Consider the following 72,089-nt stretch of genomic DNA (forward strand, 5'->3'; position numbering starts at 1 on the left):
GCATAAACCCCAAAATAAAAGGAAAACACATTGAAGAAAGTCCTAATAAAGCTGCTGAACCAAGGAAAAATAGAAAATTTTGAAGACAGTCAGAGAAAAGGAAACTTGCAGCTGAACAAAAATAAGATAGATTACAGACTCCTCATCCGAAACTATGCAATCCAGGAAACATTGGAGCAATATTGTGAAAATACTGAACAGAAAAATAATGTCAACCCAGAATTCTATACCCAGCGAAAATATTTTTCAAAAATGAGGATGAAGTAAAGACTTTTCAGACAAACATAGGCTGAAGGAATCCACTTTCATCTGACCTTCACCATGAGAAATGCAATCAGAAGTCCATCAGCCAGAAGGAACATGATACCACATAGAAGTATAGATTTACCCAAGGTAATGATGAGCGCAAGAAATGGTAATAATGTACATAAACATAAAAGGCATTTTTTCTTAATTATAATCTCTTTAACAGTAATTGACTGGACAAAGCAAAAGATGTTAAAGTATAACGTTGGATTTATACTGCATGTAGAAATGAAATGTATGATGACAACAACAGCAAAAAGGATGAGAGGGAGAAAATGGAAGCATTCTGTTGTAAAATCCCTACCCTGCACAGAGACAAAGAAGAGCCTTACTTCGTGATACAGGGATCATTTTTCAAGAAAACATAACCATTTGAAGTAGGTATCTAACCCAATAACAGAGCTTCAGATTATGTAAAGCAAAAAAAGTAATAGAACAGAAAGGAGAAATAGGTAAGTCCAAAATTATGATTGGCTACATCAATGTTCCTATCTCAGTAATGACTAGAACAAGTAGTCAAAAAAGTCAGGAAGCATATAGAAGACCTGAACAACACTGTTAACCAGCTTGACCTATGGAATGCTCCATCAGCTACAACAGAATATATTTTGCACATGAACCATTTACCAAGATAGACCATATTCTGAGCTGTCAATAAAAACCTCCAAAATGTAAAAGGATTGAAATCATGACAAGTATGTTCTCTGACAACAAAGAAATAACTAGAAACCAAGGCCAAAAATGTTCTAGTTAAAATAACCCTTATCTTCCTTTACCGTCCCCAGATATTTTGGTTACTTTTTCACAATTACTACACTTTGTTCAACCTAGTACATAAGCCCTTAGTCCTCAGCACTTTTGGGGTCATTATTTTCCTTGAAAGCTCCCATGTACGTGTAAGAATATTTGTATGCTTTTCTACTATTAATCTGTCTTATGTCAACTTCATTCTCAGGCCCAGCCAGAGACAATAAGAAGGTAGAGGAAAAGTTTAGCCTCCCCTACAGTTTTGTTCTGAGGCCTCTTCTCTTGACTTGTAGGCTGCCACCACCTTGCTGTGTACTCACAGGACCACTTCTTTGAGGAGGAGGAGGAAGGGGAAATGGCGTTGGGGAGGAAAAATTTTCCACTCTTCCTTTCTAGGCTTTTTGCTGATCTAAAGATTAAATCGACAGATGACAGATTAACAGGGGAAACACAAATTTTGTACCTTCAGGAGCCCCATAAAAATATGAGACTCAAAGGCAGTCAGGCAATTGAGGCTCATATGTCATCCTGAGCTAAGGGATGGGATAGGGGCCTGGGGCTTCAAAGGGGAGGAGGGTCATTCACAGAACAATAAGAAGAGCAGATGTTTGCTAATGAGATGTTTGCCCTGCCAGGCAGATAAGTCTTTCAGATAAAAAAAGTTCTCTCTGGTAATAGCTCTCTTTCTGGTACAGCCCCCTATTTAAATTCTTTTACGCAGTTAAGGGAGAGGTAAGTTTTTCCTGAGTCTGCTGGGTCACAACCACCTTCAGCTCAAAACAATCCACATGCCAAAGTGGCACATTTTGGAGTGGCACACTCTGTTCCCCTTCGAGGGGCCGGGGGAGAGGGAGTTCTCTGGTGTCTCTTATAAGGGCACTAATCCCGTCATGAGGGCCCCACTCTCATGACCTCATCTAATTCTAATCACCTCCCAAAGGTCCTATCTCCAAACACCATTACATTGGGGGGTAGGGCCTCAAAATATGAATTTTAGGGGGGTACATTTCATTCCATAGCAATAGGAAGAGAAAAGAGTAGTTACCAGAGCCAAGGAGACCTGTAATCTAGGGGAGGATCACTAGACAGGACCATAGTCTTTGGAGGTAGAATCAATGAGTGACAGCAAACTGAGGCCTGGCAGGGAGGTTGCTGGGGGCTTTAAAAATACCCTGACCTCTCTCCCCTCCTCTCTGATCTCCTTGTATTTGCTGCACCCACCCAGATCCAGAGGGCAAGGAAGACCAGGAAATGCTGGCTATGGGGGTCAGCCTCAGGCACACAGATCAGGGGAGAAAGGTAAGAGAGGGAATCTGGAAGGCCAGAGAATATCCAGTACAAATGTAATATGTGTAATGTGACAGAGAGAACTTCCTAAAATGTGCAACTGGTAGCATATGGAACATACGCAAGGAGAAGCGTTAAAAAATAATTTTCAGAAAGAGGTACTAACGTGGCTCACATAGTTATAATGATGAGCAGGTGTTAAAGGATGTATTTTACTCATAAGATAGAGGGTAGCAGATGGATGTTAAAATCTGTGCAAAGGGAGAGTCAAAACAACACAAAGTAAAGAACTTGGGAGTAAAGGACTATGGAGATGAATTGCAAATGGAGACTAAACTCTTTCATTCTCTGGCGGGAGGAAGTAAATTATGATAACTACCAGGAAGGACAAATTTACATTTCCATCAGTAAACATCAATTTCCAAAGAATCACTAAAAAGCTCAAAGTCAACAGAACAGAGCTAGAATTGGATAACCTGGAAGGATGTGCTGTAGCAGATGCTTACTTCTCCTTGGAAACACAAAGTTTTTTTCTCCAGGAGAAAACAACAACAACAACAGAACACCCCATAGTTAATAGTCGCAGAGATAATGAAAATATGAAACTAGAACTGGTTGCAAGAAAGAAAGGAACACTTAGAGAAAAATGTAACACTTGGATATTAAAGCCACAATAGTAGAAACAAGAAAAAAAAATTAGAGTTGGAGGATAACGTCAACAACGTTTCCCAGAAACCAAAGTAAGAGCCAGGAAGTAAAAACAGGCATTCAGTTTGATACCGAACCTCTTAATCTCAAATTCGTGTGCCCGACGCACACTAAGCCGATCACTGAGACATCGGGTACTGGGAGATGGAGAAAGGTTTATTCGAATTGGCCAAAACGAGGAGGCGAGAGGATAGGTTCTCTCAAATCTGCCTTAACAAGAGAAGAAAGCAGGGGGTTTTACAGAACTAAGGGGCTTGGCAGGAGGAGTTTTGGAGAAACAAAGGGGTAATCCCGGGTTTCTTTCACTCCAGATAAGCCATTGGGCAATCTGACTTCTGGGCGTCAAGGGCAGCTGGGGGCTGGTTATCTGGTGATCCTAATGATGGTGATCCCAAGGAATGACTTCCTTGAAGTCATTCTCTTTCTTCTGTAAAACAAGCTCATAAATCCTTGTGACCCTTGAGTCACCCCTCAGGTTAAACAAGAAAACAGCAAATTGACAAGATCAACTTCTTTTCACCTATGTCTGTGTTGGGAACAAGGCTGGAAGGTCTTATTGAATATTTACAGTAACCCTCAGGTACCCGGGTTCAAGTTCAGGAAAGTGGACCTGGAAACTGGATGAGCCCAGGAGATCCAAACATGAATAATGTCGACTGAAATAAAGAATCTTGATAAAAGCTATTTGAAAGAGTTTATTCAATAACTAAGGGTGAGGACTCGAGCCCAGGAAACAGCAAGTCCTGGGGGAACTGCTCCGAAGTCTACAGATCTGAGTACACTTCATACGCGTTTTTACAAGGCAATATACACGTGCGGAAAGGGGCTTACTCATCAACAGTTATATAAGCCAACAATCAAACACCGTTATCTGTTCCTCCGTGGCAGGGTAGGTCTGGTTTTTCTCTAGATTATAAAACAAGAATTTCTTGGTTATAAATCCCGGAATGTTGATGTTCTCTATGTGTGGAGGGGGGCAAGGACTAGGGTTGCTAATTATCCCCTCAACCTAAGAATGTAGCTACAGGGTACGAGAGCTAGGTACTCCATCTCTTCTGGGTGCAGAGGTTCTTCCCGCTAGCGTCTCCGGTCATGAGGTGAAGGGTTGCCAGGTCATTCTGACACAGGCTTAAGATGACCTCCAGGGCTGCGGCACAGTACAGAGTAGATTTTGCCCTCACTCTAAGCCTTTGCAGCTTGCTTGCTAGATTCGCCTGTTAGACCCGGGAGAGGGGTCCCAATTATTTGTTCACAATAACACGCGTCCCAGAAAGGGAATGGGGGGAAAAAATCCAAAACACTTTTCCACACCTAAAGATTGAAAGTAAAATGAATGAAATTTTCCATGAATGAAATTGAACTTTCAAGAACGGAACAGGTTTCCCTGCCAGTCGTGATGCTTAATGCGTTTTAATAGACACACACACACGCAGCGCTACATCACAAAGATAAGTGGATTTGAAAGGAACCGGTTTCCCCTGTAACGGAAAGCCATTATTTCAAGAAAGGTGCACAGGCTTCAGCCGACCGCCAGACAGGCGCTCGGCAGGACAAGGATTAAGAAACCTCGCGCGCCGCCCCAAGGAGTTGGGGGGCGGCAGGGAAGGAGGGAGAGGCCGACGTCACCGTCCCCAAAGGCCGCGGGCTCGGGGATTCACCGGCTGGAGGTCACGGGAGGAGGGAGGAGCGGACGAGGGCGGGGCGCGCTCTGGAGGGAAGGGCTACTGCCGTGACGTCACTGACAGGGCGTGTCCTATGTAGATATTGCAGCGCAGAGGCTGCTGTTTCGGCATCTGCTGCTTAAACACGATAGGATCTCCCGTGCTGTGGGAGCGAGTCCAGGGCTATTGCTTGAAACTGCGTGTGCTAGCTGTGTGGAAGGGCTAGGGAGGCTCGGGGTGGGGGTGGGGGGGGTAGGGTTCGGGGAGCAGAGTGACCGTGTGTGAACAGTGCAAGGCACCTGAGGCTGCAGCTGGGCGGCGGGGGCGCTTCTCATACTTACCTGGCAGGGGAGATACCATGATCACGAAGGTGGTTTTCCCAGGGCGAGGCTTATCCATTGCACTCCGGATGTGCTGACCCCTGCGATTTCCCCAAATGTGGGAAACTCGACTGCATAATTTGTGGTAGTGGGGGACTGCGTTCGCGCTTTCCCCTAGCTTTTTTGCTGTGCAGAGAACAGACGGAGTGGTGTTCGGTGTATTTACCCCATGTGCGCCCGCGCTTCCGAGGGTTTACAGAGCACCGTGTACGGAGGAAACTTATAGCCTGCGTGTCAGTCCAGCAGTCGCTATGCGCTTTTCAGTTCCAGTGAACCCTATCTAGGACAGGGCAGCTTTTCCACGACGCCTTGCTCTCACACCCTAAGCTTCACGGGAACATTGGTATTGCTCTCACACCCTAAGCTTCACGGGAACATTGGTAGAGTTCCTAGGAGTGCTGGGGTGCGGTGGTGCGCACTCACTCAGCTCATTGGTGTGAGACAAAAACTACTTATAGCTGTTCTAAGTGTTCTCCCCTCCTCGTTCAGTTGAAAACATAACACGCTTATCTTGCGTGGGGAAACGGCTCTGCCCTGGTGCCCGGGACATCTTGTACGGATAGGGCACGCAGGTCAGAACCGCAGTCGGACCTGAGTCTTGCCAGGATGCCTGTGATCCTCCCAGGAACGTACCGCAGGAAGTCTTGGGAGGAGCCGTGACCAGTTTCTCATCTGCCCATCTTGCCAGAGGCTGCAACTAGGCAGCCTTCCTACCCATCTCCTGTCCTTTAAATATCGAATCTTTCCTCTGACTTGCGTACTTGAGTGTCAGCTGCCTTGCTTGATGTCTCGCTTCCACACCTCAGGGCCATTGCTAGCCAATTCCCTAGATACCACCCCACCCATCCTTCCCACCCCAAAGCAGCCTCTTCATACTTCTGCCTCCAGCTTCCTCTTTCCCCTACCTCTTCTCTCAGGCCCTCTTTTGTTACCTCCACAGGCAGACGACAGGAGTGAGCTCTCAGCCTCCAATTTGCACCTGCCGTGCTTCAGTAGCCTGGCAAATTAGGAAGCTTCCTTAGTATCCCTTCTCCTCAAATGGCAGTCAGAATAGTAAATACCCCACCACCACCACCACCAGGCCCCACACTGTCAGAAGCAACTTGTTTTTTTCCCCTATGCGAAAAGTGCCGGGATAGTGTGAAATCGAGAAGGAAGAAGCTGAAAAATCTTCCCTGGGCTAGAAGAAGAGGAAAAAAACACCTTTGAGATAAGCTTTGCTAACTGCAGCTGTGCATACTCAGCATAATCAGCTGTTGTTCAAAACTAACCAGGTCTTTCTGTCCCTCCTTAGTGTGTGAGTGAGCTGTCTTTCCCAGAAAGTCAAGGTCCAGACATCAAGATTCCGCCTCACAAGGCCAAACGCAGCCTGAAGATGAAAAATCCAAAACAGTCAAGGGAAAAGAAATTCAGTGTTCAAGGCCAAACACGGGCTGATGGGAAGGCGCCAACCAGCAAGGCCATATACTCCTCTTCCCCTGCCTAAAACCCCAGCACATGCTCCCCCTCCCCTACCTAAAGCCCCAGATGAAAACCCCTACCTTTTTCCCTTCCAAGAGGTGGATCTCAGTTTTAACTCCCATCTCCTCCTCTGGCTGCCTTTCCATAGTGAACCTCTTGCCTGGCCACAAGCCTGGCGTTCCGGTTATTGGCCCTCTTGTGCGGCAGGTAAACGAACCTGTGTTTTGTGTTCGGCAACAACCGAACTACAATTTAGAAGAAAACCCCAGATCCAGTGTTGGCAGCTGTGGGCGTTTTGCTAACCTCTTTCCCAAGATGTGTTTGTTCTCTTACCTCGCTCACTCTCGCCTCTGATCCACAACGTCCCGGCAAATAGAAACTACCTGGCCAAACGGAAAAGGCGGGACCGCGGCGGGAAGGACTATCGCGCCCCCTCGTGGCTACCTCGGGGACGGCGCTCATAGATCCGCTCGGCCCCAGAAGCTACCGAGACCCGCGCGGGGCTGGGGGTGGCGGTGGCGGTGGCGGTGGCGGTGGGGTGCGGGTGGTACACAAGGGCAGGTCCGGAGAAAACCGACTAAGCAGCACAGGATGCCGATCGAGTATTCAGGACATTGAAAGGAGAGGTCCTACGTCCTACGGACTTATCTAGTTTGATGAAGAAGAGCCGTGAACTTCTCTTCTCCCCAGTAGCGGGAGGTCCCCTTGCTCAAACATAAATTATCCGAACCAAGACCGAAGCCAACTTTCAGTGCCTTACTGATGAGAAAACGTGGGTGTTTAGAGTGTTCAACGGATTTCCTCAGTCTTGAGGCTGTCAGCCCTGTTATGCTCCGGATCCCTGATCGAGGAGCTTCTGACCAAAAGGAGCGGACCAGACCAGCACTGTGACCAGAAACTGCTTGGATATCGGTTTCCAGGCCTATCAGACACACCGCGGGTATTACAAAGACGTTAGGATTAAGTTCAGCCTGTGGTTAGGGGCGCGACCTCTGGGAGGCCTCCCTTCCAGTCCTGGCGCCGCCTCTTGCCTTTTGTTTGACCTTGGGCCAGGCTCCTTCGGTTTCAAAATAGTTTAAACGGATAATCTAATGATCCACCTAGCATAGTGTATGTGTGTGGCTTATACCAAGCGTGTCCCGATGGGAAAGTCTCCAAGATAAGTTTTTTCCCCCTTAATTAGGAAATATAAAGAAAAGTGTGTGGACTGCTGCTTCAGGCCTTTGTAACATTTGAGCGAATTTTGTATATGTGAATGTAACATCCATTCACAAAATAAGTTGGCGTTGAGGAATAAAAAATTTAAAATGGAATTTGTAAAACACATGCCCACAAAGGGGACTCGTTCATACCAGCTTTGTTTATAACAGTCCCCAAACTGGAAGCAATTCAAACGTCCACCAAGAGGTGCATGAATATAATTGTGGCACTAGATCATTGACTGCCTGGGACAGGGAGTGGTGGGGGGATTGACTGCAAAGCGGGACAAGAGGACACTTTGGAGTCATGGAAACGTTCCTTCTTCTTGAACAGGGTAGTGGTTACATGGGTGCACCCATTTGTCAAAAGTCATCGAACTTGAAATGGATGCATTGTATTATTTACCAATTACACCCTAGGAAATATGATTTTAAAAAAGTAATAAGAAAAATCATTCCAAATTTTAATGTCTTACTTTAATTTAGCAATAATAATCATCATTATTATTGGCCTTGGAGTGTTCTTTTAGAAAAGTATCTCTCTTGTGGTGAACACTTTGATTGGAAGTTCAATTCCTTCATTTTTGTTTTTGTATCTTTTCCTTCAAATTCCTGCACTATTAAATTGAATAATTTTAAATAAAAAAATAGAATCTATAAGAGCTCAATTTTATAAAAGCATATTTATGTATAGTCTTCTCTCTGTAGTTATACCAAAAATGACTCCATCAATATTTACCTAATGTTAACAAAAGTTATTTTTGAATTTAAGATGTTTCAAAATTTTACACATTTTGTATTTTCTGTAGCATTTGAGTTTTGTATAATAAGCAGGTATAATTTTTGAAAAAACATAGACTAACATAAAAAATAGATTTGAAGAAAAATACGTAAAGACATTAACTAGTTAATCCAGGGGACTGCTTGTTAATTGCAGGTGACTGCTTATCTTCTTCTTTATGTATTTTTCATATTTTTAAATTTAAAAAGTGAATGAAGGAAAAGAACAGAATAGATATGGAAGAGGTGTGGGGTAGGTGAGAGGAAAGGTAAAGGGGAAGAAAAACCCAGTTCCGGCAGGAATTGTGTTTAAGTTGAAGATTTGGGGGGAGCAGCTGTTGGGATATGGAGGATGTTTGGGAGGCAGATGGGTCATGAGGATCTTTAGGACAGTTGTATGCCTGTTACATGATTCCTCCTCAGTGTTTGGTTTTCCCAAAAGAAATATACAGACTTAAATTTCTTGTCAAGCATTTTTACCATTTGTGATTCTCTTTTATTAGGAGCAGTATAAACACAGTGGTTCTGAGCATGTCTTCTGGGGCCAGGCTGCCTTGGGCTCAAATTCCCGCTTTCAAATACCGCTCAGTGGCCTGAGTGACTGGGCAGGTTACTCAACCTTTCCCTGTCTCAGTTTTCTCATACATAAAATGAGGGTGATAATACGATATAGGCCTGTTGTAAGGATTAAATGAGTAAACTACGTGTAACGCTTCTAGACATGCCTGGCACATGGCACTTTGCATATATATAGTCACTGAGCACTAGCTCTTGTATTTTGGGAGTGACACTGCATCAAGACTTGGTGTGATGAAACTGATTTTAAGTTACATCAGTGATACTTTTCAGTGGCTGTGGACCCTCCTAGGGAGAGTGAAGTAATCTTCTCCTTCCAGCTGGAATCTCCTGGGTGGGGAGGATCTGAAAGTTTATTAGCTCATCTCTTCAGCTCATTAAAAGGGGAATGATGATCCAACTCCTTACGTCAACACTGCCCCCAATAAAAATTTATAGTTTTATGGTGGAAGACATTTCTACACATGACACAAAACCCAGGATCTTTAGGGTGATACATACGGCTACATAAAAATTTAAATTCAAAATACCAGACGCACTTTAAAAAGATCATAGGTAGAAAGAAATCATTATTTTTTATTTAGTATAAATTTTTATCAAAGTTACATATGCCCAAAAGCTTGTTATGGAAAACAGTAGCCCCCAATCCCCTCTCACATTTCCTCTCTCCAGGGATAACCACTTCCAACTCCCGTAACCAACTATTTGGCTATCTCCTTATCTCTAAATCAATCCTGTCGCCGCCGGGTTTTCAAGTCTTCCACCCCAGGCCCTGCAGACCGGCCCGCAAAGGGAAAAGGAGCTGGCGCCTTTCCCTACCCGCCGCTCATCTCCGCGGGAGCCGGCGAGGCCCCTGACTCGGCTTCCGCCCACGTGCAAACCGACCTGGCCCTGCTCACCCCTCCGGACCCCACCGGGCAAGGAAACTTGGCGAGCACACAGGCCAGCCAGCAGCTTGGCGATTTCCGGCGGAGCCGGCGTCGCGGGCGGATCGGGACGGGGCGGCCGTCGCCCAAACCCAGCGACCGATGCCGCTGCTGGGGTCGCCCGGCTCCTCTCCCGCCCATGCCCTGCTTTCTCCCTTCTTCTGGGCCATTCTCCGCCCTGCCCTGCCTCTCGCCCTTCCTCGGCTCTCGTGTGCGGCCCCACGCCTCTTTCTTTTCACGTCCTCCGAAGTGGAGCCTCCAACAGACGGCCACGGTTTCCCGTCCCTTGTCACCGCCGAAAGTTCCAGAACAGAAACGCGGAGACGCCCCGCAGCGCCCGGAGGAGAGCGCCGTGGCTCGCCGAGCAGGCCCGTCGTCGCCCTGCCCCGCGCGTCCCCACGGAGCGGGAGGGCTCGGGCGTCTTCCCCGCGGAGCCGAGGCGCGGCGGGACGGAGGGGAGCCCGCGGGCCCGGGGCTCGGAGCTGCTCCGGCTCGGCTGACCTTCGGCCGCGGGCCAGGGAGCCCTGGTCTCCACGGGCGCGGGGATCCCGGGCGCGGAGTCCTGGTTCCCGCGGAGCCGGGGACGGAAGGAGGAGAGTCCCTGGAGTCAGGTTCCGAAGTCGAGTGTGACGGCGGCCTTGAGCGTCCGATGGAGACTTAGGAGCTAGAAATTCTGACCGAAATCTCAGTCAGTTAGGATAGAATAAATGAAAATTCTGACTGAAATAGGCCGTTGAAATAAATTACAGAGCTTCCAACTCAGGTCTCGAACCGCCGACCCCAGGACTCAGTCACCATCGCCAATGGCCGCGCCCGCCGCCGCCTCACAGCGCCTCCCGCGGACTCTTCCTCTCCCGGAGACGACGGGTCCGGCGACGAGACGGGCCGTGCGAAGACCCCTCGTGGTGCGGGACGGAGTGGACGCCGCCTCTGCCTTTTGCCCGCCCTCCCCGAGGCCCGAGGGTGACCCCCAGGAGGGGGTGGCACTGGCTCGGTCGCCGGGCCCCTTGGCGGCGGGGCCGGGGCCCCCGAGGCCCAGCGCCGTGCAGAGCTGCACGGGGCCAGCGGGGGCACCGCAGCCTCGGTCACCCGATACGCCTGCCCTGTCCCTGTGGACCCGGCCCTTCGCAGAACCCGGTGTCCAGGTCCCCGACTCCCGAGGAGGAGACGGGAGAGCGCGGGGGACACGGAGGCGAGGCGCGGCCGGCGGCGGGAGCAGGAGGGAGGCGCGACCGGAGCAGCGCGGGGCCGCGGGGCTGCCTTCCCGGGACCAGACCCTTCCTCTCCCGACAGCAGGACGCGAGGGGGGCGCCACACCTCGTTTGAGGAGTAAAAAACGGCCGTCGTCCTAAAGGGAAGGCCAAGGTCCCACCGAGATTTGAACTCGGATCGCTGGATTCAGAGTCCAGAGTGCTCACCATTACACCATGGAACCCGCACGGGGACCGCCCCTTGCGGCTCCCCACAGTGGGTGGATCAGCGCTCATTCAATGTCCCTAGTTCCTGCCGACAATCCCAAGACATTTCTTCTACTCATCGGACGAGACGAGTACGGTTGACCTGCGTGGGTGGTCGACCGTCTTGCTTCCTCTCGGCCCCTCTCCTTGGATTGACTTCCTGTCACCTCAGAAAATGATGTCAAATCCACTCTTGCGCTTAGGGCCAGGGAAGAGCCCTTGAAGCCTCCCTCATAAACCACATATTCTGCCTCAGTTTACCAGCCTCCTGTCCTGAGCTGAAATTTCTGCAAATAATAGCCTTACGTTCCTTTTCGTTGCCTTCACACTTTTCCCATTGCCCAGAGAGGGCAGATGAGGGCAGGGAAGTCCTCAGGGCAGGACTTGTGACTTCCTGGGTCCCTTGGCCACATAGCACCCATCACATCCCAAAGCCACCACCACCTACTACACATTCTACATGTATACTGGTGTGTCAGCCGTGGAGCGGGATTGGGAGGCAGGGGAAATTTCCTTTTCTTCTTTGTACACCTCTGGAGGTTTTTGTTGTAATTTTTTCTTACAGCAAACATAAATTTGTTAGATTTACTATACAAGATAATCAAGCATGTTTAACGTTCATATCAAACACTCAGAGAAGCCAGACCATACTCACCTGTAGCAACTCAAAATCAACGACATGCTGTGGAGGCCACAAGGCAGGGCTCTGACAGTTACACAGCCACAGACTGTTTTCTGAGAGCTTGGCCAAGTCAATTCCATTCCAACTCTCAACATATTATGACCCGGAAATTGCACGGATTTAAAAAAATGTACACATGTCGGGGTACCAAGACCACTCATTGCTGTGTCTTAGGGTATGTGTACCCAAGTTGTCTTAACAGTGTACGCTGTATTTATGTACACAAAATACCACCACACTAAATAGTTCCATGTATAATAGATATAAATTCATATTATGTCTCAAAATCATAATCTGTGTATTTCATTTCTCCTTTACTTCTTCATTGTGTCCCAAAGCCACCTCCTCCCTTATCCAATACACAGAACTGGAAAATCAGCATTAACAGGAAAAAAAGAAAAAAAAGAAGAAAGACGCTGCTGGCTAAAAAACAGAGTCAGAAAGACGCCCAGTGTCGCTGGAAGAGGTCTTTTGTCCCAAGAGACTGGATGAGGGTTGAATCAAGGAGGAAGGAGGCAGAGGGGCTACCCGTGTTATGGAAAGGAAGTCGTTCTCCTCAAAGTTTGGGGAGGCGGTGAAACTTCCTCCTGGGAAACCAAGAAGATGAGCGGTAACAAACAACACAAAGCATCCTCGGGGAGAACTTGAAGCTCAGTCGAGGTTCATGACTGCAAGGAACAGATATGGACTCTGGCCGAATTAAGAAGAAAAGGAATCTGTCTGAAAGGATGTTGTGAGAACACAGGAGGAACAGGCCAGGAAACCTGGAGAACCGGGCTGTGACAAGGGGCAGGGAGAGAATCGACTGAGGTCAGAACTAGGATGGGTGGAGAGACTGTCCTTGAGGGGCGAAAGCGCCTTGAGCCTGAGAGCCCAAGGGGAGAGGTGGGGATGCGGTGGTGGTGGTGGGAGCTGGAGTGAGGGGGGCCAGTGAACAGAACTACCCCGGGAATGTAACAACTCCTCCTCCTCTTCCCGCTCCTCCTCCTCCTCTTCCCTCTCCCTCCTTCGCCCGCTGTAGTCCTCCTCCCATTCCATTGCACACCCCTCTCTCGTCTCCTCTCCACCTTCCCCGCTCTCTTTCTTCTCGTCCCCTTTCCCCAGCCTTCCCGTCCTCCCAAAGTGGGGCGGCTGAGCGTCCACAGCCTGCTCCTCGGAGTCTGGGCAGCGCGGGCCTTAGGATGACCCAGGACGCCCCCGAGGCGGCAGTGACTCTGTTCCAGCACCACTCGCTTTTGACGTGCAAAGTTTGGGGAAATGTAATTCGGGTGACGTCCTTCCCTTCTGCCAACTCAAGTAAGGAAAAGGCGACCATTCTCGGGCGGGACCACGTCGCCTCCTCGTGGCCACCTCGGGAACGGCGCACAGGGATCCGCGCAGAGCCAGAAGCTGCAGGTACCGGGACTCCAGACAAGGTCAGGTCCAAAGACAACCAAACATGCACAGAGAAAAACATCCTGTAGCCGGAAGGCAAGTAGGAGGAAGCAGAAAGGAAAGGACATTTTTCAGGGGAAGCATTCTCCCACCCCGATCTGTTTCCTATTCCTTAAAATAAATTACTTGTTGAGGTGTAATAAGCGCACTATGGACTGCACATATTAAAAATGTATTTTTTCATAGGTTTTGACAAATATATACACCAGTGAAGCCATCACCACCATCAAGACGGTGAGCATGTCCATCACCCCCAGAAGCTACCTTGTGCCCCTTTGTAGTCCCTTCCTCTTCTCCCCAGGTTACCACTGATCTGCTTTCTGTCACTATAGATTAGTTTATAATCTTAATGGTTTTATATAAATGAAACAATACATTATGTACTTCATTATTTGGCTTATTTCACTCAGCACAATTATTTGGAAATTCGTTCATTTCGTTGCATGTATCAATAACACTTCATTCCTTTTAATTGCTAGAATTCCAGTGGATGGCTGTACTACAATTTGTTTATCCCTTCACTTGTTGATGGGCATTTGGGTTGTTTTCGGTTTTGGGCTATTAAAAATAAAGCTGCTATAAATATCCATGTACACGTCTTAGTATGGACATATGCTTTCTTTTCTCCATCCAGGAGTGGAATGGCTGGAGTCCAGCCATCATGTTAGGTGTATGATTAACTTTTAAAGAAACTGCCAAACTGTTATCCAAGGTGGTTATGCCATTCTACATTCCCATTAGTAGGGTTTGGAAGTTCTAGTTCATCGACAGCGTCGTCAACACTCAGTATGGTCGATCTTTTAAATGTCAGCCATTCTAGTAGGTTTGTAGTGGCATTTCACTGCAGTTTTAATTCTCAGTTCCCTAATGACTAATGATGTTGAGTGCCTTTACAAGTGCTTATGTGGCACATGTCTATCTACTTTGTGAAGTGTTTGCTGAAATCTTTTGCTCATTTTTAAACATTGTGGGGTTTTTTTTTCTTATTACAGAGTTTTAAGAGTTTTTAAAAAATATATTTTGGATACAAGTCTTTTGTCAGATACATGCTTTGAAAATCTTTTCTCCCAGTCTGTGGCTTGTCTTTTCATTCTGTTAATAATGTCTCTTAAAGAACAGAAGTTTTTAGTTTTGATGAAGTCCAGTTTACTGATTTGTTCTTGTATAGATCATGTTTTTGGTGTAGGAGTTAAAAAAGATTTTTCTCCTATGCTTTCTTCTAGAAGTTTTATAATCTTAGAGTTTATATTTTTAGGTTTCTGATCCATCTTGAGTTAGTTTTTGTATATATTGAGAGATACGGATCAAAGTTCTTTTTATAGATAGACACATAGGTAGATGGATGGATAGGTAGGTAGGTAGATAGGTAGATAGATAGATGATAGATAGATAGATAGATAGATAGATAGATAGATAGATAGTTTCAGCACCATTTGCTCTAAAGACTATCCTTTCTCTACTGAATTGCCTATGCACCTTTCTCAAAAATCAGTTGTCCATATACATGTGGGTCTATTTCTGGACACTCTATTCTTTTCCGGTGATCCATTTGTCCATTTTGATGCAAACATCACATTTTCTTGATTATTGTAGCTTTATAAGTCTTGAAATTCGGTCGTGTTAGCCTTCAAAATGTGTTCTCCCTGGTCAAAGTTGTTTTCCTATTATAAGTCCTTTGCATTTCCATATGAATTTTAGAATCAATTTGTCAATTTTTACAAACAATTTTTCTGGAATTTTGCTTGGGATTTCATTGAATCTATAGATCAATTTGAGGAGAATTGACATCTTAATAATATCGAGTCTTCTGGACCGTGAGCAAAGGATGTCTCTCCATTTATTTAAGTCTTCTTTAATTTCCCTCGGCAATGTTTTGTAGTTTTCAGCACATAGGTTTTTCACATATATTGATTCTGTTGTAACTGGCATTTAAAAAAATTCCATTTTCTGATTGTTTGTTACTAACATATAGAAGTACAATTAATTTTTGTATATTGATTGTGTATCCTGCAGCCTTGCTGAAACAAGTTACTAGTTGTAGTAGATTTTTGTTTTGTACATTCCATTGGATGGTCTGCATAGATGATCAGGTTGTCTGTGAATTAAGGCGGTTTTACTTCTTCCTTTCCAATCTAGATGCCTTTTATTTCTTGTTTCCTGCCTGATTGCACTGGCCAGAACTTCCAGTAAAATGTTGATTAAAAGTAGTGAGAGTAGACATCCCTGTGTTCCTCCTAATCTTAGATAGAAAGCATTTAGTCTTTTACCATTAAGTAAAATATTAACTGTAGGTATTTTGTAGATGTCCTTTATCAGGCTGAGGAATTTCCCTTCTCGTCCTAGTTTGCTGAAAACTTTCATTAGAAATGGATGTTGTAACTTGTCAACTGCTTCTTCTGTATTTGTTGAGATGATTATGTATATATATTATATATGTGAAACATAGTTAATATATATCATATGCATGTATTTTTAGTTTGTCAGTATGTCAATCAATAAAATTGATTTTTAAATATTAAAACAATCTTGCATCCTTGAGATAAACTCCACTTACGAATGAGCATTATCCTTTCTATATATTGTTGGATTCAATTTGCTAAGATTTTGTTTATAATTTTTGCATCTATGTTTCCGAGGTATATTGGTCTGTATTTTCTTTTCTTGTAATACCTTGTCTGCGTGTGGCATCAGCAGAATGCTGGCCTCAAAGAATGAATTTGAAAGTATTTCTTCCTCTTCTAGTTTTGGAAGAGTTTGCATAGAATTGTTATTATTTATTCCCTGAATGTTTGATAGATTTCACCAGTGAAATAATCTGGGCCTGGAATTTTCTTTCTGGGAAGGTTTTTAACAGAAAATTCAATTTCTTTAATAAATATAGGACTATTTTTGTTTCCTATTTCTTCTTGAGTGAGCTTCAGTAGTTTATGTCTTTCAACAAATTTATCTGTCATGTTATTGATTTTACTGGCATAAAGTTGTTTATGATATTCCAGTATTATTCTTTTAAGGTCTACAGCATCTCTGTCCAATATAAATATAATGTGAGCCACGTATATTTTTTCTAGCAGCTACACTGAAACTCTTTTAAAATCCAGATGAAGCTAACTAATGATATAGTTTATTTAACCCAATACATCTAAAATATTATCATTCTAGCATGTAATCAATATAAAAATTATCAATGAGATATTTTCCTTTTTTTTTTCATGTTAGCTCTTCAAAATTTGGTGTGTATTTCACACTTGCAGCACATTTCAACTCAGATTCACCACATTTCAAGTGCTTCTTAGTCATACGTGGCTGCTGGTTACTGTATTGGCCGATGCAGTTCTGTAGGATCTCTATTAATGTACCCTCTTTCACTCATGGTGTTGATTATTTGTACTGTTTCTCTTTTTTTCTTGATAAGTCTAGCTAGATGTTGACCAATGTCATTGATCTCTTCAAAGAGTAGGCTTTTAATTTTATCGTCATCATGTTTCGATGTTCTAGTTCAATTTTTTCTGCTCTCATGTTATTATTTTGTTCTGCTTGCTTTAGATTTAATTTGCTCTTCTTTTTCCAGTCTCCTAGAGTGGACACCTAGATCCTTGATTGGAGACCTTCTTCTTCCTCTCATTCCTCAATAGAAGCACTTTGTGCTTTAATTTTCCTCTAAGACTGCTAGGGAATGTATCAGAAAAATTGGGCTAGTTTTTGCTTTCTTTTTCATTCACTTCAAAATATTTTAAAATTTTCCTTGTAAACCACAAGGGAAATTCTTTTTTGACCACAGTTATTAAAGACGGTGTTGTTTAATTTACACAGATTTGAAGATTTTCTAAAGCCTTTTTGTCATTGGTTTCTGGTTATTTCCTTGTTGTCAGAGAACATACTTTGCACGATTTCAATCCTTTTAAAATTTTTGAAATTTTTATTGACAGCTCAGAGTATGGTCTATCTTGGTAAATGGTTCACATGCAAATTGTATTCTGTTGTAGCTGATGGAGCATTCCATAAGTCAAGCTGGTTGACGGCGTTATTCAGGTCTTCTACGTGCTTCCTGACTTTTTGGATTACTTGTTCTATTCATTACTGAGATAGGAGGAGCATTGATGTCTCCACTCATAATTTTGGGCTTACCTGTTTCTTCTTTCTGTTCTATTAATTTTTTGCTTTATATAATCTGAAGCTCTGTTATTGGGTTAGATACCTACTTCGAATGGTTATATCTTCTTGAAAAATGATCCCTGTATCACGAAGTAATGTCCTTCTTTGTCTCTGTGCAGGGTAAGAATTTTACAACAGAATGCTTCCATTTTCTCCCTCTCATCCTTTTTGCTGTTGTTGTCGTCATGCATTTCATTTTTACGTGCAGTATAAATCCCACATTATACTTTAAATTTTTTTTTGCTTTATCCAGTCAATTGTTTTTAAAGAGATTAAAATTAAGAAAAAATGCCTTTTATGTTTATGCACTTTTTATGTTTACCATTTCTTGTGCTCATCATTTCCTTGGGTAAATCCATACTGCTATCTGGTATCATGTTCCTTCTGGCTGATGAACTTTTGATAGCATTTCTCATGATGGAGGTCTGATGGAAGTGTATTTCTTCAGCTTATGTTTGTCTGAAAAGTTTTTGTTTCTTCCTCATTTATGAAAGATATTATCACTAGGTATAGAGTTCTGGGTTGACAATATTTTTCTGTTCAGTATTTTCACAATATTGCTCCAATATCTTCTGGATTGCATAGTTTTAGATGAGAAGTGTGTAGTCTATCTTATTTTTGTTCAGCTACGTGTTTCCTTGTCTCTGACTGTCTTCAAGATTTTCTATTTTTCTTTGGTGTTCAGCAGCTTTATTAGGACATGTCTCAGTGTGTTTTCCTTTTATTTTCGTGCTTTGGGTTCTTTGTGCTTTCTAGATGTGGGATTTTTTTTTTTTGGTCTTTCATTAATTCTGGGGAATTCTTCAAATATTTCTTCTGTCCCATTTTCTTTCTGAAACTCCAATTATACAAATGTGGAACCATATAATATTGGTCAACATCTTTTGCACTCTCTATTTTTTTGGTGACTAATTTTTTTCCCTTGCATCTTAGTTTGGTCAATTTTTGTTGACCTATTTTCAGGGTAACTGATTCTTTCCTCTGCCATGTCCAGTCTGTGGGTAAGTCCAGTGAAGAAGTTTTTCATCTCAAAAGCCATTAAAAAATATTACTAGCATTTGCTTCTTTTAATATTTTCCATATCTCTGATGAAATTCTTCATCTGTTCATGCATGTAGTCCACCTTTTCCACTCCATCAGCGTTTATAGTCGGTGGCATTTTTGGCATTCTGGATGGGACAATTCTTTGTTGCTGGGGACTGTCCTGTGCATTATAGGATGTTTTGCAGCATCCTTGGAGTCTACCTACTAGATGCCAGTAGCACTCCCTCTGGTCATGACAATTGAAAATGTCTCTAGACATTGCCAAATGTCCAGCTGGAGAGCACGATCACCCTGGTTAAGAACAACAGCATTAGATTCTTAAATATATTAATTTATAGTATTTTAAAATACCTGTACAATTTCTAGACATCTCATTCTTATGACTGCTTTATTTCATGACAATAGTAATTTCTGCATGTACGTGTGTGTGTGTTATAAGGTTTTGTTTGTTTGTTTGTTTTGGTGAGGAAGATTAACCCTGAACTAACATCTGTGCCAATCCTCCTCTTTTTGCTGAGGAAGATTGGCCCTGGGCTAACATCTGTGCCCATCTTCCTCTACTTTATATGTGGGACACCTGCCACAGCATGGCTTGATAAGCGGTGCATAGGTCTGCGCCAGGCATCTGAACCTGCAAACCCCAGGCCGCTGAAGCAGAGCATGTGAACTTAACCACTATGCCACCTGGCCGGCCCCTAAAAGGTTTTATTGAATGCTAGACACTGTGTGGAAAAAGGACAATTGAGAGTTATGTTAACACTATTTATACCTGTAAGTAATGATGCCTGTTCTTCTGTCAGGCCACTAGTATAGGTGTTTGAGTCAATCAAGCAAGTAGTTGAACTGGCGTTGGATTTTATTGTTGCTCTAGTTAGCTGCTGTGCACCACAGGCTTCTAGTTCCTTCATCAGTGTATTGCTATCACTGTGTGCTGAGTGTGAGATGTGGGGTGCCACAGGGCTTTTTCTGAGTATTTCTGCCCCATTCTCAGCTCCAATATGCCTGCATCATAGAGGGGTTTCTTGCTGCACTCTTGCCTCTCCTCTAGAAGTAGATTTGACTGCTTTTGCTTGTTTCTCAGTCCAAGGCTCATGGAGGAAAGGGAGGGTTCCGTTCTCCTGTTTTAGCCTCAGTCTTAGGCAGGCACCGTGTATCAAACCTAAGGACATGTGTACCTGAACCCCAGTGTCGCTGTGACCTCCTTCTTGTGGTAATGGACCTCCGCCTTTCACTGATGGGAAGACTTGGGCAAGAGCAAGTCTCCTGCTCCTTATCCAGTGGTAGACAGCTTTTGCTTCTAACCCTGCCCTAGCAGCAGCTGACCTATACCTGGGACCAAGGCTTGGCAGGGCTTCTTGATCCAATGTCAACGGTAGATGACTTTCATGTCATATGGGAGAAGTGATCAGGTTTTGTACCTCTAACACAGTGGTGGCTGATCACGATCTGCATGCCTGCACCACTGAGGCAGCCTCAAGGGAGTCTCTTGCCCTGCCCCCCCCCCACCTTTTTTTGTGAACTCTTGGTGGAGGCCTGAGGAGAAGACCTGGCAAATGGGCAAAAACCTGCCGGGTATCTGGGCCTCTCAGAGATTGTGAACTGTCAGGATAGCCCACAGTTGGTCTTTAAGAAATGGTTAAAATTTCAGTTATTTTCTCCTTAACAACTTACATGGCTGCCATCTTCCCCTTCCATTATCTGCCAAAGATAAAATGGTTCATGCATATGTCCCTCCTTGGAGGGAGTTTTCATCCTTTGGACTTCAGTTTACCCAGTGGCCTTGCAACCTCTGCTCTCTGGTGGGCTCAAAACGGGTATGATTTTGTAGATCGTCCAGCTTTTATCTTGTAAGAGTGGAAACGACTTTTCCTTATAACTTTCTATATCTTAAGCACATGTAGAATTACACTTCTGTTTTATAGAATCCTTATCTTTTCATCTACTTTGGGACTAATTCCCCGTGAGTACACCACATAAATCCCTTTAGCTGATGACAGCTTATTTTTTTTTTTTGTGAGGAAGACTAGCTCTGAGCGAACATCCAGTGCCAGTCCTTCTCTTTTTTGCTGAGGAAGATTGGCCCTGGGCTAACATCTTCCTCTATCTTATACGTGGGACACCTGCCACAGCAAGGCTTGACAAGTGGTGCGTTGGTGCATGCCTGGGATCCGAACCTGCGAACCCCAGGCTGCCAAAGCCAAGCACGCACACTGAACTGTTGCGCCACCGGGCCGGCCCCCTGATGACAACTTCTTAGGAAGCCATTAGGTGGGGACAAAGAGCACCTTGAAGATCTTTATCAATTAGCCTAGGCCTATACACTTAGTGCTGAAGAGAAACCTTGGTACAGGCCAGTTGACACTTACAATAATCATCCACAGCTCTAGTTGAGTTTTTGTAATGGGGCTCTTTCTCCTTAATTACCACACCATAATCTTTGTACCAGTTGGAGACTGTGGTTATATTAGGTCAGATTTTCCAGAAGCAGTTAGGATTTGCTGGGATTCCAGTTTGTGGCCAAATGCAGACCAGCAGAGTGAAGAGGACACTTTGGGCATGGAGAAAAGACAAAGAAACATAATATTACATGGACATACCACATCTTTATCATCTTCAAAACAGTGGTCTCAATGCAAGTGGGACTGGGTAGTTGAAATAATTGTTTCTCTAAGCACGTGGTGGCGAAAATGGGAAAAATTGGCTTCATTGTTTAAATGATTGTGTACTCAGATGGAGTCTAAGGGTACATAGTGTGCAGACTCCACTGAAAAAGTTGCTAAGATCTGAAGGGGAGGAGAGGATGCAATTATGCAACCTTTTATCTTTCCTGCTTTCCAATTTTTTTCATGTTGCCTGATCTCGTGGTCCCAGGCCCAAGCTTAAATATACATGTAACTAAGGAAGGCAATATCAGTGCAAAAGACACATGTTCATACCATTAAATTTGATAGTGCTTCCTCCAAAAGGTATTTTAACTTCCCCTTATGTAGCCAAATGAGGTGAATGCAGCCCAGTTACCAAGTATATTTGTCTACTTGGGCTGCCATGACAAGACACCACAGATTGGGTGGCTTAAACAATAGACATTTATTTGCTCACAGTTCTGTAGGCCAGAAGTCCAAGATCAAGGTGCTGGTAGAGTTGGTTTCCGGTGAGGCCTCTCTGGCATTTAGAGAAGTTTGACGTCTTGCAGTATCCTCACAGAGCCTTTTCTCTGTGTATAGAGAGAGATCGCTGGTGTCTCTTCCTCTTCTTACATGGACACCAGTCTTATTGGATTAGGGCCCCATCCTTATTACCTCACTGAGCCATAAGCACCTCCTTAAAGGCCCTACTTCCACATAAAGTCACAGTGAGGATTAGGGCTTCATCATAAGAATTTTGAGGGAGACACAATTCAGTCCATAACACCAAGCAACAGAGACAGTCCTTTGATCCTTTACCTGTCAAGTGCTATGACATTTGCCTGGTGATGGGTCCAAGTGTTAGCAAAAAGTGTCAGCAAGGCTGCTGCTATTGCTAGTTCTATGATTAGAAAAGCACACTTGAGCTGGAAAGCATGGCCATATGGAAAAGAGTGTAGGTCACACAGGTAATAAATGGCAATAGGAAGATTATAGCCAACAAAAATGCTGCTCGTAAGTGGGTTGTGATTCCAGGGAAAATTGTCGTCATGCGATTTCTAGAAAAGTGTGTTTGAGCAAAGGACTAACGCTCTTAGATGATTTCTTTCAGTTCTGGCACTGATTATTGCAGGGAGAAACCTAAGGACCTTTTTGTCCAGAAAAGACAAATTAGATTTTTGGGGATTTAGGAACATTGCCTGACATCTCCGCAAGGATCAAGAGCAGCCCTGCCTAGCGAATCTTCCCCAGCGCTCTACGTGGCCCTAGAGGATAGGCCTGGAAAGGCTGATTTTGAGCCAAAGAAAAGGTGCAGAGGTGGCCCAACCCAATGATCCTGCGATTAAGACTGTCAAACTCTAAAGTCTGAGTGAATCCAGGGTCCTGGGTTGGGTTCATCTTGCCTTTATCAGAATTATTTACCCAAGTTCAGAGAGTACGAAAAAGAGATTGCACAGATCAGAGTGGGCACCTGAGGGTCCAGGAAGAGAGGAATTCCTGACTAATTGGATGTAGAGTGTGAGAGAAAGACCAGCAGTCAAGGAAAACACTAGGATTTGTGGGCCTAAGCGTGTGGAAGGGCAGAGTTGATATCATATAAGGCGGGAAAATACAGGTACAGCAGGTTGTAGGGAGAAATTCCAGAATCCAGTTGAGGGCCCCAGGAACCATGCTTGAAAGTGTTCTCCCTCCAGCCATCTCTGTTTCTGTATCTGCCTGAATCCTTTTGGAGGCTGGAGATGCCTGGGTCTGGGTGGTTGGCCTCTTGCCACCCTGGATGCCTCCCCTCCCACCTCCTCCAGGCAACCTGGTCCACTCCCCGTCGGGCAACTTTCTGTCCACACGTGGGCGCCTTGCAAAGGAGCATCTCCAGGGCAGTTCTGAGGTGCGCTGGGAGGAGGCAACTCGCTCTGGGACTGGGGCTGGTGGACTTGGCAAGCTTCTAGGCACGTCACTGTCCTGCACAGCACTGGGCCTTTCGTGTGGGGCTCCCTTTTTGGAGAAAGCAGGGAGGCAATGGCCTGTGGCAAAGTAAGAGAGGGTGGTTCCTGGGATCCCAGGCAAGTGGGGCAGTGCCAGGTTCTCCTTGCAAAGGACTCGGTTTTTAGGATTAATTTTGAATTTTGTCAATAAAAACTATATGGAAATGTGTTTTCTCTTTTGCTATGTGAAGACTTGCATAGTATCCTTGATTTTGTCTCAGCCCACAAGCCTGCACTATTCACTATCTGGCCCCTACAAACAAGTTTGCTGAACTCTGCACTAAACAATGCCCAACACTTCCCAGAAAGGACACCCAGGAATCTCTTCTACTCACTTCTGCCTCTTAGATGATTATCCTGACAACCAATAAATTCCATTTCTTGGCTTGAGATGATTAGTATTTGGTTTGTTGTCATTTGCAATAAAACATTAATGCATAGTAAGTAAAGTAAATATGTACTCAAAGTATTTAAGTATTAGACATAAATAAAGGATAATATTGAGATAGAAAATCGTATTAAATCTAAGCTGGGAAAGAACTTTTGTGATCTTGTGTAATTGTCTACCTCTTCTGGGAATACATCAGCATTCTGGATAAAATGCTGATACAATGCGATAAGTTTAAGTGTTCCTTCTGGAAGCCCTGCTCAGTTGATTACTAATTTTGGATGGAACCAAATAACCGTGAAGCATTTTCACAAGAAATGTAATTGTCTTTGCCCAGACATTCTTCTTCTGTATTCAGTTTAATGATTATTAGCAACAAATATTTTCGTAGTCTCTATCTATCAAGACAGAAATAATTGAATTGGCTTAGGTATAAACTTCTTCTCTTGAGGTAGGCTTGAAATAAACCTTTGACACATACTCATAAACAAATTGTGGGTGAGACTTTTTAAGAAAAATATTTGACAAAATTGAAAATGAAAAATGAGTCTATGCACGTATAAAACTGGATACCCAATTACAAGGAAAGTACAAAATTGGAGAAAGTACATGTAGCATGTAAAAGAAAAACTGATTCATATCTAGAATAAGCTCTTCACACTGCAGCAAATCAATAAAACCAAAGGGTTATGTCCACTCAAACTGAATTTTAGGAGTTAGAGATGCTGGGTGACTTGATCTGTTGTTTTAGGTATTTTATCTTCTGGCATACGCAGAGGCTGCAGGTGCCAGAAAAGTCCCACATTGTTTTACTGCTCCTCTAGTGATGTTATTCCTTAAAGGCTAGCACATTAAGAGCTAATTTTCAGTCAGGGAAGGCAGTGATATCATAGATTCCATTTTGCAATGTGCACTGACAGATGGTGCCTGAAAACTCTGAATAAAAAAACCTCTTCAAAAAATCTCTTGAAAGGCAGGAAACACACTCCACTTTCTCCTGCCTGCACAAGTGTCCTGATTTCAGCAAGTTCCAAGGACTCAAGAGTGTGAGAGAGAAAAATCATGAAACTTGTTGTATAAAGCAAAATATGACACCTTTCTTTTAGCAGAGTATTGGGATTGGTTAACATTTCTGGAAATAACTCTTGGAAAATTATGGAGCGAGGGTGAAAATGAGCTTCTCCATGAGAATCCCTCCTTTGGTGTCTCGTCAGAGTTTGGGCTGTTACTCTGTGTGCATATTTTATAATTTGGTATCTGATAATGATTTCCATAGGACAGCAAATGAACATTTCTCATTAAAAAAACATGGTCTCTTGTGAAGAGGGTATAATAAACCACTACCAATGGAAACTGTTTCCCTCACCTGCTGAGAAAACAAAAAAGAAGAAATTATGCAAAAATCATGATAAGAAAATACCCTACATCTTAAAGACATACGGTCTCTTATTGAAAGGCTGATGGTAAGCCCAACCAAAGCAGGAGAAAGGAAGCACAGTAAGATACGTCAGATAGGACTGTCAGAACTCCAGGCAGAAAGAAAAGATTCTAACAGCTGCTAGAGAAAAAAAAAAGGCTCCATAGAAAAGGTTAGGTCTCAGAATGTCATTGAAATACTTGGTAACATTAATGCTTGGGGAAAAAACCTAGGAAAATTACTTTTAAGTTACAATTTTAGCCACAGCAAAACTGTCAAACGTGTGAGGGCATATTACAGATGTTTACTTAGAGTAAAATGAGAGCAAAAACCAAGAAAAAAGAAGATATGACATCTAAGAAACAGGAGATTCAAAATAATACAAGAGAGAAGGACACCCCAGGATGACAGGTATGCAGTTAGCTTAGAGAGCAATCAGAGATGTGAGGAGGATGGAGAACTCCATGTGAGGGGTCTAGAAAAAATTAAAATAAAACTTAAGATTTGTGTGATATATATGGACAGTTTAGAAAATAGAAATGACCCAGGAATTCCAAAAGATGTGTAAAGAGCTTAAAACTCATCATTACCATCCTCACAACAAGAAAGAGCTGAACAAACTGAAAATCAGCAACTCTTCTTAGTTCCAACATAGAATTGAGGTCACAGGACATGCCAACACCCCCAAACTGAAGAGACAGGGAAATACAGAGAATCACAAAGTGCCTGGACCAGAAACCACATCACTGGAGCCAGCAGCAGTGGGTCACAATAATTAAAAGTTAATTTACCACTTGTGCTGGAGCTGAGTGGGACTGGCTTGAGAGATAAAAACTCTTTGGGGCCCAGCTTTAGTGAGGGTCCCATACTTTCATGAGTTTTATCTCTAGGTGCCTCAACAGGCAGTCAGGGTAAGGATCAGAGAAATATTCCCTTGTGCTGCTGGAGGGGGGGCGTGGGAGTAACCATTTACAAATATGTCCAGTGCATTCTGTCCTTCTTGGAGGCATGCCCTCAAGGAAAAGTAGTTTACCAGAGCCTAACCAATGTGGGAGAGAGGAAATACTCAATTCCAGCCCCCTCTAACCAGTCTGTTTAACCTAGGGGGAAAAAAGCCTGAGAAGCACTTGTGAAGGTCACAGTCCAGGGGCACAAGCCCATTAAAAGATCGAGACCTCAAACAGGGCTACAGAACACTTCCCCTCCCCGACATCTGACCACTATATCATTAGGGCTCCTGTATAATAACGCGGGATTGCAATGGAAAGAATGACAAGGCTCAGACTCTATTAAAGCAGTCTCTAGGAAACCCAAAGACAACAGGGAAGGCAAAAACAAGGACACTAGAGGAAATTTTAGTCTCTGGCACCTACAGCTATGACCAATAGCACACAGGCTAACTCCTAGCTAGATAAACATAATACCTCACATGAAAGGCCTATATATCTCAGTTCTTTTTACCCAATACATCATGTCCAGCTTTCAACAAAAAATTACGGGGCATGCTAAAATGCAAGAAAAACAGTAGGAAGCGTCAAGGCAAGCATCAGAACCAGACTCAGACATGAAAGAGACTTGGAATTATCAGACCAGGAATTTAAAATAACTATGATGAATACGATAAGGGCTGTGATGGAAAAAGTGGACAACATACAAGAACAGGTGGGTAATGTAAGCAGAGAGATGGAAACTTTAAGAAAGAATCAAAAGGAAATGATAGCAATCAAAAACAGAAGAGAAGAACATCTTTGCTGGGCTAATCTGTACAGTGGATATGACCAAGGAAAGAATCAGTGAGCCTGAAGATATATCAATAGAAACTCCCCAAAATGAAAAACGAAGAGAAAAAATGAATGAAAAAAAAGAACAGAACATCCAAGAACTGTGGTACAATTACAAAAGGTGTTAACATACATGAAATGAGAATACCAGAAGGTGAAGAAAGGAAGGAAGGAAGGAAGAAGGAATGAAGGATGGAAGGGAGGGAGAGAGAGAGGGAGGGAGGGAGGGAGGAAGGGAGGGAGGGAGAAGGAGAGTGTATTAGTCAGGATTCTCCAGAGAAACAGACCCGATGGGACCTATCTATCTGTCTATGTAATAAAGATTTGACTCATACAATTGCGGAGGTTGGGAAGTCCAAATTCTGCAGTGTAGGCTAGCAGGCTGGAGAGCCAGCACAGCTGATGGTGCAGATGAAGTCTGAAGGCAATGTGCTGGAGAATTCCCTCTTGCTAGGGGAGGCCAGTCTTCTTGTTCTATTCAGACAAATAGATTGGATGATGCCTACTCACATCATAGAGGACAACCTGCTTCACCAAAAGTTCACTGATTTAAATGTTAATCTCATCCAAAAAACACCTCCGGTGCAGAGAGACATCCAGAAAAATCTTTGACCAAATATCTGGGCATCATGGCTCAGCCAAGTTGACACATAAAAGTAACCATCACAAGTCACCCCTTGTCAATTTGACACCCATATGCATCTCCTAAACCATACTAATGTCCAAGTAAAGACAATAACATGGTCATACTGATGCCTAACATGATACAACTACCCTACGTACAACCAAAAAGCACTAACTCTTTTCCCCAGACAAGGATGAGTAATTTTGGGTGAAGTTTACTCTTCTCCTTGATATCCTATAACTTAAATACTGTGATGTAAAGTTAACAACACTTAAATACCATGAGAAAAAGTCAATACATCTTATGTTACATGATGAGGAAATAAGAGACAAAAGAAAATAGATATTTTATAAGGAAGAAAGAAGGAAGAAATTCTCACGACAATTATAGTCTTTGTTTTTGTAACTGGCTCCGTGGTTGTAGCTGGTATTTATAATCATCTTCCACCTGCCCATTCTGTATTCACTTTGCCCTCAGCAAGCACTTCAGTTGGTTGCGGCTCTTTATCTGGTGAGGTGACACAAAACTTCATTCCCGAAGGGTCTGGGCCATTGTATTGGATTGGGTTGTTGTAGTTTTCCATTGACTTTAATCACAGGGCATGGTAATACTAAGAGATACCCTAACAGATCTCCTGTATTCCAGACATACTCCTCCTTACTCCATTGTGGAGCAGCAGTTCAACTTCTCTTTGACAGTCGGGATCAATCAGCCAAGTCGCACACTAACTCCCTTCTTTGCCTGTTGATTTAGAGGCATGAGGAACTCAAAGTGGCCACGTGGCACTTCTAATTTCCAGTTCAATGGAATCATTATGTCTCCTGGTGGAAGCACTCCTTTCTTTGGAACTAAGACCTCTAGGCCAGTAGAGCCTACAGTTGTGGGGACGAAAGGAAAAGTTTTGCTACTGGGTCACTAGAAGTTGTGGTGAGTGGTGCAACTCCTATTTCCACTCCTTGATTCCTGGACCAGTGAACCCTGGCTACGAGAGAAAGAGCACTATATATTGGATGCTAGTTCAGAGCATACACAACCTCTTGGAGAATCTTGCCCAGCCCTGCAAGGTATTGCAACCCAGATGGCATTGTAACTGAGTCTTCAATAGGTCATTCCAGTGGAATCTTCAGTCAGCTGCTTCAGGATGGTGGTGAACATGGTGAGACTAGTGAATTCCACGAGCACAGGCTCATTGCCACACTTCATATTCTGTGAAGTCAGTTCCTTGATCAGAAGTGTACTAGCCTGCTTGGGCTGCCATAACAAAATGTCATAGACTGGGTGGCTGAAAGAATAAGAATTTATTTTCTCACAGTTCTGGAGGCTAGAAGTCCAAGATCAAGGTGGCAGCAGGGTTGGTTTTGGTGAAGCCTCTCTTCCTGACCTGTTGACGGCTGCCTTTTCTCTGTGCGCTCACATGGCCTTTCCTTTGTGTGCATGGAGACAGAGCTCTGGTGCCTCTTCCTCTTGTCATAAAGACACCAGTCCTATTGCATTAGGGCCCAGCCAACCTAGTATAACCTTAGTTACCGCCTTCAAGTCCCTATCTCCAAACACGGTCACATTGAGGGTTAGGCGTCAACATATGAATTTGGGAGGGGGGGAGGACACAATTCAGTAAATAACAAAAAGCACTGCTGTGTGAAATGCCATGAGGGTGAATAAGGCATTCTGTAAGTCCATGGATGGTAGTTTTGGCAGAAGCGTTGTGTGCCGGAAAGGCAAATCCATATTCAGGATAAGTGTGTATTCCAGTAAGAGCAAAACACTGCCCCTTCCATGATGGAAGTGGTCCAATGTAATCAATCTGCCAACAGGTAGCTGGCTGCTCACTCTGGGGAATGAGTCTGTATTGGGGACTCAGTGTTGGTCTCTGTTGCTGGCAGATTGGGCACTCAGCAGGAACTGTAGCCAGGTCAACCTTGGAGAGTAGAAGCCCATGTTGCTGAGACTTTGCATAACCTCCATCCCTGCCACCATGGCCACTTTGCTCAAAAGCACATTGGTTGATGACAGAGTGGCTGAGGAAAGATATCCTGAGGCTGATATTCACAGAATGGGTCATCCTATCCACATGATTCTTAAAATCCTCTTCTGCTGAGGTCATCTTTTGGTCAACATACACATGGGACACAAACATCTTCGTGTATTTCACTCATTTTGAGAGGTCTATCCACATAGCTCTTCACCAGACTTCCTTGTCACCAATTTTCCCATCATGTTCCTTCCAAGCAAAATGAACAACCACGTACACTACTCAAGGTTCTGCCCACTGGGAAGAGTTCCCTTCAAACTTTCCTTCAGGGATGTCCCACAAAGCAGCTGTAGTGCCTCAACTGTCCACCTTTGGATGGCGCCTGCATATCATGCAAAACCATCTGTAAACAAAGACCCAGACTTCTTCTTCTCTGTCCATTTTAGGGAACTCCCCATGAGACTGTAGATGCAGGCTGGGAGAGAGGAGGTAGTGTAGCAGGAATGGGAACCTTGGGCATTTGTGCCACTTCTTCATGGAACTTACTTGTACCTTTGGGGCCTACTTGGACCCAATCTCATATATACCACTTCTATTTGATGATGGACTGAGCCAATCGCACTATACTCATTAGTTTGACAAAAATGCTCTGGTGATACTGTCACCCAGATTCATGCCTCTTATAAGTGCTTGAGTAGGAGTATCTGGTCGTGATATTTTGCATATCTGTTGCCACATCATGTCATGGACTATAATTGGTCTACTACTGTAAATACAGTCATTAGTGTCTTTCAATCTAATCAGATTAGAGAGGCAATTCCACAAACCTCAGAAACAAAATACATTTTTAAGATTCTGTTCCTCTAGAACCCCTCTTGGTACCAAAAATCTGTATTCATTAGGGTTCTCCACAGACATAGAATCACTACGGGTTGTGTGTGTGTGTGTGTGTGTGTGTGTGTGTGTATACATATATATAAAATGTAATATATATTACTTTGAGGAAAACGATGATGCAGTTGTAGAGGTTTGATGAGTCCAAATTCTGATGGAGACTCAGGGAACAGTTGTAGTTTGAGTCCAAAGGCAGTCTGCTGGCAGAATGTCTTCTTGCTTGGAGGAGGTCAGTCTTTGTGCTATTAAAACCTTCAACTGGTTGGATGAGGCCTGCGCACATTATGGAGGGCAATCTGCTTTACTTAATGTCCACCAATGTAAATGTTAATCTCATCCCAAAAACACCTTCACAGAAGCATCCAGAATAATGTTTGACCAAATATCTGGGCACCATGGCCCAGTAAAGTTGACACATAAAATTGACCATCACAGCATATAATATTCACACTGCACAAAATCAAAGACAAAGAGAACATCTTGAAAGAAGTCTGAAGAAAAACACACCTTATCTATAGAGGAAGATAGGTAAGTATTACATCGGAGTTCTCTTCAGAAACCATGCAAGCAAGTACATAATGCAGTGTAATATGTAAAGTGTTGAAAGAAAACCCCCCAACAGCCTAGAATTCTGTATCCTGTGAAATTATCCTTTAAAAATGAACGAAGGCAGGCTCCGTGGCTTAGTGGTTAAGTGCACGCGCTCTGCGGCTGGTGGCCAGGGTTCAGATCCCGAGCATGCACCTACGCACTGCTTATCCAGCCATGTTGAGGCAGTGTCCCATGTACAGCAACTAGAAGGATGTGCAACTATGACATACAACTATTTACTGGGGATTTGGGGAGAAAAAGGGACAAAAAAGGGAAGAGGATTGGCAATAGATGTTAGCTCAGGGACGGTCTTCCTCAGCAAAAAGAGGAGGATTGGTATGGATGTTAGCTCAGGGCTGACCTTCCTCACACACACAAAAGAAATAAATAAAATAAAATAAATAAAAATGAAGGAGAACTAAAGACTTTCTCAGAAAAATAAAAATATAGAAATTGTTGCCAGTAAATCTGCCTAGCAGGAAATGTTAAAAGAAGTTCTCAAGAGAGGAAAATGTCATAGGTTAGAAACTCATATCTACATAAAGAAAAGAAGAACATTAGAGAAGCAATAAATGAAGATAAAATAAAACCTTTTATTTGTATTATTGTTAATTGATCTAACAGATAACAGTTTGTTCAAAGTAATTATAAAACAAAAATATTGGGTGATTACAGCTCATGGAGAAATTAAATGAATGACAGCAACATTATAAGGGATGGTTAAGGAGGAATTAGGAACACTCTGTTACAAGAACCTGTACTACCTGTGAAGCATTATATATAGTGTTATTTGAAAGTTGACTTAGATTAATTGTAAATGTAAATTGCAAACTATAGGGCAGCCACTAAACATTTTTTAAAAGGAAATATAATTGATATACTAAGAGAGAAGATAAAATATAATCATGTAAAATACGAAATTAAAATCAGAGAAGCTTGGGGCCGGCCCAATGGCAAAGCGGTTAAGTGTGTGTGCTCCAGTTCCGTAGCCTGGGATTCGCAGGCCCGGATCCCGGCCGCGCACTGACGTGTCACTTGTCAAGCCATGCTGTGGTAGAGTCCCATATAAAGTAGAGGAAGATGGGCACAGATGTTAGCCCTGGGCCAATCTTCCTCAGCAAAAAGAGGAGGATTGGCATCGGATGTTAGCTCAGGGCTAATCTTCCTCACACACACACACACACACACACACACACACACACAACCAAAACACGTAAAACCGGTGAAGGTTGAAAAAGAGCGGAGGAAAAAAACAGTGAACAATGAACAGGGGCAATGAATAGGAACAATTGGAAATATGGTAGATATTAATCCAACTAAATCAATAATCACTTTAAATGTGAGTGGTCTAAATATATCAGTTAAAAAATAAAGACTATTAGAGTGGAAACCAAGACACAACTGTATGTTGCCTATAAGAAACTTGCGTGTGTGACATGCCATCAGATCAGCTCTGACTCCTGGCTACTCTGTGAATGAGTGACGCCCACAATGTCCTGTCCTCAACAGCTCTACTCAGCTCCTGTAAACTCACGCCTACGCCTTCCTTTATGGAGTCAATCCATTGCATATTTGGTCTTCCTCTTTTCCTGCTGCCTTCTACTTCTCCCAGCATTATTGTTTTTTCAAAAGAATCCTGCCTTCTCATGATGTGCCAAAGAAGGACAGCCTCAGTTTTATCATTTTTGTTTCCAGCAATAGTTCAGGCTTAATTTGCCCTAGAACCCACTTGTTTGTCTTTCTGGCAGTCCACGATATCCACAGAGCTCTCTTCCAACACCATATTTCGAATGAGAAACTTACCTGAAATATAAAGATGCAGATAAATTAAAAGTAAAGAGATAGAGAAAGATATACCATGCTAATATTAATCAAAAGAAAACTGGAGTGTTAGTTATATTAATTTCAGACAGAGCAGACTTCAGAGCAAGAATAATGATCAGGAATAAAGAGGGGCATTACGTAATGTTAAAGGTGTCAGTTCTCCAAAAGATATAACAATACTTGATGAGTAGGTGCCTAACAGCACAGCATGAAAAGATGTGAGGCAAAAATTGATAAAATTGCAAAGAGAAATAGATAAATTCATTATTATAGTTGGAGACTTCAACACCCATCTATCAGTAATTGACAAATCCAGTGGGCAGAAACTCAGTGAGGGTATAGTTGAACTGAACAGCACCATCAATCAATTGGATCCGATTGACATTTATACATTACTTCATCCTACAACAGCAAAATACACATTCTTTTCAAGCTTACATGGAACATTCACCAAGACAGACCACATTCTGGACCATAAAACACATCCCAACAAAATTAAAAGATCATACAATGCACGCTCTCAGACCACAAAGGAATTAAACTTGAAATCAATAACAGAAAGACAGCAGGAAAATCCCAAAATTTTGAGATTATACAAAGCACTTAAAATGTCTCATGGGTCAAAGAAAAAGTCTCAAGAGAAATTAATTATTTTGAGCTCAACAAAAATGAAAATACAACTTATAAAAATGTTGGGTTGCAGTAAAATAATGCTGAGAGGGAAATTCATAGAATTGATTGCATATGTTAGCAAAGAAGAAAGGTCTAAAGTCAATAATCTAAGCTTCCACTTTAGGAAATGCCAAAAAAAAAAAAAAAAGAAAAGAAAAGAACAGGAACAAATCAAATCTAAAGTAAGCATAAGAAAAGAAATAATAAAAACTAGAGCAGAAATCAACAAAATTGAAAATAGAAAGTTAGAGAAAAATCAATGAAACCAAAAGCTAGTTCTTTCAAATGATCTCTAAAATTGATAAACCTCTAGACAGGCTAAGCAAGAAATAAAGAGAGAAGATACAAATTACTGATAACAGGAATGAAAGAAGGATCCTCAGTACTGATCCCATGGACATTAAACAATAATAAAGAAATATTATGACCAACCATCTGCTCACAAATTTGATAACTTAGATGAAATGGACCAAATCCCTAACAAACACAAGTTACCAAAATTCACACAAGGAGAAATTGATAATCTAAATAGGCCTATATCTATTAAATAAATTGTATCAACAATTAATAACCTTCTGAAACAAAGCACCAGACTTAGGGGGTTTCACTGGTGAATTCTATGAAACATTTAAGAAAGAAACAATACCACTTCTCTACAATCTCTTCCAGGAAATAGAAGCCAACTCATTTTATGAGGCAGGCTTTACCTTAATACCAAAACCAGACAAATGATCCAGGATGTTGAACTAGTTTGGGCTGCTGACCAGCTCCTCAAAATCAACCCTAGAAGATTTATAGAAGCAAGAAGGAAGCATGGCTTACAGCAATTATGAAAGATTATAAACCTCCATAGAGATTGAAGGCTATTTTGAACTAGCGTGTATGGAAGATTGATGTTCCGAAGTAGGAAAGAGAGGACAAAATGGAGAGAAGCATTTTAAGTTCTGCTCTTGCATCTCCCTCCCATGGCTCTGGGTCAATCATTTCTTATCCCTTCAAGAAAGAAATTAGCAGTGGCAGTTACTCAACACGCCAACATGGCAGCTGCAATATGATGTCTGGGACCCACAAAAGCTTTGTTAAGGAAAGTAGTTGATGAAAATGAAGTGGAAAAATGAGACAATCCGGGCTTTTGCTTTCCAGAGTCTCCTCCTCCAAACCTCCACAGCTAGTGATTGTCATGGTCTCCCCCAAGTGCTCCTTCCTCACAAGCATAAAAATGATCCTCTACACAGAAGACTTCCCTGGTGGAGTATAAAACAAATGGGTGATAAAAATGATTTTCCTGTATGTTCTGCTCTCCACTTGGAACTCATCCTTAGTTTTACCAAGACCACCGAAAGACTGAGGCCTACCTCCACAGGAAGGCTTGAGGCCAGTCTACACAGTTTCTCCAGTCTCCCTGTGGATCCCTCCCCCCAGGTCTCTCCCTTCCCTGGGCCCCTCACTCCTCCCTCTCCACAGGGCTGTCTGCCCAGCCTTGTGGCTTCTCTCCTTTCAGCAATTTCATTTCTTAATCCCCACTACATAGTGAGACATGGCCCAGTGGTATGTCCAAGATCCAGCATGCGAATCAGTGACCAGATGACTCTTTGGATTCCAGGAATCCAACAGGAGAAAGAATAAAAGTAACACTGATTTTAGGCCCACATATGCAACACCTCAGCGACCCTTCAGATGCACTTGTGCTTCAAAGACATAGTCCCTGTTCACACAAATTCCTTGATGTCTTCTACTTGGAAATAACCTGAGGAGATTTAGCTCCTATTTGCCCCCCATAATGTCGGGGCTGTTCCTGGAGGTCATAACCTTGAATCCACCTAAAATACCTGAGCAATACAGTGTTCAAAGTAAGATTATTATGCACATGGCATTGTGCCGGGAATCGAACCTGAGTCTCCAGCATGGGAGGTGAGAATACTATCACTGAACACCAATGCTTCCCAGCAACAGGGCACACTATCTCAAATCAGAAAGATTCACTGGAAGCTCTTGGAGAAAACAGTTCTAAAATAGATGTTCTCAGTGTCATTTTTGGAAGATATAATCAATGAACAAAAAGGACACCCAGAGCAAAGGCTAGCATAGGAGACTCATGTCAGGCAACACCATAAAGTTTGGCATTCAAATCCAAATACCAGATTTGAAAAAGCCTAATTTTGAGGTAGCCTCTTTACAAGTGGGTAGAAGATCTCCGTAGAGGGGCCGGCCCCTTGGCTTAGTGGTTAAGTGCGGGCGCTCCGCTACTGGCGGCCTGGGTCCAGATCCCGGCCACACACCAACACGCTGCTTCTCCGGCCATGCTGAGACCGCATCCCACATACAGCAACTAGAAGGATGTGCAACTATGACATACAACTATCTATTGGGGCTTTGGGGGAAAAAAAAAGGAGGAGGATTGGCAATAGATGTTAGCTCAGAGCCGGTCTTCCTCAGCAAAAAGAGGAGGATTAGCATGGATGTTAGCTCAGGGCTGATCTTCCTTACCAAAAAAAAAAAAAAAAAAGATCTCAGTAGAAAAGCATCAGAAATCCATCCAGTTTCTTCTCTCTGCTCCATATCTGGCGTGGACCGACGGAAAGTTTATTTCCTCACTTGCTGACACATTCTCTTTGCCCTCCCATTGCTTGGTGCCTCCCAAACCCTTTCCTCTCAACCTAGATAGGAACACCAGTTCTTTTCCCCAAGCAGGCATTCAAGACCCAGGGACAGTTCAGACAGCTGGACTAGTGGGGATGTGTCTCAGTGACCCCAGAAGATCTGGATGATAATTGAGTTTCTCTCCTTCCTATGCCTCTTTTGAGTCCCTGGAAAAGGGAAGGATAGAATCTTGCTTTTGAATTCTTAGGCCTTACAGAGTCTTATACAAGAGTGAATAAATGAAAATTTCACTCCAGGGTTTCTTCCCCTCACCATAGCTCTGCAGCCACCCAGGGACGCCGGTTCAAGGAAAGACAACTAGAGTAGATTCCAGATAGATGCTAGGATTTTGGCCCTCTCCTTTAAAGCTTTTTTTGCTGTGTACCTTTGTCTGATATTCATGTTTTCACTGTTTTATTCTTTTGTTTATAATTAGTCTAGTACTGCTCTTAATATTTAATCCTTTTCTGTCTAATAAACTGCTGTATCTGGAATTTAGTTTTATATCCAATCTGAGAAGATTGGGTCCATTACAATTAGCAGATATTAGTGTGTTGTGTTGGGGATTCCTGACGTAGTCTCATTTCTACCACTTCCTTGTGTGGTTTCTTTCTTTTTGGTTTTTTAAAAAGGTTTCTTCCTGCCTTTGTTAATAGACTGGTCTGCTTTCATAAATTGTCTGTCTTCCTACAGCAGTTTTGGAATTCCATCTAGCTGTTAATATGTTTTCTTAGATCCCAGGTGCAAAGGATGAAGATGATTATGCTCCTTAGTTCAGGACACACTGTGGTGGCTGCTCTGAGCAAGGCCCTGACTGTCTTTTATTATTTTCTCTCTTTATCTCACTCCCATTCCCTTCTCCACTTCCAGCAGGAGTGGAGTTTATACTAAACTCTAAGAAGTTTAGTATATGTCCTTTTATCCCATCTTCTCTCTGCATATTCAAAAAGAGGATGTCTCTCGGGCCGGCCCCGTGGCTTAGCAGTTAAGTGCGCGCGCTCCGCTGCTGGCGGCCTGGGTTCGGATCCCAGGCGAGCACCGACGCCCGGCTTCTCCGGCCATGCTGAGGCGGCGTCCCACATACAGCAACTAGAAGGATGTGCAGCTATGACATACAACAATCTACTGGGGCTTTGGGGGAAAAAAACAAATAAATAAAATCTTAAAAAAAAAAAAGAGGATGTCTTTGAAAACTATGCAGTGCTCCTGTGGGGGGATTAAAAATAACTTTAAATGTGGGTTGGCTCACTCAAAATCCATCCCATCCTCATTCTAGTTGAAGAGGTTGGAAAGCTAAAACTTATGCTTCTCAGATTCCCTTGCAAGTTGGGCTCTGGATAGAAATGAGATACACTCAAGAGAGTTGGCAGAAGTGAGCAGAGGCCACCTCCCCACCGCTGTTGCTGGTGGCAAATAAGGTTATGGAACCACGAGTGTTTAGAGACACTGTGGGTTGGCAGTCACGTTTCAGTTTCTAGTCACCAGTTTAGTGGGTGTGAGAAGTAGTTGGCAGTTAGGAAGGAAAGTCATTGGATTCTATATACCAGTGCTTCCACCAGTTCTCCAGCCCAGGGCCTGGGGGGAGGAGACAGGAACAAGGCAGGACAGCACCAGAGCAGAGCAGGAAAATATTGTGAATGTTTTTACACGGAAAATACAAAGCAGGTTTCTGGGAGGTCATATTGTCTGTGGGTACACCGTGATTCTCAGTGTTTAGTATTTCCAAGCCTGCTGTGTTCAGGAAATGAATTTGAGATGAGCCATAAATTTAAAAGTCGAAATTAAATATCTAAAGCTCCTAGAATGAAGTGCAGGATAATATATTCATGATCCTGAGGAAGGAGAGATTTCTCAGAAAACACAAAGACCTTAACAATAGAAGAAAAACATATATGGATGTTGGATTTCATAAAAAAAAAAAAAAAACTATGCTCATCAAATATCATCATAAGAAAGTGAAAAGGCAAGCCAGACTGGGAGAAGTTATTTGCAATACATTTATCTAACAAAAGACTCAAATTCTGAATACAAAAAACTTTAGATGCCAATAATAAAAAGGCAAGCCACCAATAAAAGGAATCAGGGCTCTTTGGAGAAGTGGCTGAAACTAAGACTGGGGCAGGAAATATACAAGATCAGCCTGGAGCATCTTGCAGTGCCAGAAAGTACTAAAGAAAAAACCAAACTCAACCAACAAAAAAAACTTCTACTGTGATGAGGGTATGTCAAAGGGACAGAGAAGCCAACTGAAAACACTCACAATGGCCGAAACTGGAACAATTTGGGCAAGAAAATAAATAAAATAGTATTGGGTTATAACCTCAAAGTATAAAATAAATATCCATGAGTCCATACTAATAGAAATAAATAAATAAGGAAAATAGACAAATGTCCCATGCAGAAGTATCCCAAATAATTTATGTAGATACTCTACCCTCCTTAAGTGTGAGATAATCAAAGGGACTGTATGGAAATGGGCTAAAAAGATTAACTTTACAGTAGAGAAATCTAACAAACACTACCTCAGCCAGATGAAGATTAACATCAACATTGGTAAGTCACCTGGATAGTACATACCATGGTACAAAGTGATGAGAATGGCATTTTGTCCCCCCAAACCGAAAACTCCAGTCTAATCATGAGAAAAATATCAGGCAAATACCAGTTGAGGGACATTCTACAAAATACCTGACCATTAATCCTGAGAATTCTCAAGGTCATCAAGGTCATAGAAGGAAAGTCTGAGGAACTGTGACAGTCTCAAGAGGAGCATAAGGAGACATAATAACTAAATGCAACGGGATATCCTGGATGGAATCCTGGAACAGATAAAGGACACTAGGTAAAAATCTGAATAAAAGAGGGACGTTAGTTAATAATAATGTATTCATTCATTAATGATGACAAATGTACCATTCCAATGTAAGCTGTTAATAGTAGGGGAAACAGGATGTGGGGTGTATGGAAATCCTCTGTATGATCTTAACTTTTCTGTAAATCTAAATCTATTCTAATACTACAAATTTTCTATAAAAAGTAAAACCAAAAAAGTCAAGCCAATTAAAAGTGGACAAAACTCTTGAACAGGGTCTCTTTCCTAAAGAAGATTTCTTTATGGTGCCCATAAAAATGGCATCATTACTCACTAGGGAAACGGAAATTTAAAATACTATGATATACCGTTACACACCCATCAGAATGGGTAAAATTTAAGAGACAGAGAACACCACGTGCTGACAAGAATGTGTAGCAACTGTATCTCTTGTTGCTGGTGAGAGTCTAGAATCGTGCACCATCCTGGAAAACTGGTAGTTTCTAATAAGGTTAAAAATATAAAGGCCTATGACCCGGCAATTCCACTACTAGATTTATGCTTAAAAGAGATGAATGCACAAGTCCACACAAAGACTCATGCAGGAATATCTATGGCAGCCTTATTCACAATAGCCCAAATTGGAAATATCCCAATTGTCCATCAACTGTAGTATATTCACACATTGAAATAACACTCATCTGTAATACCAAACTGATCTACTGACACTCACAACAAAATGGATGCATCTCAAAAGCATTATGTTGCATGGAGAAAAAAAAGAAGCCAGGCACAAAAAGCACATTTATTTCTGGGAAGTTCAAGAACAGGCAAAACTAATCTACAGAGATAGAAATTGCCTAAGTGGGGGTGGTGTGAAGATTGACTGGAAAGGAAGTCTAAATTTTTGGACTGACACCAATATTCTATAACTTGACCTAGGTAGTGGTTGCCTTTATGAAAATTCGCCGAGCTATGTGCTCAAGATTTGTGCACTTTATCTGATGTATACTTCCATCATTTACTGTTAGCCAAAAAATTGCAGGAGGGGGATGTTATCAAGTTTAGATTCTATTACCTTTTATTTAAAGCATCCAGTTGGAGTGCGAATTGTCGTTTCATGTCATTTGGTCTAAAAAGGCCCCACTGATGTTTGAAATATCTCAACCAGAAAAATGGGTGCAGAAGTGGAAACATGCCAGTACAAGGCGGCACCTTTTCGGATAGGTGCCGTGCATGTTCAGACTCAGAGCAAGTTCAGCGTTTCTCTAGAACGCTCACGGTGTGCGCACCGTGGGGTTTCCTTTCTGTTCTTCTCGGCGCGGAGAGCTCCGGAGCCACAGGTAACTGCTCTCTCGCCGCAGGTAAACAGCGAGGCTGATGCAGAGATTTTTAACTCCCGCCATAAAGTGACCGGATACCCCCGTGACTCGGATTGGAACCAAAGGTGCTGCAGGCACAACGCAGGGTAGTAAACACTGCGGGATCGCCCAGAGCCAGCGGCCTGCTGGCAGCTGCTGTGCTTTCTTGAGGTCGTTTTGACGTAAAAGCTTTCGTAATATTTTGCTGCTTTATTTTACAGAGCCACAGGTCTTCGCGTTTTTCGTTCTTTCCTGTTCTCTCTCTGTTTTCCCCTCCTTTCCTCCTCATTCTGCTAGGATAACAAAAACGCTTCTCATCTCCGCAGGGTCTGGCCCTTGCCTCTGCACAGGCCTCCTAGGAGGTCTTGCTGACCCTGTAGTCGCCTCCACTGCTACTTTCCGTGCTCTTTGCGCTTCCCTTTTGACCCCATCCCTTTTCCCGCCTCCGGTCCTCACCGACCCCACCGACCGCACTGAGCACACGAACGCAGCGGAGCCGGGCGCGGGGAGCTCAAGCGTGCAGACGGTGCGCTGTAGGCCTTTCGCGTTGCCGCCCCACGGAACGCTGCGCAATTAACTGGAATCAAGACATTTTAAGAAGAAATTCCACTTTGAGAAACGTTTCATTCTTTCCATTCTCAGGGTTCTTCGTGAGACTAAAAGCTAAAGACGATGTATGAATTCAACAAGACCTAATAGAGCGCCCTGGTGAGTGCCAGACCCTGTTTTCGGCCAGGGGGCCCACGGGCGACCATCACCACGACCCCTGCCCTCGCGGAGCTCGCGTGCTGGACCCAAGAATCCGAAGAAGGAAGCGGCAGCACCCCACCAGCCCCGAAGCCTCTCGGAAGGGTGGGCAAATGTTCATTCTCTGACCGCTGTATGTCCTTCCCACTCGTTCCAGCCCGCGCATCCGTCCCGGGCCTGGGGAGAGCTGGCGACGAAGGGCAGTCGGGTGAAGGCGAAGCGACGGGAAGAGCCATCCTGGGTGCCCACAGGGCGTTCAGGTGTCCTTGGACCCCACTCGGCTCAGGCCCGGGAGAGTCGCACCCCGGGTGACTCCGGAGGTACTGGCTTCTGAATCGAGTCATGGGCAAGGAAGGAGAGCGAGGCCGTTCGTCTGCCCTTCTGCTTTTGGAATCACGCAACGCACAGGTCTACAATGAGACGAAGAACTCGATTCAATAAGGTAATCTCTCTGGTTTTCCGAGGCTTTGGAACTTGCAGTTTTCCTGCAAGGCGGGCAGCAGAGCCTAGGAGTTAGTACGTGCTCACTCCCTAACATGGCCAGGAGACGAGGTGTCCTGCGTCTCTGTAGCGCAATCGGCTAGCGCGTTCGGCTGTAAACCGAAAGGTTGGCGGTTTGAGCCCATCCAGGGACGTGGGAGGTGTGTGGTTTTTAACTGCCTCACCTGTTTCCTGCCCTTGATCAACTATAGATTTCCTCTTAGAAAATTTACCTTCCTGTGTTTTGGGTCCTATCCACCTCACGTCTAATACCTGTCAGGAGCCATCCCGCCTCCCCAACCTGATTCTCACAGGATATCTGCTGGGATTATCAGGTTTACACGTGTATTAGAGGAATTCCTGAAACAGAGATCTAAGAACCCGGCTTCTGGTGTGGTGGGATAAAATCTTTATTTTGCCCTTTGTAGGCTTGGAAGAGTAAGTTGAACTTTTGGTGATTCAATATTTGTGTGCGTGTGTGTTTAATTTTCTAGATGTGCTTGCATTCATTTTTCAAAATGCTTACTCCAGGAAGACTGAGCTTCTCAAGTGTCCTTACTTTTTTTAAATCAAGATTATTTTTTAGAGCGTTTCAGGTTCAGGGCAAAATTGGAGGGGAAGGTACAGAGATTTTTCATATAATCCCTGTCCCCCCTCCCATGTGCATAGCCTCCCTCTTTATTAACATCTCCTACCAGAGCGATACAGTTGTTACAGCCGATGAATCTACATTGACACATCATAATCTCCCAAAGTCCATAATTTACATTGCAGTTCACTCTTGGTGTTGTACATTCCATGGGTTTGGACAAATGTATGATGGCATGTATCCACCATTATAGTATCATACGGAGTATTTTCACTGCCCTAAAAATCCTTCCTGCTTTGCCTATTCATCCCCCTCCCTGCACCTCTGACAACCACTGATCTTTTTACTCTCTCTGTAGTTTTGTCTTTTCCATAATGTTGTAGAGTTGGAATTATACAGTATGGAGCCTTTTCACATTGGCTTCTGTCACTTAGTAATATGTATTGAAGATGCCTCCGTGTCTTCTCATGGCTCGATAGTGTCTTTCTTTTAAGTGCTGAATAATATTCCATTGTCTGGGTGTACCACTGTTTATTTATCCATGCAACTATTGAAAAACATCTTGATTACTTCTAAGTTTTGGCAATTATGAATAAAGCTACTATAAGCATCTGTGTGAAAGTTTTTGCGTGGGCATAACTTTTCAACTCCTTTGGATAAATAGCAAGGAGTGCAATTGCTGGATCACATATTAAGAATATTTTTAGTTTTGTAAGAAACTGCCAAACTGTATTCCAAGGTGGCTGTACCACTTTGCAGTCCCACCAGCAATGAATGAGAGTTCCTGTTGCTCCACATCCTTGCCAGCATTTGGTGCTGATGTGCCACAATTTTTTCATCTGTAATGTGAAGCCAGCAAAAGTATCCTATCCCCAGGATGTGCCTGGATTTGGTAACGGCTCTATCAACAATGTTGTGATCAGCGGAATCATCATCACAATTATCCTCTGCATTATTTTTGACAAAGACATTTCTTCCATAATTTGTGCATTATTTATTTAACCTTTTTCATATTGCTTTTTAAATTAAGTTGGTTTCATGGTTACAGATAATGCTGCACCCCTCATTCTTGTTCACTTATCTTTGGCTACTTATGCAGGTATTTCTATAGTGTGGACAACTGGCGGTGCAATTGCTACATTGTGGTGTTCATATGCTCCTAATTTTAGTAAATCCTGCAAATTTGCCTTCCACAGAAGCGGTACCAAATTATTGTCCAATTTCTTTTCCAACTCTGTCAATGTCCCTTTCTTCACTTACTTGCCAATACAACAATCTTTCTATACATCTATCTATGATATTCTAATAAGAGGAGTGGTGCCCTCCTGATTAACTAAGGAGCTGGTACAACAGAAGGACATTTGAACATTACACAGAGATATTCTATTGCATATGTTGGACAGCTAGTGGTGGTTGACAAGGATCCATTTGCTGTTAGGTGGCAGATGACAGCTAATCCAGTCTGTGAGTCTTTCGTTGTTTTTTTGTGAGGAAGATCAGCCCTGAGCTAACATCCATGCCAATCTTCCTCCACTTTATGTGGGACGCCGCCACAGCATGGCCTGACAATCGGTGCGTCAGTGTGCGCCCGGGATCCGAACCCGGGCTGCCAGCAGCGGAGCTGGCACGCTGAACCGCTATGCCATGGGGCCGGCCCTGTGAGTCTTTTTTGATTGCCTTTTGTGCTACAGATTCTGGTATTTCCTGGTACTGGAGACAGTAGCAATGAGAAGTTGTTCACTTCTTGTCTATCAAATGAGAGAACCTTATAGGCCCAATCAATTGGTGTCAATTTCTGCAAAAAGTGGAATATCTGTAATAAGGATGACCTGAGTATACACGACCCCTCCACAGGAACTCTTTGCTTTAATAAATTCCTACACTTAAAGGCGGTCTTAGCACAGGAAGAAAACTGAATTTCTAGCATGCAAGGGGCCACTTTCTTTGATTGGTATACTCAAGTTTTTAAATAGCTAAAAAAATTTTTCTTTAATGTCCTTTAATGATTGTTTAAATTAGACTGCAGAAAGGAGAGGAAAGACAGTTATAGCATTACAAACAAGCAATTAAATCAGCAACATGAACAATTCTGACAACTATACAAATCAAGATTTAATACTTTCCAGAACTGGAAGCAAGTTCAACCCTTAACAAAATCTTGAAAAGCAATGACTTCATGCACAGATATATACCCTGGAAAAGAGAATGTCTTCTGTGACTCAAAAGGATATCATGGAATTACTCCAGTTTTTAGCACTGAGGGTCTTTCAAGGACCTCATGTTGCTAAATTATTTCCTTTTGCTTCCCTCACCAGTAGGCATTATTAATAGATATCATTGCCTCTGTTTCCAACTTCAATAATGTTACTTACCACAATTTGTTCCTTTAGAATGCCCAGTAGGTTGATGGAATTTTCCCTTTTATAAATGTATTTTCTCAGAAAGAAATGAATATAGTGTTTCTTCCTCTGGAGAGAGTAGATAAATTAGGTCTCTAACAATTTCAAGGCATTACTGCCCAGATTAGTTTAAGGGCAGTAATAATCACTTATATAAATTTACGTATAAATTTAAAATAACAGAATTAAGAATTTCTAGAAAAAAAGTTTTATATCTTTCTGTCTCAAATGTGATATTTCCTTTGGGAAAAATTTTGTTGCTGAATTTGTAACTTGGAAAAATAAAATATTTAGCTGTAGATTAAATTAATCGTCTTGATTGCTTGGTACAAAAAAGAAAAGAAGTGAAGTTGATAACAGAGAGGAATCTTAACACTTTTAAACAATGTAAATAATTTAAATATTTGATATATAATGGCATTGAAAAAGTTTGTCAGGTTGGATTTTTTATTTATCAAGGTGACTTCTTAGAGAAATTAGAATGGTTTAATAATTTTGGTCTAAAAACTCATATATTTTCCTTCAGATTTTCTCATAATGTAGGAAATAAGGGTAGCATAATATTCTAGTCTATACAAATCTTGGGTTTATTTTGGCTTGAAAACCCTAATTAAGTTGGATTTCCTAAATTTCCTGTACTGGTTGTGCTGGTCAAATAAGCGAACATTACTTCCCATAAGTATTTCAATTGATAAAATTTTAAAGTTATGTCTTCAAGTAAATTAAATATACCAGGTAATATCTTTAGAAGGGGATACATTCTTATAATTCTAGAAACTGAAGGACTCAATTATTCCATTTACAAGTTTTGGTAAATATTTTTAGGTGTCTTCTAATATATGATTCCATGTATACCAATATATGATTCCAACATTCTCACATTCCAATATGTATCAGCTTAATTTACGATGTCAAGATCTATAGTTAACTTTAAACCTTTGACTTATATTAAATTGATTTAGTTAATGACTAATCTTTGATTGCCTGAAAATTCTCTCTCTTTCCTGTTTGGTCTAATCTCCTGACACACTGGCTGACAAGAAGAATATCACTTTACTTGGCGAGTGCTGTTGTTTGCTGAGTTCACATAGACTTCTATAATTTGTGGGTATGTGGCTGGTGCTGTGGATATTCTTATGTGTTCTCTTGATTCTCTGCAAAAGTTCATAGAGAGATTTGTTGTTTTCAGTGTTCTGACATTTCAAAATCGTATGCCTTGGTGTTGTGCACTGCACAGCTTCTCGAACCACCACCTTCATTTCTTGTTCCACATGGATTTTTTGCATGGTACTTGGTTTTTTTGTGTGTGTGAGGAAGATCAGCACTGAGCTAACATCTGATGCCAATCCTCCTCTTTTTTGCTGAGAAAGATTGGCCCTGGGCTAACATCCGCGCCCATCTTCCTCTACTTTACATGGAACCCCGCCACAGCATGGCTTGACAAGCGGTGCGTGGGTGTGTGCATGGGATCCGAACCCAAGAACCCTGGGCCACCAAAGTGGAGTGTGCACACTTAACCACTGTGCCACCGGGCCAGCCCTGCATGATACTTGCTTTTTATCACAGCAACCACCAAAATCCAGCCTTGAAAAGAAATTGTACCATTGAAAAATATGTAGTATAATCTAATGTTAGCAAATTTTACTGTACGTAATTATCACCTCATAAACCTGACTTAAAAAGCAAGAGACTCACAATTCCAAATGTTGACAGGATGGGGAGCACTGGAAACTCTCATTCATTTCTGGTAAGAGTATAAATAAGTTCAACAATGTTGGAAAAATTTTTGGAAGTATCAACTAAGTGTCATACACACACAGTTGTATGCTGTGGCCCAGAAATTCTACTTTTAGTTCTCTACCTTAGAACTGTGCTGACCAGTATAGTAGCTACAAGCCACATATAGCTGCTGAACACTTGAATCTTGCTAGTGTCACATGTTGCAATGATAATATATATTTATTGATAATATATATTTGACATATAGTAGGTCTCAAAAAATATTATTAAAATTGATTTCACCTCTAGTTTTTAAAATGTATCTACTAGAAAATTTAAAATTCCCATGACTGGCATTATATTTCTATTGGAATGGACTGCCCTAGAGAAATGTGTGAATATGTCCACTGTCGACACAAATAATCAATAACCAGTCTATAGATAAGAAAGATAAGGTGAGATTTATCTGAGCCAAGCTGAGGACTAGCCCGGAAGTGCAGTCTCCACCAGGGAAGAACTCACTCCGGAGAAGCGTGGTTTACAGCGTGATTATACATCGTTTCAGAACAAAGAGCATACATCAAGCGTGATAGGAATACTTTTTTTTTTCAAAGTCACAAGGAGATATTTCATTGCAGTTTAGCACATACACAGCAGGTCAACCTGACCCTGGTTTCTGGGAAGGAATGCTTGTCTTCAAAGAAGTGCTGCTATTGATTGGCCTCAGAGGAAGGTAGGCATTCATCCCTATCTTTGAAGAGTACATTCTTTGCTTTGGGATAATATTTAATGCTTAAAGCAGATGTACAATGCATGTTTGACAGGCCACAAATCAGGCCACTCAGGCAAAAACAAGTTCAGGCTGAGTCACGTGTTTTTTTTGTGTGTGAGGAAGATCAGCCCTGAGCTAACATCCATGCTAATCCTCCTCTTTTTGCTGAGGAAGACCAGCTCTGAGCTAACATCTATTGCCAATCCTCCTCCTTTTTTTCTTCCCCAAAGCCCCAGTAGATAGTTGTATGTCATAGTTGCACATCCTTCTAGTTGTCATATGTGGGACGCGGCCTCAGCATCACCGGAGAAGCGGTGCGTCAGTGCGCGCCCGAGATCCGAACCTTGGCCGCCAGTAGCAGAGCGTGCACACTTAACCACTAAGCCAGGGGGCCGGCCCCCGAATCAGGTTTTAAAACTAAAATGGCTTCCCCATATTCCTCGATATATGAAAATTTATTATCATTCTCCTTATTTTCAAATGTCCAAAAGACATTTAAAAGAATGTTCATACCAATTCAAAATATCCTAAACTGGGAGCAATTCACGTGTCCAAGAATAGTGGAATAAATAAAGCCATCGGATATAGTCATACAAGGAAAGCACACAGAAACAAAGAACTACATGAAAATCATGGATAAATTTCACAGACACAATGTGGAGTGAAAGCAGTCAGACCCATGGTCCCCCTCAAAAACCCCGTACGTACTTTTTGATTCAATTTATCTGAAAGTCAGGGGCAGGAAAAACTAACCTGTATTGATAGAAGTTGGTGATTGGTGGTAGGTAGAGATCACTCTGTGAGCTCTTGCCTGGGAAGAGTCATGAGGGAGCTTTCTGGGGTCTGGAAATGCTCTACACCTTAGTCTGGGCGCTACATCAGTAGTTATTCAGGTGGGTTTACATTGATAACGGTTTTTTAACTACACAGTTTTCATCCTTTGTATTTATTATGCCTCAGTAAAGAAAGTTGAAAGCCACTTGGTTATTGCTAAAGTGATGTTGATACTTATTCTTCTGGTTTGGCCTAGGCTAGGATGCAAAGTAAGCTCAAAATATGTATTGTGATATTTTTGCTGTCCTCAGGTTTTTGATTTTCCTTGTTTACCAAGGAAAAGAAAAATACAATGCCCCATTCTCAAGCTATCTGTGGTTTTTTTCTTTCTCCTCTCTTTTCTGTCTCTCTTTTTTATTTTTATTTTTTGCTTAATACTGGTTCATCCTTTATTTTTAAAAAATTAGTGCTGTTTTTCAAAATTATGAATATTTATTTTTATAGGTCAAAATCAGAATTTAAGTCACATAGCTTTTAGCAGAAACAAGTGTAAAATATGCTATGACCTAATACAGTGAATTTTTTAAAAAACTACTTAGGTGATGAATTGTTTCAGTTATTGTATTTTCTGGCTAACTGAGGATTCAGCAGAAAAGCTTCTGTTTAAATGCTTGTTGTTTTACATACTTCTACACTGTATTAGTTGTTTTCCTATCTTAATAAATACTGCATATTAAAACTTCTCTGTGACAAGTTTCCATAGTCTGTCTCTTTTATAAACCCTGTTTTTGTCTTTGTTTAATGACAACATTCTAATAACTCTTTCCCATTTTTATGAGTAAATGTGTGAGATAACTCAACCAAAGTCTCTTATTTACTACTACTGTTTAAATATAATTTTCATATTAACATCTGTATACACATTGTAGCTAGCTTTGAAATATATTCAGAGGTGGACACACTTCCATGGAAAATTTAGCCCTTGCTCTATTGGAAGACAGGTCCTTCTTAGTCTTTAAATGAAGCCAGTTCCCCATTGGTGTATAGTTAACAAACCCATTGTAATTCTCTCTGTGTCTAAACCTCTTTGCTTCTCCATTCTGGTCCCTGTGTCTCACCCTCTGCTTCTGGTGGATTTGGGAAACCTCTTGTGCTTTTGCTTTGTTCCAGGATGCTCTTCTGCTCTCAGGAGGGACTTGAGAGTAAAGGGTAATGGTAACCAGATCGAAGCCCCTGAGGTGCCGGAGCTTCCCTGGGCTTGGCCATTTGGCTCCCAATGAGGGTCAAGACCTCTCCACCACTGTTCAAGTCTTACCTCAAAACTTTTTCCTACTTGTCTTCTAAGGTCATTGTTTCTGTGACTTCCATTCTTATACTGTTAGTCTTGTCTGTGCAATAGAGAAATTCGTCTTGCAAAATTCAGTAAAACGCCATTCTTGATAATCAAACGCAGTGTCCTGGGGATCAGACAAAATTCGACCACTTTCCTGCTATTGCTGACATGACCCTCTTACTCTTACATCACTTAATCCACACAAAGTTTGCATAGCTCTTTGTGGTCTCCCACCAACCGAAGCCTGGATTCACTGACCTGCCCCGCTGCCTTCAAAAACATAGAAACTCCTCAGTGCACAACATTTGGGCCAACACAGTGCTACAGAAATATCAGTCAAACTTGGGAGGGAAGGTGTGAGGCCACCACTTGGGCAGAGCTCTGTGACCAGCCAAGACAGCCGAGACCCCATCTGTGAGAGAGCAGGACTGGCTGAGGCTCCCAATCCCTTGGTGGAGGTGTGGGGATCTAATGAGGAGGCAAAAGCAGCAGGAGAGACGGCCCCCGGGGCTGAACTGACATCCACCTGCATCTAAGCAGGTGGAGAAAGCCATTCAGAATTGTTATTAAGTGTGAGATCTTATTAAATTTGGGTATTGCTACAAGGATATAAACAGATGATTTTATGGTATAATGGTTATTCCCTAACCTGTGCTGTCCCATACTCTAGCCACTAGCTGCATGTGGCTATTCAAACTCAAATTAGTTATAATTAAGTGAAAAATAAATAAATAAAAAATTCAGTTTCTCATCACTAGCCACATTTCAATCACTCAATGGCCACGTGTGTCTAGTGGATCCGGTCTTAGACAACGCAAATCGGGCTCATTCATCTAGCCAGTCAGTTACAAATGAGATGTTTTATTTCAAGTTCCCAACTTCTTGCTCAGCATGAGATTCACTTTAGTCCATTTATTTGATCCCCAGTGCCAGCAGCTCTTGGATCTGTACTGACCTCTAGGTGGTCCCTGAGCTTTGATTGAGAGGACTTCAGTGTTTTCCCTTGGCCAGTAAAGAACCATTGCATGCCCTGGCTTTTGCCGGGCAGTGGTAAACTTGGCGTAACAAGTTTCCCTACATTGATCACTCCAGCGCTGGCATTGCTCTAGGTTACTCCAAAGGCTGCCACTGCTCAGCACTCAAGGGAATGCTTGTGGAAGCTCATGAGTTCTGCTTATTAACTGTTATTCACTACATCAAAACTGGTTTTTCCTCTTTGTCTAACTTTATAGTTGCATCCTGCTTGTGGCAATACATACGGGTATTTTTGTTGTGGTAGTGATCATGAGATATATATAATTAATTTAAAAAATAAATTTTCTACATAAAAAGTGTAAATCAATGCAAGGAAAATATTGGGTAGTTAATGATACAGGCACATGGATATGGCTAAATGTGAAAGTGCTATGTTCATTAATGAACTTTGAAAAATGTGATTTGGGCTCATTTTTATGGCACATTCCTCCTGTCCCCCTTGTCACTCCAGGAATGGTCCCTCCTGCTCTAAGTCAAGAAGGCGGGAGTGCTCAGCTGTCCCCTCTGCACTTTGAACACAAAAGGCACTGTCACCTTTTTCTGTGAGTCCCTCTCGGATAATCCCTTGTTCAGACCATTAAGAAGAGTCAAGGCCTTGACATCGGTCTTGGAGATGATTTTTTGGATTTGACACCTAAAGCAAAGGCAAAAACGTAAAAATAAACAAGCGTGATTACATCAAACTAAAAAGCTTCTGCACAGCAAAGGAAGCCATCAACAAAATGAAAAGGCAACCTACTGAATAGGAGAAAATACTTGCAAACCATATCTCTGATAAGAGGCTAATATCCAAATATACCAACAACTCATACAACTCAACAACAAAAAGACAAACAATCTGATTTAAAAATGGGCCAATGGTCTGAATGGACATTTTTCCAAAGAAGACATACAGACTGCCAACAGGTATGTGAAAAGATGCTCAACATCACTAATCATCAGGAAAATGCAAATCAAAATCACAATGAGCTAACACGTCACACCTGTTAGCATAGCTGTTGTGAAAAAGACAAGAAATAACAAGTGTTGGTGAGGATGTGAAGAAAAGGGTACCCTTGTGCACTGTTGGTGGGAATGTAAATTGGTGCAGCCACTATGGAAAACAGTATGGAGGTGCCTCAAAAAATTAAAATGGGAACTATTATATGATCCAGTAATTTCACTTCTGGGTATTTATCTGAAGAAAATGAAAACACTAAGTTGAAAAGATATATGCACCCCTATATTCATTACGGCATTATTTACAATAGCCAAGATGTGGAAACCACCTAAGTGTCCGTCGACAGATGATGGATAAAGAAAATGTGGTATATACATACAATGGAGTATTATTCAGCCATAAAAAGGAGTGAAATCTTGCCATTTGAAACAACATGGATGCACTTTGAGGGCATTGTGCTAAGTGAAATAAATCAGACAAAGACAGATGAATACTGTATGATCTCATTTATACATGATATCTAAAAAAACAAAAACAAAAACAAAAACCAAACCAAACCCGAACAATCAAACCCAAAAACCAAGTTCTTAGATACAGAGAACAGATTGTTAGCTGCCAGAGGTGAGGGGTGGAGGGTGAGTGAAATGGTGAGGGGAGTCAAAAGCTACAAACTTCTAGCTACAAAATAAATGTCATAAAGATACAATGTACAGCGTGGTGACTATCGTTAATAATACTGTATTGCATATTTGAAAGTAGCTAAAAGAGTAGATCTTAAAAATTCTCATGACAAGAAAAACAAATTCTGTAACTATGTACTGTGACAGATGTTAACTAGACTTATTGTGGTGATCATTTTACATTATATTCAAATATCGAATCATTATGTTGTACACCTGAAATTAATATAATGTATGTCAAGTACACCTCAATGAAAAAAATTAAAATTAAAAAAAGAAGATTCAAGGCCTGTAAACACTTTTCGTTAGGAGATGTGATTGCATCATCCCTGGAGCCTGGAGTCTGTTTCTGGGGAAGATTAAAGGTTTTGTTTGCTCTTTGTCTTCTTCTTCTCTACTTCACTGATTAGTTTTGAGTGTTTTTTTTTTTAATTGAGGTAACATTTATACATTAACGTTTATAACATTATATAAATTTCAGGTATACATCATTATATTTAGATTTCTGTGTAGATTACATAATGTTCACCACTCAAAGACTAGTTACCCTCCATAATCGTGCATATGTGCCGAAACACTGCTTTCACCCTCCTCCCTCCTCCCCTTCCACTCTGGTAACCACCAATCCAGTCTCTATCTGTATGTGTGTGTTTGTTTTTGTTTATCTTCTACTTATGAGTGACGTCATATGATGTTTGACTTTCTGCTTCTGACTTATTGAGCTTAGCATAATACCCTAAAGTGCCATCCATGTTGTTGCAGATGGCAAGATTTCATCTTTTTCTATGGCTGAGTAGTAATCCATTGTGTATATATACCACATCTTTTTTATTTTTTATTTTTTTTTAATTTTTTGTTTATTGCAGTGCCATTGGTTTATAACATTGTATAAATTTCAGGTGTACATCATTACACTTCCATTTCTGCATAGATTACATCATGTTCACCACCCAAATACTAATTACAACCTATCACCACACCCGTGCCGAATTATCCCTTTTGCCCTCCTCCCTCCCCCCTTCCCCTCTGGTAACCACTAATCCAATCTCTGTCTCTATGTGTTTGTTTATTGTTGTTATTATCTACTACTTAATAAAGGAAATCATACGGTATTTGACCTTCTCCCTCTGACTTATTTCAATTTGCATAATACCCTCAATGTCCATTGAGGGTTGTCACAAATGGCTGGATTTCGTCGTTTCTTATGGCTGAGTAGTATTCCATTGTGTATATATACCACATCTTCTTTATCCATTCGTCCCTTGATGGGCACTTAGGTTGCTTCCAAGTCTTGGCTATTGCGAATAATGCCATAATGAAAATAGGGGTGCATATATCTTTACTCACTTGTTTTCATGTTCTTTGGATAAATAACCAGCAGTGGAATAGCTGGATCATATGGTAGTTCTATCCTTGATTTTTTGAGGAATCTCCACACTGTTTTCCACAGTGGCTGCACCAGTGTGCACTCCTACCAGCAGTGTATGAGAGTTCCCTTCTCTCTGCATCCTCTCCAACATTTCTTGTTTCCTGCCTTGTTAATTATAGCCATTCTGACAGGCGTGACGTGGTATCTCATTGTAGTTTTGATTTGCAATAATGTCTTATAGTTTATGGTGTACAGGTCCTTCACCTCCTTGGTTAAATTTATTCCTAGGTATTTTATTTGTATTGTTGCAATTGTAAATGGGATCGTATTCTTGATTTATCTTTCTGCTAGTTCGTCGTTAGTGTATAGAAATGCAACTGATTTTTATACGTTTATTTTGTACCCTGAAACTTTACTGTTTTCATTTATTATTTCTCATAGTTTCTTGGTGGATTCTTTAGGATTTGCTATAGGTAAAATCATGTCGTCTGCAAATAGTGACAGTTTTACATCTTCCTTTCCAATTTGGAGACCTTTTATTTCTTTTTCTTTCCTAAGTGCTCTGGCTAGACCTTCCAATACTATGTTGAACAAGAGTGGGGAGAGTGGGCATCCCTGTCTTGTTTCTATTCTTGGAGGGATAGCTTTCAGTTTTTCATCATCGAGTATGATGTTAGCGGTGGATTTGTCATATACGGCCTTTATTATGTTGAAGTACTTTTCTTCTATACCTATTTTAACGAGAGTTTTTATCATAAGTGGATGCTGAATCTTGTCAAGTGCTTTCTCTGCGTCTGTTGAGATGATCATGTGATTTTTATTCTTCATTGCGTTAACGTGGTCTATCACGTTCATTAGTTTGCGGGTGTTGAACCATCCTTGCATCCCTGCAATAAATCCCACTTGATCATGGCATATGATCTTTTTAACGTATTATTGTATTTGATTTGCTAACATTTTGTTGAGGACATTTGCATCAGCAATATTGGCCTATAATTTTCTTTTTTTTGTGTGTTGTTCTTGTCTGCTTTTGGTATCAGGGTAATGTTGGCTTCATAAAGTGAGTTGGGAAGCTTCCCCTCCTCTTCAACTTTTTGGAAGAGTTTGAGAAGGATAGGTATTAAATCTTCTTTGAATGTTTGATAGAATTTACCAGAGAAGCCATCTGGTGCTGGACTTTTGTTTTGGGGGAGGCTTTTGATTACTGTTTCAATCTCCTTACTAGTGATTGGTCTGTTCAGATTCTCTATTTCTTGTTGATTCAGTTTTGGAAGGTTCTATGATTCTAAGAATTTATCCATTTCTTCTAGGTTATCCAATTTGTTGGTGTATAGCTTTTCATAGTATTCTCTTATAATCCTTTGTATTTCTGTGGTATCTGTTGTAATTTCTCCTCTTTCACTTCTGATTTTATTTATTTGAGACTTCTCTCTTTTTTTCTTAGTGAGTGTATTGCTATAAACTTCCCTCTTAGTACTGCTTTTGCTGCATCCCACAGATTTTGGTACGTTGTGTTTTCATTTTCATCTGTCTCCAGGTATTTTTTGATTTCTCCTTTGATTTTTTCATCGATCCAATAGTTGTTCAGTAGCATATTGTTTAGTCTCCACATATTTGTGATTTTTCCAGCTTTCTTCTTGTGGTTGATTTCTAGTCTCATACATTGTGATCCAAAGAGATGCTTGACGTGGTTTCAATTTTCTTAAATTTGTTGAGGTTTGTTTTGTTTCACAACATATGGTCTATCTTTGAGAATGTTCTGTGTGGACTTGAGAAGAATGTGTATTCTGCTGCTTTTGACTTTCTGTCTGGATGATCCATCCATTGATGTAAATGGGGTATTAAATCTCCTAGCGTTATTGTGTTGCTGTCAATTTCTCCCTTTGGGTCTGTTAATGATTGCTTTATGTACTTTGGTGCTCCTATGTTTGGTGCATACGTATTAATAAATGTTATGTCTTCTTGATGGATTTTTCCCTTTATCGTTAAATAATGTTCATCTCTGTCTCTCGTTACCTTTTGTGGCTAGAAGTTTATTTTGTCTGATATAAGTATGGCTACACCCGCTTTCTTTGAATTGCCATTTGCTTGGAGTATCGTCTTCCATCCCATCACTTTGACCCTATGGTTGTCTTTGGAGCCGAGATGGGTCTCCTGGAGGCAGCATATTGTTGGGTCTTATTTTTTAATCCATCCAGCCACTCTGTGTCTTTTGATTGGTGAATTCAATCCATTTACATTTAGGGTAATTATTGGTATATGAGGACTTAATACTGCCACTTTACCTTTTGTTTTCTGGTTGCTCTATATTTCCATTGTTTCTTGTTCCTTGTGTTTCTGTCTGTCATTTCATTTTGGGAGTTTTCTGTGATGTGTTTCTCATTTACCTCTGTTTTTATGTTTCATGACTCTGCTCTGAAGTTTTGTTTTCTGGTTACCATGAAGTTTGTATAAAGGGTCTCATAGATAATATAGTCCTTTTTCTGCTGATAGCATCTCATGTTCATTTGCCTATACAGGTTCCATTCCTTTCCTCTTTCCCTTCTACGTTTTTGTTGTCACAAATTATCCCTTTTTGTGTTGTGAGTTCATTACCAAATAGAAGTGGTTGTAGTTATTTTTAATGCTTCCTTTCCCTTTAACCTTTATGTTATAATTAATTGTTTACTAACCTATTCTGATATAGAGTTGCAATTTTTAAATTCTGTCTATTTATCACCTTGCTCAAAGCTTTGTGTACCTTTGCCTTTTCATTTAAGGTAGGAGAGCTCCTTTCAACATTTCACAGATCAAGTGGCGATGAACTCCCTCAGTTTTTGTTCATCTGGGAAGGCCTTTATTTCTCCTTCATATCTGAAAGATAACTTTGCTGGATAGAGTATTCTTGGCTGACAGTTTTTATCTTTCAATATTTTGAATATTATCATTCCACTCTCTCCTGACCTGTAGAGTTTGTGCTGAGAAATCTGCTGATAGCCTAATAGGGGTTCCCTTGTAGTTCGTTGAGTTTTTTTCCCTAACTGCCTTTAATATTTTTTCTTTGTCATTGACTTTTGACAGTTTTTTTTTTTTAATCACGTGTCTTGGAGAAGGTCTTTTTGCATTGAGATAATTGGGTGTTCTCTTAGCTTTGTGGATTTGTACATTCAGTTCCTTCCCCAGGTTTGGGAAGTTTTCAGCTATTATTTCTGTAAATAAGCTCTCTGCTCCCTTCTCTCTTTCTTCTCCTTCTGGAATACCCGTTATCCTTAAGTTGCCCTTTCTAAAAGAGTTGGACAATTCTCATAGATATTCTACATTCTAAAAAAATCTTAGTTCTCTCTCTTCTTCTACCTGCATCGTATCAATGAAACAGAATTGAGAGCCCAGAAACAAACCCACACATTTGTGTACAGCTAATTTATGACAAAGCAGCCAAGAACATACAGTGGAGAAAGGAAAGTCTCTTTAATAAACGGTATTGGGAAAACTGGACAGCCACATGCCAAGGTATGAAAGTAGACCACTATCTTAACACCATACACAAAAATGAACTAAAAATGGATTAAAGACGTAAATGTAAGAACGGAAACCATCAAACTTCTAGAAGAAAACGTAGGCAGTATGCTCTTTGACGTCAGTCTTAGCAATGTCTTTTTGGATATGTCTCTTCAGGCAAAGGAAACAACAACAACAAAAAAAGGGACTGCATCAAACTGAAAAGCTTCTGCACAGCAAAGGGAACCATCAACAAAATGAAAAGACAACCTACTGATTGGGAAAAGATATTTACAAATCATATATCCGAAAACAGGTTACTATCCAAAACACACAAGGAGCTCATGGAACTCAACAATAAACAAACAACCTGATTAAAAAATGGGCAGGGGATCTACAACGACATTTTTTCCAAAGAAGACATATAGATAGCCAAGAGGCATGTGAAAAGATGTTCAACATCACTAATTACTAGAGAAATGCAATTCAAAACCACAATGACATATCGCCTCGTGCCTGTCAGAATTGCTACTACTACAAAGATAAGAAATAACAAGTGTTGGAGAGCATGTGGAGAAAAGGGAACCCTCATACACTGCTGGTGGGAATGTAAACTGGTGCAGCCACTGTGGAAATTCCTCAAAAAGTCAAAAATAGAACTACCATAGGATCCAGCTACTCCATTTCTGGGTATTCATCCAAGGAACACAAAAACATGAATTCGAAAAGATAAATGCACCCCCATGTTTAGCGCACCATTATGTACAATAGCCAAGACTTGTAAACAACCTAAGTGCCCATCGACAGATGAATGGATAAAGAAGACGTAGTGTGTGTGTGTGTGTGTGTGTGTGTGTGTGTGTGTGTAAATAAAATAGAATATATATAATAGAATATATCTATATATAGAGAGAAATATTTATATCTATATAGAATAGAATATTGGTCCCCCTTTTGTGCACAAGACACAGCCATAAAAAGGATGAAATCTTGCCCTTCGTGACAACGTAGACGGACCTTGAGAGTACTATCCGAAGCAAAATAAGTCAGACGGAGAAAGACAAATACCATACGATTTCACTCACACGTGAGAAATAAAAAACAAGCACAACAACAAACACAGATTTCAGAGAACAGATTGGTGGTTACCAGGGGAAAGGGGATGGGGGGAGGGTGACAGGGGACAGGGGGTGGGGGGGAGGGTGGCAAGGGTAAAAAGGGACGTTGGTACGAATGTGACAAATGCAAACTAGACTTTTGGTGATGAACACGATGTAGTCTATACAGAAGTCGAAACATAATGAGGTACACCTGAAATTTATATAATGTTATAAACCAATGTCACCTCAAAAAAATATATATATATATACGAAATGAAAAAGAATTCTTCTTACTATTTAAATCACTTTAAAAACATGGGACAGATTAAACAAAAGTAATAACGATGGATTGTGGGGTTTTATAACGTATATGCAGTAGAATGCATGACAGCAATAGTGTAAACACAGGCAGGGAAGAAATGTAAAGAGGTATCATATCGCTTGAAGGCAGACTGTGGTTACAGATGTATGCTACAAATCCTAAAACAGTCACTGAAATGGCAAAGAGTTATAGCTAATAAGCCAACAAAGGAGAGAAAATGCAATCATATAGAAACCATATAAACACTCTGATAGAGCAATTGCTCCTCCAGGACTCTACCCTATGGAAATAATAGTACAAGTGGCCAAAGATACAAGAATGCCGGCTACAGCATTATTTGTAACCATAAAGTCGCAGAACCAACTTAATTTTAAAAGTATATGGCAAGGGTTAAATAAATACTAGTACAAACAAACGATGTTTTCCCAAGCTCTTCTGTGAGGATCTGTGAGGATCTTATGATCTTGACTTAGGTCCCCCTTTTGTGCACAAGGCACAAAGAACAGGAGTGTAGCAGTGGAGGAGGCCTTTCTCTGCCTTTACGTGAGAAGATGTGCAGAGTAGCGATGTAAGAAAAGTGTATACATTGGGGTGTATGGAGAAGCCATTCTGGTTTAAACTTGATTTGGCCTAAATTTTATTTAAACCAAAGAAGCCTGACTTATGGCCTGTCAAACATTCATTGTACATCTGCTTTAATCATTATCCCAAAGCAAAGAATGTACTCTTTGAAGGTGAGAAATTGATGCCTCCCTTCTTATGAGCCAGTAGTTTTTGAAGGTAAGTGCCCCTTCCCATGAGGCCAGGGACATGTTGACCCGCTGTTTGCCTGCTAATATGTAACAAAATATCTCCTCGAATCCTTGAAAGAATGTACCCTGACATGCTTGATGTATGTCTCTTTGTTTGGAAATGGGGTATAACGGTACCGAAAACCACTCAGAGCCCTTTCTTCCCTTGCAAAGGATGCACTCCCCGGCTGTAGTCCTCAGCCTGGCTCGAGTAAAACTCTCTGCTATAGAATAATTATTGATTATTTTCGTCAACAGTAGAAACAACCGCAAACACTTTTTATATTATACCGTAAAGAGCCAAGAGGCGTCCCCAGGTGGGGTTGAACCACCAACCTTCCGGTTAACAGCCGAACGCGCTGGCTGACTGCGCCACAGAGACAGGCCAAACGCCCATCTTCATCCCGCGAGAGAACCAGCACTCGTTCAACGCTAGGCAGAGCCACCTGCCTTCTGCCAGACAGCCGCCCAGGCACCAAGTCCTCGGAAAACCGGAGAGGTGGAGTCGACGCAGCGTGTTTGTTCAGTTTGGAACCCGTGCGTTGGACGATTCCGAAGGCAAAGGGCAGCCTAACGGCCTCGCCCGGACTTGCTCCACAATCTCCTCAGATGCCAGCTACCCCGGAGACGCCTGGGGCCGCGATCCCCGGGGCCTGAGCTGAGTGGGGCCCAAGGGAAGCTGAACACCCGGTGGGCTCCGGTGACGCCTCTTCCCGTTTGCTCCGCCTTCACCCGACCCTTTGCGCCACTGGCGCTCGCCTCACTCCACTCGGCTCGGCTGCGGTCGGTGGGGGGAGGCAGCTGGAGAGTAGGGGTGGGGGTGGTCGAAAGGAGCAAACCCGAAGTCGGGCGGGGACAGGGAGGCGTGGACGGAGGACAACCAGACTTCCCAGGAGGCCTATGCAGAGGCACGGGCCAGATTTGGGGAGATGGGAATTTGTTTGTTTGTTTCTTTGGTTTCTTTTCTTCTTCTTTTTTTTCCTTCTCGTGTATCAGAATCGAGAGGAAAGAAGAGAGGGAAAAACGGAGAGCGGGCACGAAAGAGAAGAATAGGAGTCCCTACATTCCTGCTACCAAAAAGCGGTGCAGTAATTGGGATGATGTTACGTCAAAATTCACAGGGCAAGAACACAGATTGTCACTGGGACTGTGGCGCGCCGTGATCCTGTAGTAGTTAGTACCCTGCGTTGTGGCCTCAGCAACTTCCTTTCGAATCCCAGTGGCGGCACTCTTGTCTGTCATACCTGGCATTTTGCTTGTACTTTGTGTCGAATTCCGCACGAGGCTGCACCCCTTACCTGGGGGCCACAGAGCAGCTCTTTCCACCAGCCACCAGGCGCGAGGAGGTCAGGAGAAGAGAAGGAAACGCTACAGTACGCTAACCTGGGGATAGGGACGTTCTCCGTTCCCGTGTCTGAGTAGAAGTAAACTGAAGTAAATGGTTTATCTTCAGTGGTACTCCAAAATAGGAGGGTTCTGGATGCCCTAACTGCTCAGCAGGAGGCTCGCGTGGTACAAGTGATGAAAAATGTTGTTTCCGTGTTACTCAAAATCTAAAGGATCTTAAAGACCAGATAAAATTTTCATCAGAGAAGTGACACCTCGTCTGCAGACCTGCTTTGCTGGTTAAACCTTGGCTCCTGGGAATCTGCGCCCTGGGGACTTTTTCAACCCTTAGCTACTGTTCTCCTTAGAGCCATCATATTGATCTCTCTGGTGCGCTGTATACTCTCAAGGATTTTAAATACCTGTCGGTATCCATCAGGATCAGACAACTGGAAGAACTCAACAATAACCACATAAATGATGATGACGGTGACTACACGACCCCCGGCCCTGACGACTCAACTAGCAGAAACGGCGAAGTGTGATTCTTCCGCCTGACTACATCAGTGGTGGCAACTGAGAGTAAGGCGATACTGGATGGTCATGCTCTAGGGGTGAGAGCATGACCAAAAGGGGAGAATTTTTAAAATCAAACACAAATGGAGATCAGACTTGAAAATTCCCTGAGCAGACAAACCAGTTTAGTCACACAAGCAAAAGCTAATTTATCTTATTTTGCAAAACAAGTGGAACTTAACCAGGGCCACTTCCTGTTAATGCCTCTAAAAATCATAAATGAGAGGTAAACTGTTCCCCAAAATTGATATGAGGTAACCACTTGTAAGTGAACATAAGTGAGGCCATCTTGTTACACTAAATGACCCCAGCCCCTCCTCTGTGTGACTACTCACTGCTCTGCGCATACTCTAAAATAATTCACATGCTCTCCTGATTTATGGCCTCCACTTAGCCAGTACCCCGCTGTAGCTTGATAAATTAAAACTTTGTTCTATGATTTTATCTCCAGGAACAGGCTGACCACAGGCGGGAAACACACCTACAAGGTATCCATCACAGCTGAGAGAAGAATGGAAAAATGTGATGCCTGGAGCCCATCATGCGTGGAGACCAACATCCCTGGACCCCCTCCTCACTGCCCATTTTCCCGATATAACTACCTCAAGATTCTGTAATTTTCGAAGATGGTTTATTTTTTTGTCATTAGTCTGCCATCTTCCCGATTATGCTGGCTAATTGAATCAAAACTTCCTTTCTCGATCCCGAACTCATTGTGATTAATTGGCTCACATGATGGCGAGCAGAGCAAGCCCATTGCTCGGTATCACACTTTCAACCAATTCCCTATCACTAGCAAAACTCCAATGTTATAACCAATCACTGTCAAGAATAAACAGCCACTGCCTCCTCACTATATGAGCTGCTTTATAATGATATACCTTATTCCATATTCGATTTGAGGGCTCCCATTTCCTGAGCTGTCTTTTCGTGCACGATAAACTTTTGCTTGTGACTATTTCAGTGATCCAGTGGTTTTACTTCTGCTAGTTCTGAACTTTTGGCAGTGCCTCAACGTTTTCATCTGCCAGATTGGGCCAACCAGAGAACTCTGCTTCATACTGTTTTTGTCATAGAGTCCCACGGAGGGTCCCCAATTTGCTAAACTGATCTTTGGGTGCCATGTTGCAAATTGGAGGCCGAAGGAGAGCTGACTTTTTCTGCATATGGAAGAAGAGGAGGAAGAGGCAGAGATACAGAGAGGGGAAAAGAAGGCTGGAACTAGAAAACCGATTTTAGCGTCTGGCACTGGATGTCATATTTTGGAGAAAGAGAAGACACTGATGAGCGTGTCCAGGGAAGAAGAACTTCCGTGGAAACAGCAGACACTTAAGGCCATTCTATGACGTTTTCCATTTGTTTATGTATAATTCTTCTTCCCCATCTTTGTAGAAAAGGCACAGGTGAGCTTGATATGTGTGTTTTGTGTTTTTGGAATGCCCGCTTAAATAAAAATGCCTACCGTGCTTCAAATATTCATCCGGGAACCTTCTAGACTTCTCTTAGGTTCCACCAGCTGTGCATTAAGAGTAGAGTGGGCCCAACGTGGGGACTCTACCTGGGAAAGTGCCATTAAAATTAAGGGGGTGATAGAGGAATGTGACACTCTCAACAGTAGTTGCTTTCCTTACTGTAGAGGGTTTTGCACTCGCTTCACACCAGACGGATCCTTTCTTCAAATAAGAGCAATTGGGAAAATAAAAAGTACTCAGTTGCATCCACAGAAATCTTGGGCAGGGACGTTCAAGTGCTACCTAGTGGGCGGACTGGGGATTGCCTCTTCACCGGTACCCGGGCGGGCCATCGTCGTCCGCTTTGACTACTTTGGCAAGCTGGAGACGGGACTCCACTCACCGTCAGCAGTCACGGGAGACCGCGGTTCCGGAGGAGGTCGGCTTCTCGGTAACTGTAGATCCCGAGACCTCACAGGATTTATCTTCTCTTCCCTTTAGTCTCTCCTCCGCCAACGCAATAAGAGAGAATCCACCGCCTTTCTCTCCTCTCAGGATGCTTTCTGGCTCCCTCTACAGGACTGAAGTGGGCACCTGGTTTCCCCTAGGTGTCCCTCCCGGCCTGGTTGTCTCCCAGGACGTACGTAACTCCCCGCGGGCGGGAACAGGGGGAGGCCGGAAAGCTGCTTGCGGGAGTGGAGGTCGGGCACCGCGGGTGGGGCGCCACAATCAAACCGCATTCTTCTCCGTGCACCGCGCACCTGCTCCTGCGGATGCCGGGGGTGGGTGGGGGGAGCAAATAAAGTGGACTCGAAAGTTTCTCTGCAGGCTGAACCCGAAGAGGTGTGAATTTTCAGAAGGAGCGAGAGGAAGGTCACGGAGCGGAACCACCTTTATGCCTGGCTGACCCTGGTAGACAGGCTCGACAGAGGCTGATTTCGTTCGACAGAACCAAAGAAAAGGCCTAACGGCAGAAAACCCCGTGATCTCGATGAAAGTCTCAATTCCTAACGTCCAGTTGAGCCGGACGCCCGAGAGTTGAATCGACCCCTGCACCCTGATCAGGAGAGTCGTCTGCGCGAGTTCAGAGACCAGGAACAGGAGGACTGTGCACATCGCTGGTTCTCAATCCAGAGCGGTTGGGGCCCCCGGTCTACGTCCCCCGGCCCCTGCTGTGATACTAGGCCTTGTCTGGAGACATTTTTGATGGCCACGCCTGTGGGAAGGAAGGCGGGAGGGCTTTCGCCTGCCATCTAATCATCAAAGGCCGGGGATGTCACTAAACATCCTGCAGTCCACGGGCGGAGCCCTCCCCCACAAAAAAATGATCCGACCCTACCTATCAACACTGCCGAGGTTGAGAAAACCCGGTGTAGATCAATGTCCCACACCTGACAGACGAGAAAACACGAATTCCTGACTAATTGGATGTGGGGTCTGAGGGAAACTCCGGCGACGGAGAGAACGCCTAGTTTTTTGGCCTGAGCATATGGAAGGATGGAGTTGGCATCAACTAAGGTGGGAAAACTGCAGGTGCGGCAGGCTGTAGGCGGAAGATCCGGAATCCAGTTCAGAGCCGCCTTGAAAGCAGACTTGCTCGAAAGCATTATCCCTCCAGCCCTCTGTCTCCCTTCCTGCATCCATCTGAGTCCTTTCGGAGGCTGGAGATGCCGGGGTCTCGGTGCTCGGCCCATTCTCACCCTGAGCGCCTCCCCTCCCGCCGCCTCCCGCCAACTTCGTCCACTCCCCGGCCCCGGCGACCTTCTCTCCACACGTGGGCGCCTCGCAAAGGCGCGTCTCCAGGGCAGTTCTGAGGTGCCGCCGGGACGAGGCAGCTCGCTCCGGGACTGGTGGACCTTGCAGCCTCGGGGGCGCTCGGTGCGTCGCCTGCGGGCTCCGTTTTTGGAGAAAGCAGGGAGGCAATGGCCTTATGAAAGAGTTCCTGGTAAGACGGGTGACTCCCTCCCAGAGGCCCGAGGCCTCCCAGAGCGCGGAGAAAAGGTCACTCTGGTCGGAAGCAAGGAAAAGAAATGTCAACTTTCAGTTCCCTGGTGGTCTAGTGGCTAGGATTCGGCGCTTTCACCGCCGCGGCCCGGGTTCGATTCCCGGTCAGGGAAGAGTTTTGCTTTCGTCTGCTGAGGGGTCGTGCCCTGTGCTCCTCGCACCGAGTCTTCCACTCTTGCAGAGGAAGGGAGACAATGGCGGGCCGCTTCTCAGGGCACACCGCTCTCGCTTATCTGCACGTCAGCCGCCGGCAGAAGCGGCTTCACAGGGCTGCCAAGCATCCTGCTCAGGTTTGTTTGTTCTAAATTAATCTAATTCGTCACATTAACAGGTTAAAGGAAGAAAATCATAATCACTAAAACACAGAAAAGGTGTTTGAAAAACTTCACCGTCAATTTATGATTTGGAAAAAACTCCTTAGCATAATAGGAATAGAAGAGAACATAACCTGCTAAAGGGTAGCTTCTAAAACAAGAACAAACAGAAAACCTTCAGCAAACATTATAGTTGGTGATAAAATATCGACTTTCCCCCTACCCTTACCAATCAGGAACCATCAAGAATCAGACAAATAGGCCTACTGTGACCACTTCTCTTCACCACTGTGCTGGAGAGCTTAGCCAGCGAGAGAAGGCAAGAAAAAGAAAGAAAAGATATAAGAAGTGAAAATGAAAAATTAATACTATAATTATTTACATATATGAAAGAAAAATTAGTAGAATTATTAATAGAATTGAGTTTGGTATACACAAAAATAATAAATCAGAGAAAGTGAGCAAATTGAGGATTCAAAAAACAAAGGTTATTAAAAACATTATTGATGTTCAATAATTATAGTATATAATTCAATCACATATACTGCAGAGGGGAAGCGGAGAATGAAATATGATCCCTACCTTCACCATAAGAAAAATCATTTCAATGTGGATTAAGCACCTAGATGTGAAACGAAACCTCAAGTGATTTTAGTTGGTATCTATAGCAGGGTATTTCCATGGTCTGAGGGGTAAGCAAAGATTTTAAAAATAAGACAAAAAGACTAATTCTTAATGAAGAGATTGATCAGTTTGACTACATCAAGAATCTCTGTTCATCAAAACACAGAATAAAGTCACAATTTGGGCCAACGTATCTGCAGTTGGCATAATCAACTGGTACCAAGATATTTAATGAATTCTTGCAAAAGGAGAAGAAAAAGACAGACAGACCTGTAGAGAAATCACCAAGGTCTTCGGGGAAAAAACCTTATAAGGGAAAATCCAAGTGCCTAACAAACACGTGATGGTGCTCGAATTCATTACCAATAAGGGATAGTAAAAATGAAAACCCAATGAGAAACATTACAGATTGGGAAAAAAAGTAGAAGAAGAAGTGAGAGTGGAGGATGAGGTAGAAGGTGAAGCACGGGAGGAATTGTTAAAGGACTAATACTATCTTACTTCTTCATCTGTGTGTAGGTTACACAGATGTGTGCATTATAATCATTTGTTATATTGTACATATAGGTTCTGTGCATTTTACTTTGTGTATGTTACACACTTTTGAAACTCTACCCCTCTTCCCACAAAGGAATCTTATGGCAGAGAGAATCTTGCTGAGATTCTCAGACTTAGTTTTGAGAGAAAGGTGTGGAGATTACTCTTCACTACAGCCAAGGACAACCCTACAGAGACAGGCCCGTGGAGCTGAGCTTTAGGATGACATGAGCTCAAATAATACTCTCCAGGAACCAACCTGTAATTGAAAATAAAAGCTAAATTTCTTTATTTGTGTTATTTGAATGCTCTGAAAAGGCTATAGGCCAAATCATAACTATTCAAATCTCTCCTTTGTTTTCCCACTGCTGATTTCATAACCCACAGCTCCTCTTTCCTTCCTCTCCTCCAAGCTCTCCAACAAAATTCTCCTGCTGTCCTAGCCTTGTGGGTCTTCTCCCCCCACTCCACCTCCCTCCAGCTTTTTCATTGAAGAAGGAGAAAAAGGAAGAAGAGTAAAAGGAGAAGGAGGAGGAGGAGAAGAGGGAAAGGAAAAGGAAGCGGAAGAGGAGGAGGAAAAGGATGAGGAAGAGAAGGAGGAGGTCTAGGAGGAGAAGGAGGAGGAGGGGAAGGAGGAGAAGATGACCCGAATATGGAGGAAGCTTCTCACAGGCCAGGAGTGGGTAAGGAAAGGCGTCAAAGGCAGATTTTATTCTCAGTAAAGGGGAAATTGTGGGACGTGACAGTCTTTAAGAACTTTACTCCATCGTGTAAGTAATCCATCATTTTCCTTTACATGGATCAGAACTCCTACTCCTCCCCACCCCCACCATCTAAATCCTGATTCCTGTTTACAGAGAAATATTCAAAAACAGGAAACTGTGTATCACAGTTCAGAATTTATTCATTAAAATTTCAGATTTCCAAGAGCATTTAAAAATAAAGAAATGAATAAAACAACTTTGATGGTTCCAACATAGTACCGCTGTCGTTTCATACTCAAAATGTAGCAAGACAACCTCAGAAGAGGGAAACTCTTGAAATCGAATAAATGAAGTTTATCTTTAAAACAGAAAGAATAAAAACTCCCCAAATGTCACTGATCTTCGATTTGAAACTACAGTTAGGTAGGAGAATCCTCCCAAGATTTTTGGATGAAAATTAATCACCCGTAGTCTCCCTAACGCGGTCATCCCCCCACCGCCCGCCTCCTCCCTCCACCCCCAAACCCCCATCCCCCACCTCAGTACCCTCAAATCTCAATGCTTTCGAAGGAGCGTGCAAGTGGCATAAAACAAAACCAGATAAACAGTTCCCAGATTCTGTAGTTCGTTTTCCCTTCTTAAAAATACAATTTTCGGGCTCACACCTGTTGACACACATTGCCAGCTGCACGGAATCCTTCCCTGAACACCGATGGGCCCACAGGACACGCGGAGGAGCGGTGGCTGACGATGTTAATAAATTCGGTTCACGGTGTCTGGCGTACAGACCCCAGCGGCCTCTCGCCACCTCTCGTCGAGGCCTCCTCTCCGCAGCTCCCCTCCTGTCCACGCGGGTTCCTCTCCACACGCCTCCCCTTTCCTTGGGCCTCTGACGCCTCCCGCGCCACTGGGGTGTCCTGCGGACCACGTGGCTGGTCTCCTTCTGGGATCTTCATCTACTGATCTTCGCGCCATAGTGAGACGTGGCCCACAGGTCAGCCCAAGGCCCCGCACGCAAATCAACGACCTGATGGCTCCTTGGGTTCCTGGGATCTTCCAGGAGAAAGGCTGAAAGTAACAGTGGTCTTAGGTCCAAATATTCAAAATCGCAGACCCACTGGAAACACTTGCGGGTTGAAAGGTATGAACTCCAGAGCGTTGTAGTTCCTATGCCCCAAGCCAAATGCTACTCCATATACGCCCCAGGGCTCTGCCAAGTCCTCGTTTAGATCAACTCCTTACTGTGCTCTGCTCAGACTTGAACTACGGCTTTTAGTTCTTATTTTCCTACTCCTGGTGAAATGAAATGAAATGAAATGAAATGAAATGAAATGAAATGAAATGAAATGAAATGGCGGGGTGGGTAAAAGGAGACTCTGACATAGTGCATTGACCAGGAATCAAACCCAGGTCACCCACATGGGAGGCAAGAGTTCTACCACTGAACCACAAATGCTTCTGATGTTGCTATCCATGATGGATCTCTGGAAAGAATCTCTATGGAGACCAATCGCTGGAAGGCTGGGAAAAAAAAACTTCGAAAGTAGGTATACACAGTTGTCTTTGGACAGAGCTAACAGACAGAAAGACCCTGGAAGCAAAGGCTTGCAAAAGAGGCTTGCTTATGTCAGGCAACAACATAAACTGGGGACTTTCAAATTAAAATATTAAAGTATCTGTTTTGTCAGCTCACACTACACTTCTGAAAAAGGCTCTTTCCAGCTGTATAACAGACCCCTGCAGAAAAACATTGGAAATTCATCTAGATCCCTTGTTTACGACTCTAAATCGCCAACTGTCAACCTCAAACTGTTGCCTTAGAGAGTCTAAGAAGGTAATCTAACTCACTAGGTTAGCTAAGTAAAATTCTAATCAGGGAAGAAATATGAAGCAGAAGCAGAAGCAGATTGGAATTGGAAGAAGGAGAAGGCCAAAATCAAAATAGAGATAATGAGGAAACACATTTTTGGCAATGGGATCAGTTCTTTGCAACTGTTTTCTTGTACAAGAACAATGAGTCAGACTCATAATCATCATAACGGTAGTGTGTGTCTGCTTTTCAAGGTGTTCAAAGCATTTGGATGGATATGTGATATAGCATCGTTATTAAAAGATTAATTAATATTAAGTTTGCAATCAATGTTTAATTGTTTGGGAGGATCTAATCTCCTAAATTTCATTCCCTATTGTGCTGAATTTTGGCATTTGTGACTCTGAGATGCATATGAGGCCTAGGCTTTAGTGTATCAGTTATATAAGCAGCAGACTAAGTTTTTGAAAAATATTGATGGTTGAAATGTTGACATAATGGTCCTTTGATGAAATTGAAATATAGAGAAATTTCTTTCCCCAGTTATCCCTGGGGAAATTAAACTGAAGAAAGGAACCTGGAGAGCTCCCCTACGTGTTGAGACTAGGAATCCTTATGACTTTTTGAAAGACGGGGAGCTGCAGCTGTGCAATCATGCTTCTCTTGCTGAGAAGCCAAGCTAGGTGGAGGCAGAGTCGTAAACTTGGGCTCAACAAGGAAAATAACCAACTCCTTGACTCGGAAGAACTTTGGTTCTATGTGCCCTCCACCCAGCACCCAAGACACACACCAGCTCTGGTCAACATGCTTTCAATTACCACCTACATCAACCAGATCTACATTGATTCCCACATCTCTTTCTAAACTACAAACTTGCATTTCCAACTCACAACTCCTAATTCACAAGTCAGTGCCTCATATGTGTCTCAGAGTCACGAATGCTAAAACTCAACGCACCAGTGAGTTCCCTGTCAGCATCACACACCACCCTCTACCTCAACACCCTATGATCAGACCCAGGCACAGTGTCTCCCAACAGTAGTGCACTGTCCTGGGTGTTTCAATCAATCACCAAAACAACACCCAAATCTGCTCTTACCCCTGCTCAGTATACTTATCACCCTCACCACCAACCACCCTGTTGCCCAAACCACATCTTGCTACCCTCTTTGGATATACTCTCTCATCTTCCCAACGCAGAAATGTATGTCCAGTATAATCAACAGATAGTGCTTGACTTTACTGACTGCACCACTGCCTTACTGCCACTCTATGACTGGACTCTTCCAACCATCAACTCTTTCCTCCGTTAATACAGCCAGATAAAAAGCCAGGCTCCCTACAGCCAGTCTAGTCTACTCCAATGCATTTTCCGCACTGCATCGTGAGTGACCCTTCCACAGCCTAAATATGGACGCACACGTAGACTAAAACCACCTACTGTCCCCGTATTCCTTCACTAAAATGGCTTAATACCTTCATGACATGTACTCTGGCTTCCCCCTCATCATCTGAATATCTGTTGCCAATTCTCAAGTTCAGCAACAGTGAAATACTGGACATGTCAGGAACGCTCTCACTTTCAGGTACTTGCTTCTCTCTACAAGGGATGGTCTCTCACAACTTCCTCTTCCTTCTTCAAAGTCATTCTCATCCTTCTCGTCTCAGGTCAAAAGTCTTTTCCTCTGGAAAGACTTTCCTGACTGTCTGAAATGAGTGTGTGATGTGTCCACTTTTATTTTGGCATTAATTGTGCTCTAACAAAATCACATTTTACTTGACTCTGCCTTCCAAAGACATATTTTTATAAGAAAAAGATTCATATTTCCTGAGAAACCAATGTTGTGTATGGAAATAAAATATTCTCACGATGTAGCACAGTGTCTAGCATACTCTAGTCTAAGGTTGTTAAACAATGAAGGAAAGAGGCATAGAGAGAGAGAGAAGTGAATAAGGAAACTTTCTCTCTCTCAAACACACACACATTCGCAGATAGTCAAACAAGAAAATAAATTAAGCAAGATCGGCAGCAGAATGATTAGTCTACAAAGTAGAGTAATTCCAGCAGAGCAATTAGAAAAGGTAAAGAATACAGCGATCAAGAATAAAGTTTTGCTTGAGTGTAAGGTAGTAAAAGGATCTCAGGTGGATCTTCAGAGTCAAAAAAAAGTCAAGAGCCAGAAAGGAGAGGGAAAGGGTACGGCGTGGTGTGGTGAGGGGAATAAATCCTGGAGTGCAAATTATACTTATACTCTTGTGTAGGTCTCTGTAAGACACCAGAGTTTGAAAGTGGATCATTTTGACCTTGGAATTTTCTAGGGACTCAAAAGAGGCATCAGAGGAGAGAAGCTCTGGCGTCCTGGGGTGCTTGTGCGTGGGTTAGCGCTTGGCCTGAACCAGGCTAATTGTAAACAAAAGAATCAAAGAGTGCAAGTATGAATATCAGACAAAAGCAAAGGGCAAAAAAAAAAAAGAAAAGAAAAAAGCTTTATGTTGGATAGAAGAGTAACATTCTAGCATCTACCCAGAAATCTAATCGAATTGTTTTTCCCTGGCCTGGCCTCCTCGAGTGGCCAAAGAGGGTGTAGTTAAAGGGAAGAAATCTTAGAGTGAAATTTTCACTTATTCACCCTTTTGTAGGTCTCTCTCAAACGCAAGAGTTTAAAAGCAGGACCCTTTGATCTTTGGCCTTTTCCAAGGACTCAAAAGAGGCATAGGAGGAGAAAAGCTCAATTGCCACCCAGATCTTCTGGAGTAACTCAGGCGCGTCTCCAAATGTGAGCCTCCGCAACAGTCACTGGGACCTGAATGCCTGTTCAGGGAAAGAGCTGGTGTTTGTCTCAAGGTTGAGAGGAAAGGGTTTGGGAGGCACTAAGCAATGGGAAGACAAAGAGAATGCATCATCAGGGAGGAAATTTGATTTGAATTTGAATTCTAGTACTACGACTTGAATGCCAGAGTTTTATAGTGTTGCTTAATGTAAGTCTCCTATGCAAGCCTGTGCTCTGGGTGTCTTTTCTCTTCATTCTGCATGTCTACCAAAGAGGACTGTATAAAGTTCTTTTTAGAACTGTGTTTTCAGAGTCCTTCCTAAAACTCTTCCTGATGAATCCTACCCTGGTGGTAAAGGGCATGGCGTTGGTGGTTCAATGGCAGAATTCTCCCCTCCCGTGTGGGAGACCTGGGTTCGATTCTTGGCCACTGCATACCTATCTCTGCTGGGCTCTCTTTTGCACAGGCAAGACAGGTGGTTTCTGGCCCCGCGCACTGGCAGCGGTGGTTAAGGGAGGAAAATGGCAACTATACCCATTGAGTTAATTCCGGGGCAGAAGACATTAAGGAATTGGTCTAAACAGGGGTTATGCAGTGCCCCCAGGCCCCGAAATGATCACCCGTGCTTCAGTGCTTGACCTGCAGTGCAGCCACCACCAGGCCAGAGCATGTCTTTGAAGCCACAAGGGGATCAACACTGGTTCATTCATTGTAATGAATGTATCACATAAATGCAAGATGTTAATAATAGGGGTAACCCTGTGCAGGAAAGGAGTGAATATGAGAACTCTCTTTGCTAACTGCTCAATTTTTTGTAATCCTGAAATGGTTCTAAGAATAAAGTGTATTATTCAATAGAAAAACAAAGGTCTCCTGACCAGGAGATTTGACTGGTGGAGTGTAAAACAAAAAGGCATGATAAAAATGATTTTCTTGTTGGTGTGACTGTCCACTTGGGGCTCATCCTTGTCCTTAATTTTACCAAGACCAGCAAACTAGGGCCTACAGGAAGGTCAGAGGCTCCACTACCCAGCACCTCTCATCTCCACAGGAATTCCTCC

General features: G+C 42.7%; 5 non-coding genes across 5 annotated transcripts; 3 read left to right on the top strand and 2 right to left on the bottom strand.

The window, feature by feature from the left end:
- The first annotated feature begins 5,042 nt into the window (after positions 1–5,042).
- LOC131405065 (U1 spliceosomal RNA) lies at positions 5,043–5,206 on the top strand. The gene has a single exon (XR_009219926.1). It is a non-coding gene; the product is annotated as a U1 spliceosomal RNA (small nuclear RNA).
- A 6,188-nt stretch (positions 5,207–11,394) lies between these two features.
- TRNAQ-CUG (transfer RNA glutamine (anticodon CUG)) lies at positions 11,395–11,466 on the bottom strand. The gene has a single exon. It is a non-coding gene; the product is annotated as a tRNA-Gln (tRNA).
- Positions 11,467–41,691: 30,225 nt separating this feature from the next.
- TRNAY-GUA (transfer RNA tyrosine (anticodon GUA)) lies at positions 41,692–41,765 on the top strand. Its single transcript has one exon. It is a non-coding gene; the product is annotated as a tRNA-Tyr (tRNA).
- A 17,453-nt stretch (positions 41,766–59,218) lies between these two features.
- Positions 59,219–59,292, bottom strand: TRNAN-GUU (transfer RNA asparagine (anticodon GUU)). The gene has a single exon. It is a non-coding gene; the product is annotated as a tRNA-Asn (tRNA).
- Positions 59,293–64,308: 5,016 nt separating this feature from the next.
- TRNAE-UUC (transfer RNA glutamic acid (anticodon UUC)) lies at positions 64,309–64,380 on the top strand. The gene has a single exon. It is a non-coding gene; the product is annotated as a tRNA-Glu (tRNA).
- The last annotated feature ends 7,709 nt before the right edge of the window (positions 64,381–72,089 follow it).

This window comes from Diceros bicornis, chromosome 4 (assembly GCF_020826845.1).
Source record: "Diceros bicornis minor isolate mBicDic1 chromosome 4, mDicBic1.mat.cur, whole genome shotgun sequence".
In the NCBI taxonomy this organism is placed as follows: domain Eukaryota; kingdom Metazoa; phylum Chordata; class Mammalia; order Perissodactyla; family Rhinocerotidae; genus Diceros; species Diceros bicornis.